The sequence below is a fragment of the Ruditapes philippinarum genome, unplaced genomic scaffold (genome assembly GCF_026571515.1).
Source record: "Ruditapes philippinarum isolate M1 unplaced genomic scaffold, ASM2657151v2 ctg3673_1_1_1_1, whole genome shotgun sequence".
Classification (NCBI taxonomy): Eukaryota; Metazoa; Mollusca; class Bivalvia; order Venerida; family Veneridae; genus Ruditapes; species Ruditapes philippinarum.
The window spans coordinates 18654-90742 of NW_026866305.1; the positions used below are offsets into that span (position 1 = coordinate 18654).

Genomic DNA, 72089 nt, shown 5'->3' on the forward strand with positions numbered 1-72089 from the left:
AATTGCCATTACATTCAGATACAAGAAAAGCATTGATGCAAAGCATCAAAGGGCGTCCAAGCAAGAAAAGCAGCAAGTGAAGATGAACTAGTAGACATATGATGACAAAATAGTCTTATACACTTTTCAATGGTTAATTGGTTTTTACAAGAATTGTATATCACTTATGAATGAGCGTGTTCATTATGAACTTTGATTGGCATGCTAGAGATTAGAATATTACTTTTTATTTTATTTATCTTTATGACCGTGGTTATTAATAGCAACGGATATACATGTATACAATTATTTATAATCCATATGTGTAACGCATGGTGAACACGTACCACACCTTTGTAATTGTCCCTTATTATGTTATCGCTATTAGCGAAGACCCCCTATTAAGGTATCTGTTCACACTTAGTAAAAATATGACACTGGTTATATTAACATGTTGATTATGTTGAGCATAATTGTTTATTATACAATAATTGTAATATCTATTAATTTTAATTAAAAAAATACAAATTTTATGAATATTGTTTTCTTTTCTTTTTTGTGTTTTATGTTCTATTTTAATACTGAGTTTTTATGTTTACGAGCGTACTACTCTTTTTTTTTATTAAAATTGTAAAATAAATTTTAAGAATTCAATTGTCATATTGACTGACGATTATAAGTCAAAACTTAATTGGAAAAAGTCAGTAAATTATGGTTTATCTTTCAATATATAATATTGTTTATTCTTAAACCATGTACATGTACATTTGTATTTTTCTTTATCATTTTTTAAATTATCAATCAATTGAATAATTCATAAAATCTAATTTGTATTCCTCGGCATCTTTACTAAACACGGATAACAAATTAAATAAAATGTTTCAAAGTTGATAATGTCATATTAATACCATAAAAATGTACCCTTTTCTAAATTATTGTACATATTTATTGTTTTTATCTCATATAGATAAAATGAAACATGCTATTGTTGTTGTTGTTTTTTTTTTAATTGTAACGATATCAAACATCTACTCCAAAACCGGGAGAGACCGGACAATAAACGTGTGGTACTATTCGCCGGTCACTATAGACCGGGAGAGACCGGGAATTACCGATAGGAGTGATAAATAGATATATCTATAAATAGATTTTCGGAATATTTAGGTCATCAACTGATCATTCTAGGATACATGTACAACAACAATAACATACCCTGATAACCCACTGTGTACTACAAAATGATAAATAAAAAACCCCGAAGAGTGCGATTTATTGACGGAAAAGGTTATTTCATTTGAAAATGTTTGCATTGCGAAATTCTCCAGTTCGCTATTCATTGCAACATATCGCGACATTTAATTCTTAATTAAAAATCAAGCACCCTCATACCGATCGGAATTATCGGCTTTTATTATGACCGACTAAAAGGCTCGAGAAGTTGCTGTCACCCTTTCACAAAATCTGATTTCATTCCATAAGAGCGCCGCGCTTCGGCGCGGACGCCAAAAACAGTTCCAAACAATATACTCTCATTTGTAGGCCTAAGCATTAATCTGACTTTGTCTATGTACGAAAGCTGATTTTACTACTATATTTTTCAGACATCAGGGAATTGTCGAGTTCCCAAACATTTATATTTTTCATTTCAGCAATATTAATTATAAATGTTAGAAAACTTACTTCTTATTGCTGCTTCTACCGACAACAGGAAACTGGCATATGCTTAAGTTTTATTTGTTTATGATAACCATTAATTAACTTAATTTGTGGACGAAAGGTTTTTTTTAAATGATATTTCTGCAATAAATAAAACTTTCGAATGCCTAAACTTTAATTTGTTTGTGATAACAATTATTTCAACTTAATTTGTGCGAAAATGATTTGTTTTACTGATGTTTATACAAGAGACAGGAAATTTTCGGATGCAAAAAACTTTCATTTCAATATACTCGTACTTTTTACAGATATATAAACTGAAATATTAGAAGAAGATTTCCATTTAGATAAAAACATTCCAACAATTCACATTAAAAAAAAACCTCCAAACATACTGCTGTTACAGCCAGTATCTTCCAGCGGAAATACAACTGTTACAGCCAGGATCTCCATGCGGTAATACAGCTCTTACAGCAAGGATCTTCCAGCGGCAATACAGCTGTTACAGTCAGGATCTTTCAGCGGTGATACAGCTTTTACAGCCAGGATCTCCCAGCGGTAATACAGCTCTTAAAGTCAGGATCTTCCAGCGGTAATATAACTGTTACAGCCAGAATCGCCCAGCTGTAATACAGCTGTTACAGCCAGACTCTTCCAGCAGTAATACAGTTCTTACAGCCAGACTCTTCCAGCGGCAAAACTGCTGTTATAGCAGTAAACTTCCAGCGGTAATACAGGTGTTGCAGCCAGGATCTTCCAGTTGTAATACAGCTGTTTCAGTCTGGATCGTCCAGCGGTAATACAGCTGTTACAGCCAGGGTCTTCCCGCAGTAATACTGCTGTAACAGTCAGGATCTTCCAGCCGTAATACTGCTGTTACGGCCAGGATCTTCCAGCGGTAATACAAACTGTTTCAGTCAGGATCGTCCAGCGGTAATACAGCTGTTACAGCCAGGATCTTTCAGCGGTAATACAGCTGTTACAGTCAAGATCTACCAACGGTAATACAGCTGTTACAATAAGGATCATCCAGCGGTAAAACTGCTGTTACATCGAGGATATTCTAGTTGTAATACTTCTGTTACAGACAGAATCTTCTAGCGGTCATACAGCTGTTACAGCCAGGTTATTCAAGTTGTTCAAATGTATATATGTACAGCTATTTTAGTCAGAATCGTTAAACGGTAATACAGCTGTTACAGCTAGGATCTTACAGCGGTAATACTGCTGTTACAGCCAGGATCTTCTAGTGGCAATTACAGCTGTACAACCAGGATTTACATCAGACCATAATTCCAGCGGTAAAACAGCTGTTACAGCCAGGATATTCCAGCGTTAATACTGCTGTTACAACCAGGATATTCCAGCGGTAATAAAGCTGCTACAGTCAGGATCTTCTAGCGGTAATACAGCTGTCACAGTCAGGAATATTCCAGCGGTACATAAAATTCCATCGGTAATTTTGCAGTTGCAGCTTCTTCTTCTAATTTCACGTATATACGCACGCACAGTGCACGCACAGTTTACGGACCCTTTTATGAAATGAATTGCACTTGATTAAGATTTTCTTTTAACAGGAATAGTGCTCATTATTAATTGTAAACATTGTTTGACAGGTAATATGGCCCTATTACAATGTTTCATATAAAACGATAACGGGTATTTGGAAATATAACCCGAGCCGCTAGCCGATGGTTATATTGCAAACAATCTTTTATATACTGTCATATAACCTGTCAGAAATATTAATATATAACGAAATTATAATACAGATAATACAGCAAGCATCATTTTTTAAAGAAAAAAGGCAAGATTTCTCAAAACTATTTAAACGTCACGATTCACAAATGTTAAGCAATGTTACAAACGTGCAGTATTTACAATACTGCACTTATTTGTAACATTGCGGCTCCGGTTATATTTCCAAACAACCGTTTATATAGGGCAATATAACCTGTTAAAAATATGTATGACTGATAATATAAACATCACAATAAAAAATACAAAGTAGCAGTATTATAAGTATTTCCGTAACCCTGTTTTCAGGAATGAAATAAGGGGAAAGATGCTAAAGAATTTCCCTATTTTGTTATTTCTATTTTTATTTTTTGTCATTTCTGTTACTTCTGTTATTTCCGTAATTTCTGCTATTTCTGTCATCTCTGTCATTTCTGTTATTGCTTTTATTTCGTTTATTTCTGCTATTTCTTATATCAGAACTGAAAGAATATCGTTCCAAATTGATAGACAGTTAACAAACTAATTGACTGTGGGGCCTGTATTAGGAAACCATCACGGTGATTTTCGTTATATTTTTTTCTGAGCCTGTCAGGTCAGTTAATAGAAACACCAATGTCTACTACAAGTTATCGTTTACTGAAAGTAATCGTTTACTTCAAACTATCTTTTATTATTCGCTTCAAGGAATCCATTGCTACGAGTTATAGTTTACTATAATTCATTTCAAGCTATTTTATTTATATTGTTGCATGTTATCGTTCACAACAAGTAATCAGTAACTACAAGTTATCCTGAACTGAATGTGATCCATTGCTTTAAAATATTGTTTGCCTATCTTTTGCTATAAGTTATCGTTTACTCCAAGCTACCGTTCACTTCTACTTATTGTTTGCTACATTTTATTACTTACTACAATTTATCGTTTTGCTACATGTAATCGTTAATTCTCAAGTTAATATTAAAACGTGTTTATTAAAGGAACTCCACTGAGGGTTTTGACATGATGGGACTGGAAATAAGTTTTTGTCATAAATGTTCTATTTGATGTAGGCTTAGACCAATAACTTGTGTGCAAAATGTCAGGCAATTATAATTATTCTAATTGTCAAACATGAATCAAAATTGATTACAATGCTTTTCACTGAAATCGAACTAGAGACAGCACAAAATACAGTTTTCAATTTATTTCTGAGTATATTTTTTAATCATCCTCATTTGTTATTGTTCAAAATGTACAATTCGATTTATGCAAGAAAATTAATTTTTTATATTTTTTTCTTTGGATCCCAGTTGAGTTTCTTTAACCATTATGAATGTATAAACAATGATATATATAACGAACTGATAAATCCTAAAAAAGGCCAGTTGTGAAACATTAAGTATATTGAGATTTATAACGATACGAGAATACTGTACAATTTATGATGATACTTAAATTATTGTAACACAGCAGAAAATGCATATTGTACTAGCTCCTATATGATTTTACAGCTAAGTTATCTAATAATATCGGAATTATACAGAACACAATGAAAATATGTGATAATTATAAAGATAATATTATATCATTTCGCATTTTTTGATATAAATTAAATCACGTCAAGAAAACTCGAAAACTCGTCTTTTAGCGTGCGATGTTCAAACAAATAAGACAATAAATGTACATATATACAAGAACTTCCTTTTCATATCTTTATTGATTTAACCTCATATTCGATAGGTTTAAAAACGGCTATCAATACATAGCAAAGAAACAAAAAGAAGTGTACATTTTTTATCAGTATTCAGTCATAGCCGGCAAACCATCATTATGTCAAATAACTTCATCTTTCACCACTGGTCAACCTTTTGGTATTACATGTACATACCAATCATTTATTTGACTTATCGATTATTTTGATTTCGGTATTCATAGCAATTTTAAGTTAATATTCAGAACTTGATATTAAATGATGTTTTCTGCGTAACAGACTAATCCCAGCGGTAGAAGGAGGTCATGACCCACTAATTATCTTTCTTGGTTCGCATGTGAATAATAAACCTTTAAAGGACTGATATTAAAATAAATAAACTTTATCAGATTTAGATAGGGTGTCCCATGAACATGAAAACTTTAAATCTGCCAATATTCATACTGTTAAAAAATTAAAAAATGCAGAAAAGTAACAATTTTATAACATCACACATCTTTGCGACTCTGTAAAAAATGTATTGCACTACCGTGCATATATATTTGGATCATAATTGCATTCATTTTATGATTTGCATTGACAATTCTTTGGAGTCTTTATGTAAAATTACGATCATAACATAAACTTTAACTGCTTTACAATTTATACTTTATATGTTATGTTATATTATATGTTATATAAAGAAAGAATCTGAAGCGATCGGTATAGGTACAAGAAAAAAAGAATGAAAAATTAATTCTGAAATTATTGATTTGTGAATCAATATAACAAATTTAAAGTGCGAAATTTTAGGAAAGGTTGTCAGTGATAAAATGAGAATTATTTTATCTGCTGATGATAATTGCTGCTAAGGTGGGGGCAATTGTTAATGATTCAAACATTGGACGGGTATATCAATATGTAGATAAAGAGAGTAACTATAAGATTGAAGGGCCATGTTTGAACATGATTATAAAATAAATGATAAGATTTGAGTAAAATCATATTAATCATTTGATTTCCAATATTGCCGGCTACAAAATTTTCATGGGGAACAGTTTGGAATTTCCCCTAGACGATAAGTTAACGATACATATTCAGAACTGGTATTCAACTTGATCATATCTTGAAAGTATATTCAGAGGACCGAAGCAATGTTTGTGACCAAATGTGTGATCGTACATTTTTATATGTACTGCTTTGTCTTAACATGTTGTGCTAAAGATATTCCAGGATACTTTAAATGGTCGTTAAAAGGGAGGGAAAAAGTGTTCTGTCCGGAAACCTGTCGTACAGAAGATTCCCCAGATATGTGTTGTTCGTGCGAGGCTAAACCTTGCTGGGAGTTAAATCCTACACTTTGTCCAATTTGGAAACTATCTATTGAATATTTAGATGTGTTTGGGAACTGTAAATTAATCGGACCAAAAAATACTTCTGCTATAGTTGAATTAATTCATACACACGGATTCTTAATACAAATACCAGAAAATACATGCGACTTTGACAAACAGTTGGTAACATTGGACTTGCGTCACAACAAACTGATTGATGCCGACCCCGTTCGATGCCTTATAAAACTAGACACACTGCGATTAGACTATAATATGATACAATACATTGACAATACAACATTTACAAGAATGAACAATCTCAGAGTTCTAACAATGTCAAATAATCTTATAAAACAGTTAGATCCGAATGTGATCATTATTGAAAGTGGAAATATACCAATTATTGATTTTTCTGAAAATCGTCAAATGGATCTATTAGATATATCAAATGTTTTCAGACCTGGACCATTCTGCAAACTCAACTTCACGGGTTCGTACGTTGAACATATCACAAACGAACTTGGTTATGTCATGGAGAAGGTCATGCATGGACCTGGGGATTTACTGCTGGAACAAACACATTTTGGCAGTTTTTTAAATTTTACATCGATTGGAATCAACGACTTGAAGGAATTTGGTCAGTACATAGATGGCACGATTAGAATTGATGCCAGTTCAATTGATTGCGAATGTGCATTGTATCCAATATTACACACGATAGGCCCTGACCTTGGAAAGTACTGGAAAAATGTAAATATGCTAGATGGACAAACATTTGAATGCTATAAACCCGAGTATATGAAAGGAAAAAATCTTACAGCTATGATCGAGGCGATGAATTTTGATGATTTGATATGTGATATCTCAGAAAAGCCTAAATGTCCACATTATTATTGCCACTGTATTGACATGCCTAGCCATGGAAAGGTATTGGTCAACTGCACTGGAGTAGGTTTAACAACAATGCCGGACGAAATGCCAATCGGTGCGTGGAATAATTACAAGATCGATCTCATTCTTGCTGATAATAAAATAACCAGTCTGCCTGAAAGAAGTTACTATTCAAGATTAGTCAATTTAGATCTTAGACAAAATAACATAACAGTGTTTAGTTCAAAAGCAGCTGGTGACATTTCTTCACGCTTAAACATTCAAGACCAACTGTTGCAAACGCTTCCATCTATTTTACAACACCAAAACCCTAATATGATAACGTTTGGGCCACATCCAGTTGTATGTGATTGTTCAAATACGTGGATTGGTGACTGGATTCGATTAAAGAATGGCAAGGGAAGGCTCAATTGCATTGTGAACGGAGAAATAATACCGGCAGAGGACGTCTCTGAGTTCTCTTTAAACTGTGATAAGTTTACACGCTGGCCAACAGCAGCAATTGTCAGTTCTTCCATTGGAGCTATAACATTGTTCGTTTTGATCACTGGTTTGTGCTATACGTTTCGTTATGAGCTAATAATTTTGAATCGAAATCTATCAAGAAAGGTATTTTCAGAAACTTCAGATAGTATCGATGTATTTGTGTCATATTACGAGGGTAATGATGATATATTCCGTATGGTAAACCAGTACATCAAACCTGCACTAGTTGAAGCTGGATACACCGTTTTTATTCCTTGGCAAGATATTCAATATGGAAATCAACGAGACGAGGAGCTTGCAAAAGCGATTGATCTATCGGTTAACTACGTCATTGTTTTATGTAATAATTATGCAGATGACTTTCAGACCGTGTCGGAACTGGAAATAATCTGGAATTCATTTCGAGCCAATAAAGAAAAACAAATAATTCTCATCAACTTTGACAGTTTGGAATCAAAAGAAATAAACGATGAAAGATTGCGAGCAGTAAAAAGGACAAGATGTCTTGATTTTAGAAACCGCGAAAGTGGTCTCATACAAAGGCTGAAGAAAAAACTGGGGAAACCACTTCAACATAAACATAAACCGGAACAAAAGTTGTCAAAAGATAATGATTACGCATTAGAAAAAGAAGCAACGTTAGACTTAGAGCTAGAGATGAGTGATCATGATGATGACAATTCACCAAATACTGGTAATACAATACCCCCAGTGTTTCACAGACTTACACAACCTAAATCATCTGAGTGCAACTGTAAATTTCGAAGATGCTACTTGCATGGTGATATACGTTTTCTTTTCAAGCCAAACATATCATCCAACAGGGTTGTGCCCTTGTAATTTGTCAATATACTCCCCTGCATATATTCCAAACACATTCAATTTTCAAACTGTTACTTGTACAAGTGCTTCAGCATGTATTTTTGTAAACTCTAAGACTTGGTCTAGCTTAGATGTGTAAGGCATATTTTGTATTATATGTTTCTTACGTGAATAGATAAAAGCAGTTCAGTATTATAATTTATGGTTTAGGTTGAATTTTAAGGTGACATCTTTACATATAAAATAAATGAAATCTTATACCAAACCTTGCATTTAAATACCATTATATGCATACTCAAGCTTTAGTAAGATGGGATTGTCTTAGTTTCATCAGTGATTATTACAAGATAACATGATTATGCGATGATACTATTGTTATACTCGTTTTATAAATTTTTTAACCTTTCTTTGCATAATGTATTTTTAACAAACAGTATAAGAAATGCAATTGACATTGATCTGTAGCGACAAACTTTAAAGTTAACAACTGATAACAATTTTAAGATTTATTTGTGTAACCTCGGGTCAAGATCTTATTTTTGTTTTGGTTTCATAGAGGAGATTGATAGATCTAATAACCAAATTAAACCTTTAGTTCTTATCTGAACAACCTTTTCACCAGCTTGTGTAACTGGCATGATTGCCAGTAGATCAAAGTGACTTTCTTCAAATTTATATAATAAATATTATCATTTCATTCATTGTCTGCCTTAAATTTTCCCATCATTTACATGTTTTGTTTGGTCTGGTATTTTTTGGTCAATAATGGGTTTTGGTTATAACTGAATTTTATTTAAGAAATAATATATCCCAAACAGTGATTTTATCGCTCAATAAATTCAACGTTTGAAATAAGGATGCGAGGAATTATATCACAAGGGCGTGGCCCGAGTGATATAATTATGCGCATCCAAACAACGAACAGTGATTTTATCAAGCATAATCACCGATTTGGATATATTATTTCGATTCTAACACGACATCAACAAAAGAATGCTGACTTACCTGATATTAAGCTAAAAGTTTTGTCTCTCTAATTTATACAAATCAAGCATAATCACCGATTTGGATATATTATTTCGATTCTAACACGACATCAACAAAAGAATGCTGACTTACCTGATATTAAGCTAAATTAAAGTTTTGTCTCTCTAATTTATACAAATTTTCAAAGCATGGAATGATATAGACGTTCTTAGTGAATTTGCGTTTAAATGTTTACATTTCAATTTAAGTTTGAAAACGCATAATTGGGTGCCAATATGTGACATCGGGTAAAATCTAGTATCATCTGTCAGATGCAAAATACGTCGCTGTTGCTTTTCTTGTGGTTTATTTATTAACAAACGTTATGTTATGTCATAAATGGTGTTACTCGAACAATAAATTGTTAGCGAGCATATCACTTTCTTATGATTAAATACATTTGTGCACTAGCCTGAAGAAATGCCTAAATAATGCATTTTTTTTATGTTTTTGTCTTACCTGTAATATTTATTGTTATTTAAGAGTGGTGCAAAATAAAATAGATTAAAGCTATAACTGCACAAATCTTTTTTATGGCCGCCCCTTATTGAATGACTCGAAGGTATATTTCTGTCTGTCATTCCTTATGTCAGTTATCCTGTTTGTCTGTCAGGCATTCTGTCTGTTCCAACACTTCAGCCTTTCTCGTAATTTAAAACGAGAAATATGCCCCGTGACTGTGTTGTGGGGAGGTGTAGACAGTGGCTACTAATTTGTTTATAAAGAAAGCTTAATTCGTGCTATCACAGTGAATACCTCGTCTTCTATGTCATATTTCATACAAACAATAAGATTTAGTGCTGTTTCGAGTTATTTCCTCACTGAGTAAATGAATAATAAATTTATTTATATTTACATAAATGCCTTAAAGACTCATCTTTTTCGAATATTGTGAAATATACAAAATTTAAGCCCCTTTAAATGTTTAAAATTAAGTCGGCTTTCTAAAATCGTAGACTCTATTTCTATTTTTATAGACACCCTACTACCCTACCCCGACCGAATAAGTTTGTAAAATGTCGCTTAAAACATTTAAGAAAAACGTGTTGGCCTTACATTCAAGTTTTAAGATACATTCGAGTGTTTACGAAGCAAACTGTACTATTTGCCTAAGGTATATATTTATTTGCCAAATGAGCCTGGTTGTAAATTATGCAGCATGGTAATGTTGAAGAAATTTGCAACGTATTAATATTGAGGAAATCCCCCTTGCAATGAAATAAAAGGCATTGCAGTGATCGATACGCTGTATTAAAATAAGGATTAGGACTGTGATACAATGGTTTTCCGATTAATTTTACTATTTTATTTAGTCTCACATTGTGTGATATCAGCTTTTAGCACAAATGCAACTATTCCAGGCTACCATTTATGGTCATATGGTGAAAGGGCAGAAATATTTTGCCCTAATGATTGTAAAACAAAAGATTACCCTGAGGAATGTTGCTCTTGTAGGGCACAGCCCTGCTGGGAAATTAATCAATTGCTTTGTCCTGTTGACAAAATATATTTGGAATACCTTAATATATACGGAGAAAGTATTCTTACCAATACAAATAACGATTCAGTGGCGGAATTGATACATACTGGAGGTTCTCTTTCGAAGCTTCCGCAGAATATATGTCAGATCAAAGAACAGTTAAGAAAGGTGGACTTAAGATACAATTGGATACGCAGCATAAGTGTAATAAAATGCCTAAAACAATTAGACACATTACGTTTAGACTTCAATTTGATAACTTATATCGCAAATACCTCATTTACCGACATGATTCACTTGAGGATTCTTACCATGTCACACAACCTGATAATGAAACTAGAACCTAATACTATAATCATCAAAGGAGGGAATATTCCAATCATTGACTTTTCCAACAATCCTAATATGGACTGCTTAGATGTTTCGAACGTGCTCAGGCCAGGACCTTTCTGTACTCTAAACTTCACAAACTCTAATATTGAATCTATTACAAATGACCTAGGGATTGTATTGGATAAAGTCATTCATGGACCAGGCGATATTTTATTAGAGCATACACACTTGGGTAGCTTTATTAACTTTACATCTATTGGAATTGAAGATATGGGCGACTTTCCCAAATACATATCTGGGTCTCTGAAATTAGATTCTAGTTCAGTGAACTGTGATTGTACGATATTTCCTATACTAAAATCTTTAGGAACAGAAGCCTCAGTATATTGGAAGAATTTGGATACATTTGTATGTAACATGCCTGAAAGTGTGAAAGGGCTTAACCTCACAGAAGTTGCCATTAGCCAACATTACGATGATCTAACATGTGATCTAAGTGAAAAGCACACATGTCCCCATTATCTTTGTCACTGTATTGACATGCCAAGTCAAGACAAAGTGCTAGTTAATTGTACAGGTGTAGGTTTAAAATCGATGCCGGACGAAATGCCAATCGGTACTTGGAGAAATAATAGAATAGATCTCATTCTTGCTGTTAACAAAATATCAGTGATTCCAGCCAGGAAATACTATAACAGATTAATAAATCTGGACTTAAGCGGTAACCCAGTGTCAACTTTCAGTCGGCAAGCGGCTGCCAGCATTTTGTCTACAATAAACATAGAGAACCAAACGCTGGATGATCTGCCTCCTATTTTGCAGCATAGAGACCCTAATGCAATCACTTTTGGTCCGCATCCAATTATTTGTAACTGTGGTAATACATGGATAGGGGACTGGATTCGTTTGAAAAAAGGTCAGAATAGGCTGAACTGCTCCGTTGGCGGGACCATTTTACCGGCCGAAGACGTTACTGAACATTTTCTAAACTGTAATAAATTTACACCAATACCCTTAACGGTTACAGTAAGTATAGCAATCGGAATATTAGCGTTTGTAGTGTTCGGCATTGGTCTCATTTTCTTTTTCCGCAACGAAATCACTATACTCAGTCGTATGTTTGTCCGTAAACAGTCTTCGGTTGAAAAACATAGAATAGACGTATTTTTGTCGTTTTATGATCAAAACAGTTGCGTTTTCAGAACGGTAATGCGATATATAAAGCCTGCCTTGGTAGATGCTGGATATATAGTATTTATTCCGTGGGAAAACATTCAATATGGAGACACGCGGGACGATGCAATAGCGATAGCTGCAAATCAATCTATTAATTTTGTTATCGTCTTATGCGATAAATACGCAGAAAACTACAATAGTGTATCGGAGTTAGAAACGATTTGGAATTCTTTCAAAGCCGACAAAGCTAAACAAATAATATTGATAAACTATGACGATATAGTTTCAAGCGACATCAGGGATGACAGGTTACGAGCTTTGTCAAGAATCCGCTATTTAGATTTCAAAACACGTGATAGTGAACTAATCGATCGTCTTATTGGTAAGCTGGGAAAACCTTTACCAAAACAAAAGCTAAATACGCCAAAAGAAAACGATGATAAAAAAGACGAAGGTATAATAAATTGTATTGAAGGAGCAGTTATTAACGATACGCTTACAGTATTTGAAAGACTTGCCATGCCAAGACCTTCAGAATGCAATTGTCAATACAGAAGATGTTATTTGCACGATGAAACACTATTTAAGCGACAGGGAAAAGCAACTTCAAGAAAAGGGATCAGAAAGGTTGTCCCGTTTAATTGATTAGGTCGTAAAAATTGGTAGATAAAAGTAATACGGTACTAATACAATATACGTTTGGTGCTAGTTTCGGTAATAACTTATATAGAAAATTAATTTATCAACAAACTTGCATGTATGTGACTGTTTGTTTTATGACGATGAACGTATATACAATAAGCCATAAAGAACAATGGACACAATTTCGATACAACTTATTATTTGGAGAGTTCATTCAGCTTTTTTAGACTGATCTTTCTTATAGTCACCATTACCTGTTGTACCAATGTTTATACAATACGTTCTATCTGATATAGATGCTGATTTTCATTTTGAGATTTTCAAGAAAGCAAACAGTTTTTGGTGCCTTCCCAGAATTTCTAAAGATATATACCATACACAAATATACATTCCTAAGCAATATTTAGATATTGTTATTCCCTGCTTTCATTGAATGTTCCTTACAGTGTTCGTATTTTAACAGACATATGCTATAGATAATGATTATTTTACATGGAGTACACTTAAATACATAGTATTAGGTAGACAATATGTATTTTAGGCAGCATTTTTTTATTATTTATTTTATTTTTCTATGGCTGCATGAATGCTATGGGAAAATGTTGATACCAGACCTTCCATTTAAAGAAAAAAAATTGAAAATGGATACGTTTTTTAAAGAATGAAATTTATTTTAAGGATTTGTACCAAATTGTACCATAATGATTCAATATAAATCTAATATAAAAAACAAAATAAAATTGTATATAATACATTTGGTGGTATTTGTTTAACAGGGATTCTTATTTTATTTATATAAAATATTTTAAGTAGTACCTATGTTTATTTGCATGTGGTAAGATATTATTCCTTCACACAGTTATGTATGTTAAGTCACAATGTTATATAGAATGGTACTTAAATTTTAATTTCCTTTGAGACTGTTTTAAGAGACACCCTGTCATATGTGACCTTTTTCTATGGGTCCCTTGGAAAGTCACATATGACAGTCTCGACTGTATATTATTGCACGTTTGTAAGGTCGCTTATCATTGGATAATCGTGACGTTTATATATATTATCTATATACACGATTGCTGTCAATTTTAATTTGTATGAAGTAGTTTTCCTTTTCCTCAAATAAAGTCATTTTGTTGTATTATAAATTCAGTATAAAGATATCAGACGTGCTACAACGGATCGAGTTATAAAGGCTTACAACCGTTTACTGGTATATTGGGCCTTATAATACTGCAATTTTGTAACGTAGCTTTTCATTGGATAATAGTTTTAATATTTTTATATACGCGGCTGCTGTCAGTTTATGAAGAAAGCTCACCCCCCTGCCCCCTGTATTATAAATTTGTTATCTATATTTCTGACAGGTTACATGGCCGTATGTAAGCTTGCGGCTCGGGTTATATTTACCAATAACCGTTTATAAAGGGCCTTTATAACCTGTCAAAAAATCTTTATAACTATTATTAGGACATGTCATACATCTTTAAAACTAATGATAAAAATGATTTTATGACTTGTACAAACTACCAATACCATGAATGATTTATCATTTCATTGAATGAAAACTTTTGAATAATCATTGCGTTGTTCGCATGTTTTTAAGCGAGAGTTTCTCATCCAAAGAATAGATTAAAAAGTATGAATTTCAAACTTCAATTCAAAGTGCATTGCAACGATTTAATATTTTCTATCTGAAATTCACCGCCACTCATCTAAAAGAATATGAATTAGCTGTGACAAATTTTGAAATCATGTTTGATTTTTAATGTTTTCCAAAACCTTGTCATTCTTTAACAATTTAAAGCTTTTTCTTTCTTAATATGTGATATGTATGTTTAAAATGAATACCCTTTAAAACCAAATGTTTTGTTTGCTTGTGATAAGAAAGATTTATTGAACGTGTGAGTCAATAAAGATTTTTTGAATATTATATATCTTCATGGGAACAGGAACTAAACGAATGCATTTTCGTCATTTGTATTTATAGTCTATGATAATTCATGATCTCAAATCAGGAAGACTTTCTAAAGTAATCCGGAAGCTATGTAAGCATTCGTCATAAAACAAGTTAAATATACTATAAAATGGTAAAAACAATGCGCCAATCAGGGAACAGAGAGTGTAAATACTTCTTTTAAGAAGACAAATACTGTTATCTCTAAAATGTTAAACTAAAACGTCAAATAAAATACCACTTTTATTACCTTTAATGTGACAGAAAGAAATTTACTGTTTAGACGATAAACCATAAAGCCAGACCAGCGGTTTGTAGCTGATTTTTTAATTGTATATTGATATATTAATATCTCCTTATTTATTAAATGGACTTTTTCCAATTCAATACATGGTAAATGCATTAAAATTCAACGGATAAAGGCCCAAAAGCAAACATTTTAATGAATTCTTTATTTTTAGACACGAGACATTCATACTGTTAACAAGGTTTCTTAATTTTGATTTGTTGATAAAACGATTAATATTTGGGCCTTTTACATAATAAGGGTTCTAGTTCTTAACTAAAATTTAGTTTGTAATAAAACGAATCGAAAAGATCTTGCACTGGGCAAGACTCGATCCAAAAAGAAATGCGAAATGCATCATATCACCGAGCCAAAGAATAAAGTTAAGACCATGTTTTCTATCCAGTCGGTCGTCAGAATTATTGCAACCTTTTCAAACTCCTTTGCTGACACCTTGTTGGTGAACCATGTAAAATAAACTCTTAAATCAATTTTACGGCGAAATCTAGTTAGGAACGAAATGCAATTAATCTGGACGGTGATCCCTTTTTTTTCCCTATTTTTCACTCATTGTTGTTTCATTGAAAAGAGTGTAACAGATATATCTCTATATAATATTCCGAAAGATTGTTTAAAAGTATTTATTTGAATGAAGAATTGTTTTATGTCTTTCCTGATACTGGCCACACAATAGTTTATTTCATATTCTACCTATGGGGTTCTTCTGTCAAATCTCACAAGAATTTTCAAGATGTGGATTAGTGTGAGGACAATAAATCTAATCCGTGAGTTTAACTATAATTCAAACACCGGCGTTCTGCTTGTCTACATCCGGGTTTATTGTTTTGTGAATAAACTTCGGAACGATCTTTAGCCATTGTCATGATATGCGTACGTATGTAATTCAATGGTTTAAAATTAAAATACGGTTTTTGTTTCTCTAATCGTCCGATACAACTTTTTCAATTGTTTCTCCCGTTGTTTTCACTTGCTGTGTTTTTGCAAAGATCCTGTAAGTAGAAAAAATAGGCATTTTTAAACAGTTGCGTCTAATTACTTTTATTCTGATAATAATTGAAATTTTATTAGCTGTATATAGTTAAAGCAGGACGTAAGCCATGCACATTACATTAAGTAAGAAGGTTAAAATATTTTAATTAACCAAAGCAGATATTTTCAATTCAAATGCTTTAGTATTAAGTGATTCGTCTATATATGTACGAGTACAAACTGTTACTTTATTGGAAAAAAATAGCAATCAAACATTTAAACTGAGGTAAAGTATAAGAAATGTATGAGTTTATTTGACCTCAAGTTGACCTGACCGTTTTTACGATTTTAAAGATTTTGAAATGAATGTAAACATTCCTTTAAGTACAGTAACTACCAAGTTAATAGCCTTAGACTGATAACATAAATCCTTAGTTCTATGTTTAAATATGTTAAAGGCCCATAATGCCCCAGAAAAGCTTTTATGTTCAATTCCCCAAAGGCTTTTATGTTTTCCCATTCTTAACAAGTAAAACTTTATTCGTTGCTGAAGCATAATGTGCCTTTAAATAAAAATTTGAAAACGACGTTTATTCGTTGTATATACGTTTACATTATCAGCCCCATGATATTAGAAGAATTCCACTGAGGTTTGTTGACATTAAAGGACTGGTTTTGTTTTTCGAAAAAATGTGAAACATGTGATGAATGTCTGGTCCAATAACTTTTGTCATTTTTTTCACTCCATTCCTTAATATTAAGTATTTTAGTTTAAACAATATTTTGTTGATAAACATTACATTTACATGATAATTGACACATAATAAATAGTACGGATTGAGTAGGAAGCTTCGAAAGCTTTTTTAGAAACTCTTTCCGTAAGAAATTGTTTGCGATATGTCAACACACAAACACACATTATAGCTCTTAGTTCGAGGTTAAAAATATGGTTATAAAAAGTGATTGAAGTCTTAGTTCCGTACAAATTCGTTTTCTTAGCACAGTGCGTAAAGCTTTAAAATCGCCAAAGAGACCATCGGGTTGTTGTCTATGTACTGTGATTTGGTGAAATGAAAGATTATATTATTTTGTACTCAGATAGACCCTTATCTTTAGAAATATAATCTAAACAGTTTGTGTACTGTACTTGTACGAGATTTCTATCCTTTAGTCTGGTTTCCGGTCGTACTTTGCTATAGGTAGTGGTAAGGGGCAGGTAATCCAGACTATCTACCCTTGTGCTATAAGGAGGCGTGTCCTAAAGCGTTAGGCGTGTCATTATAATTGTGTAAGCATTTCCTTATATGACATCAATATTGCTAAGTTGTTCAACTAAAATCCAATGTTCTCTTCATAATGAGGTTAAATTAATATCATTTAAACTATTACAAACCTTTTTCATGTTATATGAAAAATTTTAAAATGTTATTTATTAATATTAAAGTATGCGAGTGGAGAGTGTTTGTTAGTTTATTGGGTTTTAATTTTTATAAAACCTGCGCAAGGCCTAATCTGGTTGAGGAAGACCTCAGGTGCAATTTCTTTCATTATTTCCGGCACAAGCGGGCACCTGAATAGAACCACCAACCATCTGTGAAACAGCTATATAGCTTTACTATACAAAAAGAATTTAAAGTCCCTGTCGAGATTTTAATCTACAGCGGTAATGTCGAGTATGTATAGTATAATAGAACTTACAAAAGAAGAGTGAACCCGAGTAGGCAGAACCCGGCGAGTACCAGGAAAATGAATCCATTGAAGAACGTCACTGTTGCGGCATACACAGCATTGTTTAAAAATGGTGCGGTAAATCCGCATATACTTGTCACCGCTGTTATACTCGCAAATAATGATCCTGAAATAAAGCAGAACAAATGACATACCAAATGTAGATCTTTTTATCAAATTAGTCAAATATATTTATAGACAATTGATATTGAAAAAATGCTTAACCCTAACTGGTTATGCATTTTTGTTGAAATCGGAAAAGAAAATATACGATATTGTTAGGTCCTATATCTAGTCTGTATTTGGTATCCGGATATGATCATTTACACAGGTTTGACTGTATTAAGATTTTTCTACCTGGCTTGTAATTATGGCATCAATGTTTTTAGATTTCCTCATTAGAAAAAAAAGTTCCCCATTACATTTAATCTATAACGTTTCTAGCATGTACTGTTGTGCTTATTTTTTATAGTAATAAAATAATATTTTTACCATTATCATTCTTAATAAACAGAATTTTTATATAAATTAAAGATATTTCAAAAATCCCGTCTATGCCAATAATTTATAATTAAACTGAAACAAACAAAAACAATATTGCCTAAAACAACGTTGTTTCCTTTCATGTTACTAACACTGAACAGGAACGATTACTGTGAAATTCTTACAAGTATGACTTCCAACAGTTGTTACGCTTTTCCAAATAATCGATTTAAAGTGTTAAAGACTACCTGCTGAATTATTATAATGAAGAGAAAACGTGAAAATGATGTTACAGTTAAAACTGAAATGAATGATTAACAAACACGAAAGCAAAGTTAAGGAATGCATGGAAAGTCAATTTGTTGACTTAAATATGGCGAATATTAATTTGTTGGATGATTTTGCTAGCATGATATCATTTAATCACATTTCAATTATGTTGTAAATGTTTACGGTGCATATGTGTGTATGTAGTACATGCCATGCTTAGTGAGGTCCATCCGCTCGAAAGAGCACAAAAAGCATCTATTAAAAGTGTCGGATACGGATTCCGGACATGTCACCAGCCAAGCCCTTTTTAAAATAAAGTGTGGTAAAGATTTACCTCCATGCAATTTCCACGGAGAATTAGTCAAAGATATAAAATTGGAGGAAGATCCTAACTGTTCAGTAAACTAAGACAATATGAAAAGGAGGTAGCCCTGATAAGGACAGTTAGTTCCAGTAAAGGGCCTCCTTTCAAGCCCTCACTGCATGCTAGAGGCTCACGCACCATAGTACCCTCCCTCGTTGTCCCTTCCAACTTTTAAGTGACCACTCCCTTCGGCTTCAGTCAGGACATCGACAGCTGGTCCACAGATATAATTTCCGATCTTTATGCTTTTTGAAATCAACCGATGCCATGTGCCTTTAAACGACGTGCACGTACCGAGGAGTGAGAGAGACGGTGTTTTTATGCTGTTGAATACGGACCACGTACATGTTACCAGTCATACCCTTAAAGAGGTCATTTTAAAACAAAAAGCAATGATAATTTACTTCCGTGCAAGTTCTACAGAGCATTAGCTTAAATATAAACAGAAGTAAACAAAACAAAAAATAGATCACCTTGTTTGTCAGGGTCTGTCATAGACGACATCAGACTTTTCGACATTGATACTGTCAGTCGACCTAGTAAGGCTGGTACGGGAACTTTAAATAAAATGAAATATTAAAAATATATACGATATGATTATGAAAGTTTACAAAACATTACATTGACGAATTATATTCATGGTTAAAACATGGTTTAAATAAGATTTTTTTAAATGCGTTTATTTAAGGTCGCCGCCGGAAAGCCCATATGGGCGACCGTACACTCAAGTCGGGCCATCCTAGAGCGTCCCGCCGAGATTTTTTCGTCGATTTTTTTCCCAGCTTTATTGATGGAGGAAGACCCCAGGTGCCCTTCCGGGCATTATTTCATGCACGAGCGGGCACCTGGGTAAAACCACCGACCTTCCGTAAGCTAGCTGGATGGCTTCCTCACATGAAAGATTTCGACACGAGTGAGGATGGAACCTACAGCGGTGAGGGATCTGTGATCTCAAGTCAGCGACCTTAAAAACTCGGCCACGGAGACCCCCTATGAATAAGAAAAGGTTAAACGCGTTTCTTATATATACAAGCGTTTGAGTAACGTCAACATCAATGACGGCTTGGCCGAGTTATTAACTCGTCGGGATAGTCATTTTGCCGCATAGGTTCAAACCCCGCCAGGGGCAAGTCGTTGTTTCGTTGAGCAAATAACTTTACTCTGTGCTCATTACTGGTTGGTTCCAGGAACGGATCCGAAATTGTGTCTATAAGCTTATGGCTTCTTACACTGTCGAACTAAAATAAGTTCTGTATAAATCAAAGTTAATGACGTTTTCAAAATATTCTGACTGTGCACAATATGCGCATAACTATAGTTGCTTAGTTGCTATAGTATGCATGTTCTGATCCGGAGTTTATTTAGTGTTATAGACCTTGTTTTCTTGTAAACTACATTGTATAAAACGATTCCGTAATGCGATTTGTGATTTTATATTCATGTCTACGAAATATATTTGCGTATGAATGAATAACAACCAGAATAAACAGTAAAATATAAACCTGATATGCCCTCTAAAATAGCTATTGTTAAGTTTACTAAATATTCTTATAATGCTAAAATATGAGTATTTCTAGATCTGGCTTGTCCGTTTCGGATAACAATGTCGAGCTATTATGATCGATGCTTCGCCGTCGTCATCGTCGTCGTTGTGCAAAAACTTTAATATAGCCCATCAAACAATGTTAAAGATATAAATATGATTTGGAAACACGCTTATAATGACAAAAGACGGTTGTTTGTAAATGGCGATAATTTTGAAAGCTATACTTTTGGAGTTATGTCTCTTTTCAACATAGAATTTTTGTCAAGTGATTTTTTTTAAACAGACCAAACGAGCGTTAACACCGCATGCGATGCACTTGGCTTTCCTATATATGTAATAATAAGAAGAGCCATGCTAAATAACGTATCTTAGAATAATGTCCACAATGGTATAACTTTATTATAAGTATGTGTTAGTAAACCAATTATTCCATTCAGATACTAGTATATAGTACTAATTGTCCAGGTTTATAGAATGGTATAGAATTAATCGCTCTTTTATCTACTTACCAAGGTAAAGCATCAGATCTGACTTTGCAAACGCCTCCAGCACGAAAGAAGCGGTATTTGAGAAATTACTTATAATGGCGATACTAACTTCTGACAAACATTTCTTTAATGGTGTTATCAGACATATTCCAGCCAATCCCTGCGCAGCATGCCGGGCCGCACTGAAAAGTCCTATCTTTTGTGAAGGCCAACAGAATGGCTTGCCAAGTTGATATAACAATTCAATTGATGCCCGATTGCTTCCTGCCATTTCGGCAGTGAAGATCGAAAGCACTAATAACGTGTACGCTGCTCTTTTGCCTGAAAACTCGTCACTTCGGTAGAAGTCCACAGTTCGTTTTAAATTTGTGAAAACGGAAGTGACGTCACAGATGTTTTCCTCCTGGAGGGTTTCAGGAAGGAAAATTAGTGCTAAAACCCATGCACAAAACTGTATCAAAGTACATAATGCCATAGGAACAAAATATCCTTGAAATTCAATGAAATAACCCGCAACAAAGCCACCCAAAGTTAATGTTAATAATTGAATACCATCAAACAGTGTGAAGACAAGCGTTCGTTGACGTCCGGGCTCAGTGACGTCTGCTATGAATGAATAGCAACCAGAATAAACTGTGAAATATGAGCCCGTTATGCCCTCTAAAAAGGATGCAACGATCAACCAAATTAGGTGCCATTCGTAAAAAATAGTGAGCCCGCACAAAATATATTTTAAAAGATATGCGCTGTACGAAAATACGAATAAAAAACGCCGCCCGAAGGTATCCGAATACGACGGGAGTATAGCAGTTGCAAAGAATGCCGGTAAAGATGAAGCAATCATGAAATAAAGTTGCCAAACAGCTGTCCTTTTCTCGACGTTTTGAAATGAAATAAACCTCGGATCGCTAGAGTTACTTAATGAACATTCAGAAGGACCACCGTCGCCCTGGTGATTTGCTTTCTTTTGAATAACATTATGTATCCACTGAGAAATAACATAGAATTGCACAACATATCCGAAAAACAATAAATTAGCTGTTGGAAACAAAATAAAGTGTTTACATTTGAAAGTACGTGATACAATTTTGTTAGTATTCACTATCAAAGGTTGACGTTCATTAACCGACATATTGACATATGAATACTGCAGATCAGAAATATAACAATGTGAATTTACATGACTTTGGTGCACAATTTATGATAGTGAAAACCCGATATCTAATAATGTTTACTTAACATGGTTATCTGTCAACATTACCTTTAAATTCAACATGATAACATCCTATTTATAGGTTCGTATCAGATAAGAAAACAACTCATTTGTGTATATTAGAATAGTATCGAATTTTAAATGGTAATTAAAGTGACGTAATGGTTAAGATGGCTGCGTTTGGGGTCCTCAAATTGGTTAGAAGTGAGATCAATTAATTTTGGTACAATAAAAATATATTTGATTGGATTAAGAAGCGAAAATGTTTCTTATTTTCATCAGAAAAAACTGACTTAACTTGTTTCAAGATCATACTTCGTATGAATCGACGTCTTTACTAAAACAGTAAATTTGTGATTCACTTGTTAACATACAGAAACATAAATGTAATATTTAATTCATTCCTTTCTTTCTTTCGTTTTCAATCGCCTTTCTTTCCTATCCTCATATTGATATCAACAAAAAAAAACAACAACAAAAACAACAACCAAAACCATATTACCTTTACAGTGTTGTTGGTGCACTGTATCCCAAAAAGTCATTCTATATTATACGATGTATACGTACTTTTTAATGTTTGAGTTAAGTCGGTGCTATGGGGCGTGGATGGTAGCTTTCATTTTCTAGTACCATCCATGAACAGGTTCAATCAAATCGAACCTGCAATACTTTCAATTATATTTTTTTTATTTTTTATTATTTTTTTATTATTTTTTTTTTTTTGGGGGGGGGGACGTTCTTTAGATATTCTGTTCCCTCTTTTTATTGTCACCTCAGTGTTATTTGTACCCCGTACATTTAATCAAAGATGTTATATTTTCAACCCTTGAAGATCGATCGGCACAACATTATTGTTGTGTGTGCATGTTTGTGGAGTTCTAAGACCCTTCTATTCGGACCTTTTCTAGTTGGGTGGTTCCAGTGTTCCTACTTGAATACAGTATTATCACTCTTAGGATATGTTTCCTGCTTTTTAGATTTGTATTTTGACAGTAAATCTGTAATATGCTGACTTTATAACCGCTGATCTTATTTCAAAATTCAATTTTTCCGTTTCTCACATTTTTCTCGTTCAGGGCGCATGAATTATTTTACTTGGCGACCATATTTCATGGAATTGCACGAACGTGTCACATTGTATGTTTCATTACAAACGCCGTTTGAACACATTTGCGGAAGTAACTGGATTCAACATTTTACCATTTTTGTGTTTAAATGTTGAAATCCTTTTTAAGACGGCACCATGAGTCGTGGATGGTAAATTGCACTTTCCGGTACCGTCCATGAACAGGCTCAATCAAACCGAGCTGAAAAACATTTTCAATTTTGTCGATTTGGGCGTTTTTTAAAGATTCTGTTTCACTCTTTTTTGAAACACGTGCTCTTTCACTGAACTCGTCAAGCAACATTTACATATGAGCCGCGTCACGACAAAACCAACATAATGGGTTTGCGACCAGCATGGATCCAAACCAGCCTGCGCTTCCGCGCAGTCTGATCAGGATCCATGCTGTTCGCTATCAGTTTCTCTACTTGTTATAGAGTTTGTAAGCGAACAGAATGGATCCTGATCAGACTGCGCGGATTACCATTATGTTGGTTTTGTCGTGACGCGGCTCATATGTTCCGCAACCATGTCGACAATTTTACGTAAAAGGATTTTATTTAATTTCATGCAATCACGAATTCTTAATGATGGATGTGTGAGCTTTGTCGTGACGCGGTATGCTATATGCGGCAGTATGCTATGTTTTTTACAGTATGGCTTAGTGCTGATGGATGTATGCGGCAATACACCATATTATATTTCTTTCGCGTAGCATACTGTCACTGTCCGTTGATACGTATAGAGGGAATGCGGCAATTTGCGAAAACCTCTTATTTCACATTATTTGTCTCTTTTTTGAAATCAACCAATCAGATGTTTTATTATAAATATCTGATCATTGTCTGTTATTCTTTTTATACTTGTTGTTTTGTACAATCTATGTATCAGCTCTTGCTTTGTCTTTGGATAGACAGAACAACAGTATACATGCTTAATGCTACAGATCATTTGTTATCAGCGGACATAAAAAAAACTGGGCTCATAAATTATTATAATAGTGGCTACGAGTTTTTCGCTCAGACTGAACCTTTTTTCCTCATGTTTGACTTGATTGTTATCTTATTCATTGAATTGTTTACCAAGTGTTTTGTATACATCTGGCATAAGTTCTTTTATTAAACTTAAAATTGTCCAAGTAATAAGTAAGTTAAATAGATAAATGTTTATACAGCTCAAGGCTGTGTCATGATTTCACAAAAATATAACGCCTTAAAATCTGTATGAAAAGGAGCGATAACTCGCCCAGAATTAAGCTCAGAATTATAGTTTCCCATTATTACCAAGAAGCACTACATATTACATTATCTTGGTCATCTAGGACAGTTATGAACATAGGACATATGAAATTTACTTCGTGATTCTTGCAAGGTATATATATTTGGAATATGAAATATAAACTCCCGGATAAACCAAAATTAGAAAAATTGAAATCAATTGCTGTTGGTAAAAGAAATCGGTTTATGTTTTTGTTTAAAAGCTACAAAAAAGCAGGTCTAGGCGATACTTATTAACTATTTTATCGAATGGTGCGGCGATTTTTCTTTGATGTTCCTAGCCTGTTATACGCCCGTACTCAAACGGCGGTTAGGGTAATATTAGCGCGTCGCAATGTTTTATGTTAAAGTGGTCATCCAACCAGTCTGGAACACCCAACGTATTTACGGAATGCGTTAGGGCGAAAGTACGATGATGATGAAAAGTTCAAAAGTTTCAAAAAAAAATTTTTCCAAAAGTGGACCCCTGAAAAGCCAAAAAAATTTAAAATTTTTAAAAATTGGGTGGGAAAAAGCCAAAAACCTTTAATTTAAACTTTAAAAAGTTCCGAAAAAAAGGGCAAATTACTTTTTCTGGTAAAAAAATTTAGGGAAGGTTTTCCAAAAAATTTTTTCCTTTTTTAAAAAAAAGTGGTTTTCCCCCCCGAAAAAAAAGCCCGGCCCACCAAACGGCCCGGGACAAAAAATTCCCCGGGTTTTTTTAAATAAAAAAATTTTTTTTAGCCCCCTTCCCCCTTAATTTCCTTTAATCAAATTTAAAGGTTTGGAGGGGTTTAAAAAAACAAAAAAAATCCCGGGGTTCCCCTTGGAAAAATGGGACCCATAAAAAAAGGTTAAAAAAACCCAAGGGTTTTCCGGGAGCAAGGGAAAAAATTTAAATTTTATTAAGGAAAAAAACCCAAAAAAAAAAAAATTTTTGGAAAAAAAATTTTTTAAAAATTTTTGAGAAAACCCAAAAAAATTCTTTAAATTTCCCCCCCTTTTTTAATTTCCCCTTGCTATTAAAAACCAAAGGTTTTGGTTAAAATATTCGAGGCCGGGGGAACCTTTTGTTATGGTTTAAAAATTTAAAAAGGGCCCCCGGGCGGTTTTCTCGGGTTTTCCCTTTTTCAGAAAAAGTTTTTCTCCGGTCCTAACCCCGGCCCCTTTTGGAAAACATTTTTCTAAAAAAAAGAAAATCCCCCGATGTTTTGGCCCAGGCCAAAAAAGGAAAAATTATCACACATTTTAACAGTCTCGTCGCTTTTTTTTTATACTATAACGTAACGTATTTTTTTCGAATATCTTTTATGTTAACGTTTTTTTAAAATACCGGTTACATTTCGTTTACTTTTATAAATGCTTTAACGCATTTGGACCGGATCGCAAATTTAAATTGATTAAACGGCTTTTTTAATTATCATTATTATTATAATTTTGTCCAGTATAATTGTTTTATTATTTATTTATTATTATTATTTATTATTAATTATTTATTATTTTTATTATTATTATTACTATTATTTTATTATTATTATATTCATTATTATTAATATCTGTCATTTATGTTGCGGTTAGGACCGGAATATCCGTCCCGAGGGGACCCCCAATGGGCTGGTAACGAGCTTGTCGAGTTTACCGCCCATGGGCGGGTTCCCGAGGGCACGGATATTTCCGATCCGAACCGCAAACATATGAAAGACATTTTTTTTGCTTATTCTGCCATATTATTTCATATTTTAAAAAATGGTTTACCTCAAATATGGGGATATATGTTCATGAAATTAAAAGTTCATTTCATCCAACTAAATATTTCCTTACAATAGCCCGTATGAAACTTACAACATTAAATAACAACGGCGAAATGACGTCATCCTTTAAGACATATATTTTCCTTCTAAAACGACTTCATTTTTTAACGCAGGTTCATTCATAAAGTGCCGCTAAAATGACGTTGTTGTTTTGGGCACGCGACTCATCTGGCACCCCCCATGCCAGATGAAATTTCCCGAGGCATGCGGGTTAAAAACTCACGGAAACGCCAGTCTTGCTATAGCAATAATAATATCTGTCATATTGTTGCGGTTCGGACCGGAATATCCGTCCCGAGGGGACCCGCCCATTGGGCAGGGTAAACGAGGTTTTGCTGAGAATATTATTCTACTATGAATTCAGCTTTTCCTTAGTCAAATTTCACGAACGAAAACTTATCTAAAATTTACACGGGAATCGTAATTGTAAAAGATCTTCATACTTGTCTAACAGCTAAAGAATAAGAATAAAGGTTTACATAGGTTACTGAACTTTTGACGTTTTTGAAGAAGAATAAGCGTGTAAACGGAGAAGAATCCGAGGCGGACAATCTGTACTAGAGTGTATATTTACGTATGTGCTCGCGGAAGAAGATTAGTGACATTGGTATTTCGCGAATGTTTATATGCCAAAAATAGGCGTCTGCATTGTTAATTGATCATCTTAAACTGCCATAGCATTTCGTTAATTATCAAAGACCGGTGGTTCTCACAGACTAATAATTCTGGCTGCGAACATTGAATTTCATCTTTCTTTTCCATATCATAAGCCAGACTCAAGCAAAGTAACCGAAAAAAGAATGAGAGTAACAGAACAAATGGACACAACTACTGTCCGGTTTAGATTGCCTCGATTATTGAACTGTAAGCTCTAAGATAAATGATAAAGACTGTGTTTAGTCAGGACTGATTTTATGCAGATAATGTAATGAGAAGCAAAGATTATACTGTATCTGTATAATAACATCTAAAACAAGATATGGACACCAGAGATGCAGATATTCTCGAAAGGAGTAATTATTATAACTTAAATTTCTATTGACCGAATTTATTGGACTTTGAGCGGATACTAGAGGTGTACAACCAGAACTATCGCAAGTTGGTCAAAAGTATCAGTCTAAAATTATCATATTGTATACGAAAGAGTGAATATAGAAATACGAAACAGAAAAGAAATAGTCGAAATCACAATGCTTTCTATTTATAACTATGCAAATGTTTGCTAAATCGCGCAAAACAGTAGTTACGGCGGCAAATAGTCATACAATATTCAGTTTTAGACACTCTCTATACTCGATAAGCAAACACATCAGTAACACTCTGATCATTATAATAAGCAAAGTATCCATAAAGAAATAAGCTAAGAAAAGCAAACAAAGTTATTCGTAACCGGATTTGTTTAACACGAACAGCTGTGTAGTACTAGGTCTACCATAAACAATGATTGACAGATATCTGACTCCATCTACCTAAGGACATATATATACTAACATCTGTTACATCATGGATGATGTTAACTCCATTAGTTGAGGATGCAATGGTCTGAGTGGCTTCTAAGAAAATCCTATTTTCACATCGCTCGTTAAGAAGCTACGGCTATATACTATCACTATTGGTATACCGCTCACTCTCGATAAATTTCAGGCATCGTATGGAACTGTTTCACAATCCTGACGTTCCCCAGATAGAATACTTTATAGTGATCATCTGGGAAGTCCAGTTTTTAAACGTCTTTCCTTAAATTTACACGTGTTAGAACGTTCCCATCTTCCTTAAAAGGATGTTGCCGTACTGAAGGTTGACCCACTCCCAGCGCACGTTGAGAGAGAAATTGCATTAGACCCAAAGCCCGACTGCATTCACGCATAAGTTAGTGGGTTTTTACAGGAATGTTCCTTATAGGATGTGCAGTTGAAGATGTTACTGGATGAAGAGACTTTGATAAGTAGTGATGTTGTGGGAAAAATATCCAAACTTTTTGTTTTCTGATTCATAATTATTGGTTGAAGAAAGAATTTTACGTTGATAATGATACATATCTTAACTAATATTTCTTTTTGTCAAATGTCTGTGGTCTTGTTTCAAAATTAAATTTAATCCAAGATTTTGTAGACTTAGTAAAAAACATTTGATGTTTTTTCATTTTGCTGAAACCAAATTCAGGGATGACTTTTGGACCAACCTTGTTTAAGGATGGTTATGTCTACTTTTGGTAAAAAATCGTAAAAAAAATTAAGAATAAATCTGGGGAGAGTTGGGTTTTTTGTTACAAATGAACTGTCTGATAATATTCAGGTTTTAGAACTTAAGTACAGAAATTGTCTTTGTATTAAGTATCAATGATTCAAAAAATTTAAAATATCTTTCTGTCAGTCTACATTCCTCCTGAAGGATCAGTGGTATTCTAATATTGAAAATTTGTTTGACAAGATTTGAAAATAATATTGTATGATATTATAACTATTGTATGGCTGAAGTCAGCTTTGTTTTGATGCGTGATTTTAATGCCTAAAAACAGTACACTTAAAGATTATATGAATTGATAAAAAATACAATATTGGATACAAAATTTGATTGTATATACTAGACAAAAACAAGCTGTCTATTGTTAACCGTTAAATAAGGTATTACATGGAAGATCTTCCCAAAGATAGTTAGTAATGTAAAAATTTTGGGTAAACCGTTTGATTGACTTATGCAAAGTCCATAAATTTGTGATAGCTAATGGTTAGATGTAGGTAAGTGACCTTCATGTGTAGTGTCGAACTACTTGTAAAAATACAAGTTTAGTTGATTTATGTTTTACTTTCACCATGTGTGTTTCCAAATATTGTTGATTTTGAAATTTTTGCGATTTTGAACCCCATTTTAATCGGATATTCCATAATAAACATTTTCTTTTTGTATTAAGTTTGATTTCTATTTTATATGTTTAACAACAAAAATAGTTTCATAGTGTCACTGATATTCATGACAGTGGTGCCTACCCATATGGGATAAAGCTTTGTGAATGATGTGTTTAAAAAATAGTTTTGATTTAGACAGTGTTTCTGTATTACAAGTAGAACTCTTCAGAATTGTTGACAAGTAAAACTTATTTGGTGATAATACTATTAATAACTTTTACTGAGAAAGTTTCTCAACTAATTTTATTAATGTCTTGCTGATAGCTGTCACTTTATTAGTTGATGTGAAAAATACGTACAAAAAAAAGACTAAAAGACGTAAGAAATTCACGTCAGCAAAGAGTGGTTTTGATGATTGATGTAAAGTAGCAAGAAGAACTATACTTGTCAAAGATAAGAATTATTATAGAAGAAATAAGACTGATACTAACTTTCCAATCCAATGCGTTGTCTAGTGGAAAATCTTATAAAAAGATGATAAACAAGAAAATTAAAGTCTTATCAAGATAATATTAATAAAAAGGATACTTGGGTTAAAGTCGTCAGACCAAAAGCTTTTTGGAATTTGTTAAATAGATACTGCACGGACAGCAGGGATTACTGTGAATAATATTTCGAAAGGAAGTTTTTCTTGAACATTTTTGTTAAATTAAATGAATCTGATCTAGATATTGACAATTTAGATGATTTAGATCTTGAGATACTTAAGTTGTAATAATAAGCTTCCTAAATGCAGAAATAACTATTGAGGAAATTAAAAAAGTTCGCTAAAAAATTAAAAAATAATAAAAAGTCCTTCTGTGTTTGATAATGATATTAAATGAATATCTAAAAAATGTAAATAATGAATCTGTTTTAAATGTTTTTTGTTTATTGCTAAATGTTATTTTGGATTCAAGTATTTTTTATATTTGGAGTCAGGGTATTATTGATCCTATATATACAAATAAGGTTGACAAATCTGATCCCAAAAATTATAGAGGGATAACCATATTACGTTGTTTGGCAAACTATTTACCAATATACTAAGTTATAGACTGAATGAATATTTGGAATGTCACAATTTACTAAACGAAGAAACAAAGCTGGGGTTCAAGGTCACAATATGGTACTACTGATCATATGTTTTCCTTAAAGATGTTAATATGATTATTATTTAAGTTGTAATAAAAAAGCTTTACTGTGCATTTGTTGACTATAGGAAGGCATTTGATTCTGTTAATCGACTTCATTTATGGGCACAAACTTTTGTCACATAATATTGTATGGTAAGTGTCTTGGTATAATCCACAAATATGTACAGTAAGGCTAAATCTTGTGTTAAAGTAAACTGTGAGTTGACTAGTTTTCTTTAGTAGTTATACCGGTGTACGTCAAGGTGAAAATCTTTCACAATTTTGTTTTCTTATCTTTTTGAACGATTTGTCAGAATTTGTATCTAATAAATATACAGGACTTGTAAATATCTCTAACGCAACTCGGGGGAATGTCTTAGTGACGATGTCATTGATGTTTATGTTAAATTGTTTCTTTTGTTATATGCTGATGAATCAGTGCTTTTAGCAGAAAGCATAACTGTTTTGCAAAACGCCTTGAATGCTATGAGTGACTACTTTAATGTATGGAATCTTGTTGTAAATGAAGCTAAGACTAAAAGTAGTGGTTTTTAGTAAGTCAAAACCTAAGGATGACTTTGATTTCATGTACAATGGTAAAAAGCTTGATTTGGTAGATAACTTTACTTACCTTGGAGAGTTACTTTTTAATTATAATGGTAAATTTTTGAAATCAAAGAAAATTCTTGTTGATAATGCTAGAAGAGCAATGTTTTCTGTGATCCAAAAGTCACGTAAATTGTGTTTACCAATTTCTTTGCAACTACATTTATTTAACTCTATGGTTGTACCTATTCTTCTTTATGGAAGTGAAGTTTGGGGATTCGAACAAGTTCAAATTCTAGAAGAAATTTCAGTTGTATTTTTGTAATTTATTTTTGAATTTAAAAGCTTCTACACCTAATTGTATGGTTTATGGTGAGTTAGGCATATTCCCATTAGCCTTACAAGTGAAAGCAAGAGTTTTGTGTTTCTGGAGTAAAATTTATAAATGCTAAGGAAATAAGATATGTAAACTTCTTTATAAAAACAATGTTGTCTTTGTCCTCTAGGAATATTGTTAATTCTAAATGGATAAATTTTGCTGAAAGAAACACTTAGTAATCTTGGCATGTCAGAATATTTTCATTTACAGAAGGTAGATAATATTAATCACTTTAAAAATGTTGTGAAGCTTAGACTACAAGATCAATTTTTTACAAGATTGGCATAGTACTATTGATAATCCTCTAAGTGTTTAGTGTATAGTACATATATAAAAATACTCATTGTTTTTGAAAAAATATCTAGATGTACTTCCTTTTGACATAGGCAAATATTTATGTAAATTTAGAACAATGAATCACCTATTACAATCGAAAAAGGCAGACACTTGGCAATTGATCATAATAATTAGGGTCTGTTCCTTATGTCCGTATCAAGCTATTGGTGATGAATTTCACTTACTTATTTGAATGTTCGTACTTTAATGACATAAGGACGTAAAATCTCTTCATTCCCAGGTTTTACACTCATCCCAATATTTTTAAACTTGACACATTAATGAATAGTTGTGATAAAAAATATTCTTCTAAAATTATCTTTATTTTGTAAAAACATTATGTTAAAATTTAGATAAGTAATACTTCTCATTCTCCGTTCTCATTTGTTACAATATAAAATACATGTTGTATTGAATTCAGAACTTGAAATGAACAATATGATCTCCTTTTTGTTTATTAAGCTAGTCATATTTGTATTTTTATATTGTGATACTAGTGACTTTTGACTGTTATTTTTCTGTTTGTTTGTTGTTATAACCAGTTGCATATTATATGCCTTGGTTTAATAAAAACTGAAACTGAAACTGAGTTATAAGTTCATACGCTATTGTAAGAAAATAGTTACGGATGAAATTACTTTAATTTCCATGAACATATATCATATTGAGGTTAACCATTTTAAATATGAAATAATATGGCAGAATATGCAAGAAAAAATATCTAACATATGTTTGCGGTTCGGATCGGAATATCCGTCCCTCGGGAACCCGCCCATGGGCAGTAACTCGGCAAGCCTCGTTACCGCCCAATGGGCGGGTCGGGACGGATATTCCGGTCCGAACCGCAACATATGACAGATATCATTAGTCTACTACTATTACACTGTGCTCAAATACCCGTCATATGTATGGCCAGAATCTACAGAGGGTTGTGAACTCGAACCCCTCTGGAAAGTCACCCCTGCTGATACAGTCGTGTGAAGACGATCAATATTTCACCGTTAAATTGTACGTTTTATGAAACATCTTTAAAAATGTAGTTGAATCCTATCAAAACGAGTTGGCCAAATGTTTAACGTCCTGTAAATTTTCAAGCTTACAGCATATTGCCGCATATAGCATACTGCGTCGGGACCAACAACGCACTATGCTATATGTGAAAAGTCGCAAGTATGAAAAACTACTAAGGGCAATCACTCAAAAATTTTGTTAGAGAGTTACGCTTCTTGAGCACTGTACCTCTTCCCAATGAGATCTATCCATCTGTGAAGTTTTAAGAAATTAGCTTGAATAGTTTTTTACTTCTGCCCCGGACAATAGTTCGGACGGACGGACGGACGACAAAGCGGTGACTGTATGCTCTCGAGGAGCATAAAAAATATTTGGTCGGTCTGTTTGGCTTGACGTTTTATTCTGCTTAATATTGAAAAAGGATTCTTTCTGAGGTTTTTTATTATGCAAAATTCTAAAAAATATTATCATTTTAATTACCCTTTTAATTGATGTTTTCAAAATATCGACGAAGTGCTGTAGTATGCCATTCAAATAATGCATATGGTTTACTGCGTAACCTCTTCCAAATCGTGAATTTACGAACCCGTGAATAGGTTAGGTTGAAAATATGACTTCGTGGAGTTGTAATGGTGATGTTGTAAAGGTGAAATATCACCATCGGTCTTATGTAGAACGGTTCTTGTATTACTAACGTCATGTAAATTTCTATTTGGTCTACTTTCTATAATGACATAAGTTACAATGTATTTTTATAACAAATCTTTAAATCTTTTTTCCAGAATTTAATTCGGTGCTATGAGGCACTGCCTCCATAAACCTTTTCATTAGTAGCAACACTTGCAATTTCATCCATTTCAAGTCCCCGAGAAAATAACAATAATCATTGAAATAAATTTAAAAAAAATCACCCTTTTGGCATGTAACTCAAACGGCGGTTAGGGTAATATTAGCGATCACAGGGGGCCCACACAGTGTTTGGATGGTATATACTGCTTGATAGTGACCTTAAAATGAGATTTTAGTCATAACCTTATAATATGTATATAAATATAGACAAGGGGCATTACTCGGTAAATAGAGAATTTTCGATCACCCTCAAATTCATGCGAGATTTTCCACTAATTAAATAAAAAAATTCCAAAAACTATACTGCGTTGCATAGCTTATATAATCCACAATTGATAAACACTAACTCTATTTTGATTCCCTTAGCCCATTTTACGAAATTTATTCAAAACCGTTCACTTCTGTCACAAAATTGCTTAGTCGTACGAGATGTCGCAACACCAAATTCCACGGGTAAAATATCAATTTTAAAAGGGGGAGGTACAAATAAACGCATGCAAACAATAACACAACATAGTTTCTATTACCTACCTGCGCAAATAGTCGTGAAGCGCTCTATATTCGTCTGTTTCGAACGAAATCTTCAAATTAGTGCAGAAATCTGCTTCGGCGAATACATGTTGGAAATTCTGGTCATGGTGTATGGAAACCTTTCATTGGTTGTCGTTATAAACAAAGTTCGTACCGAACCAATGAAAGGTCTCGATACTACGGCTGGTCACGTGACCGGGGTATCCCCAAGATGTCTACGTCGAAGCAGAATTCTGCTCTGATTTGAAAATTTCGTTCGAAACAGACGAATATAGAGCGCTTTACGACTATTTGCGCAGGTAGGTAATAGAAACTATGTTGTGTTATTGTTTGCATGCGTTTATTTGTACCTCCCCCTTTTAAAATTGATATTTTACCCGTGGAATTTGGTGTTGCGACATCTCGTACGAATAAGCAATTTTGTGACAGAAGTGAACGGTTTTGAATAAATTTCGTAAAATGGGCTAAGGGAACCAAAATAGAGTTAGTGTTTATCAATTGTGGATTATATAAGCTATGCAACGCAGTATAGTTTTTGGAATTTTTTAATTTATTAGTGGAAAATCTCTCATGAATTTGAGGGTGATCGAAAATTCTCTATTTACCGAGTAATGCCCCTTGTCTATATTTATATACATATTATAAGGTTATGACTAAAATCTCATTTTAAGGTCACTATCAAGCAGTATATACCATCCAAACACTGTGTGGGCCCCCTGTGTTAGCGATGTTAGTGTGGTCATCCAACCAGTCTGGAACACCCAAAGTGCTTCTGATTGGCTCTTGCGCTATGAGGTTTAAAATATGAAACAAAAGCTTTCGGTAAGACAGCACGCTCGACTATTCTAAGTGCTGGATAGTAAAATAGCCTTGATAATGTAAAAAAATTCTAAGTTCATTAATGGCCATTTTTTTTACAAATCAATGTTATAGGCCTTGGAGAGAGTACTATAATGCTAAAAAAGAAGTGTATGAAAGTTCAGCTTGCTTCAAAGCAAACTTTAATGTAAATTCTAGGTCGAAAAAGGGACATATTCTGTCAAAATGCTTGATAGCGTTACCTCCTCCTGTCTACAGGTCAGGCGTGATGGTGAACAAGTGTGCAAAGTTTCAAAGCCATATGACAAATGATGCCAATGGACTTTAAAAATATTTGAGGTGGAACGCAAACTTTAATGTAAACTATAAGTCGAAAAGGGGCATAATTCTGTCAAAATGCTAGATACAGTTACCCCCTCCTGTCTACAGGTTGGGGTCATGATGGTGAACAATTGTGTAAAGTTTCAAAGCCATATGTCAATGAATTTTGAAAATCTTTGAGGTATTACAAAAACTTTAACATAAATTTTAAGTCGAAAAAGGGGCATAATTCTGTCAAACTGCTAGATAAAGTTACCTCCTCTTGTCTACAGGTTGAGGGCTAAATGATGAAAAAGTGTGCAAAGTTTCAAAGCCATATGTCAAAGGACAGAAAATATTTGAGGTATCACAATCCTTTAACATAAGTGGTTACACCGACGCCGCCACCGACGCCGACACTCGGGTGACTAGTATAGCTCTACTTAATCTTATCGAATAGTCGAGCTAAACACAAAAATCGGTCATTGACATGTACCATAAAAAAGTAACCGAGGTTCCGAGCAGGGAATTTAATTTATTAAGGAAAGCAATAAATTGAAATTAAAATTTCGATCAAGATTCTCATTTCGGTTTATCATGCGATAAAACAGTTGTAATATATCGAGCTCGACTGTTATGTAAAAATATCATGGCCTGGGCGGTATCTCGGGGTTTCCCTACAGAAAAAGTTCTCGGCCTTACTGCCTCGATCATTTTCTGAAGAGAAAATCCCTCGATGTCGCCCCAGGCCATGATATTTCCACATAACAGTCTCGTCGCTATACTATAACGTAACAATTTTTTTTCGAACATCTTTTATGTACGTTTTTAAAATACGGTTACATTCGTTACTTTTATAAATGCTTTAACGCACGGACCGATCGCAAATAAATTGAATTAAACGGCTTTTAATTATCATTATTTTGTTCAGTATAATTGTTATTATTATTATTATTTTTATTATTATTATTATTGTTATGGTTATTATTATTATTATTACTATTACACTTAGCTCAAATATATGACCAGAATCTACAGAGGGTTGTGAACTCGAACCCCTCTGGAAAGTCTACTCCTGCTGATACAGTCGTGCGAAGACGATCTATATTTCACCGTTAAATTGTACGTGTTATGAAACATCTTTAAAAATGTAGTTAAATGTAGTTAAATCCTATCAAAACGAGATGGCCAAATGTTTAACGTCCTGTAAATTTTCAAGCTTATAGCATATTGCCGCATATAGCATACTGCGTCGGGACTTACAACACACTATGCTATATGAGGAAAGTCGCCTTGGAAAACACCATATGACATAGTGCGTCGTTAACAAGCATGTGTAAAAATCGTTTAAGAAAACCCTTACTCTTTAAAACAGAAAATTGAGTGGCAATTGTAAATTGATTCTTTTATTTAAAAAAAATATATTAAAAAGTTTTCAATGTAATTAAGATAAGTTATACTTCACATTTTTTGAAACAATAGCCGGGAGAACCGGTGATGCTCCCCGAGACCACCTCTTGAGTTTAAAGTTGACATATTTAGTAGTTTTAGAATAAAGTATGAAAAACTACTAAGGGCAATCACTCAAAAATTATGTTAGAGAGTTACGGTTCTTGAGCACTGCACCTCTTCCCAATGAGATCCGTCCATCTGTGAAATTTTAAGAAAGTAGCTTGAATAGTTTTTACTTCTGTCCCGGACAATAGTTCGGACGGACGGACGGACAAAGCGGTGACTGTATGCTCTCGAGGAGCATAAAAAATGTTTGGTCGTTCTGTTTGGCTTGGCGTTTTATTCTGCTTAATATTGAAAAAGGATTCTTTCTGAGGTATTTTATTATGCAAAATACTAAAATATATTATCATTTTAATAACCCTTTAATTGATGTTTTCAAAATATCGACGAAGTGTTGTAGTATGCCATTCAAAAAATGCATATGGCATACTGCGTAACCCTTTCCAAATCGTGAATTTACGAACCCGTGAAAAGGTTAGGTTGAAAATATGACTTCGTGGAGTTGAAACTGTGATGTCGTAAAGTTGAAATATCCCCATCGGTCTTATGTTGAACGGTTCTTGTCTAACTAACGTCATGTAAATTTCTATTTGTTCTACTTTCTATAATCACACATTGATAAATATAAATAAATACATCATATGCATTTTATCGTACTTTCTCTAAACGAAATAGTGAATTGCAATCACTGATATTTTTTATTGACGATACGTGAAGATCTTCGTCCATCCGCAAAAAGCGACCTGTTGCTTTTGTCCGAATCCTACACAGATTCTGTGTTTCCATGGTTACCCTAAAACGCATGCGGTTATCGTCCGGATTTTGTTTTCCGTTCAAACATCTGGAATGAGCACCAGAAACACCAAAGCCATCAAACAAAAATACTTTTCTACATTTAGACTGAAAATAAAGATACAGTTTAACTTATACGACTGAAAAGAAATGCTGCATAGAACATGATAATACAAAAGCAACGACATCGTTGATGACATGCCATTTTGAAATTGATTACATAGTACTCTTCTTATAAAGAAAAAACATAAAGAAAACTACACCAGTCATAAACAAGATCGTAATATATTGAAAGCTCAAAAGAAACACAAAGTTTAAAGTACAATGGCAAACGTTCTAAATGGTCAAATAGAATAATGAAAATCAAAGAATAAGTTTCAACTTAAACACATGGATATAAACGGAATATATGAATTTTGAATCAGTTATAGAAATTATTTCAAGGCATTATCCATTTCTTTTTCCAAATCATCTATGTTGTCATAGAAATGTCATACAGGTATTTGTATTTTATATTTCCTATGACAATTTTAAGCCTTGTTTAATGAAATTTTTGTGAGTATTGACTATTAAGAGATGCGACAACAAAGGGAACTTTAAGTTAGCACAGAAAGTTTTCTTAAACTTTGCATGATTTGAAGAGAATGATAATTAAAGTACTAAAAGGTCTAAAAATTGAGGTCACAATGCTCCTTTTTAAATAACCTACCCCTGAAACCGAGCTTGTTTGCTGTTATCGGTCATTATCATGTCATCTAGCATTTAGTAATATAAATTAATTAATATAATCACGCACCAAACTCTGTTATGTTATGTATATTACACAACATGTGAAATGTTATTTTTCAGCGTATACTAAAACTCACCATAATTTTGTAAGATCCGTCGTTCATTTTGACGAATTTGAACTTTGTGAATGAATCCAGTGGTTGCCGTATCCCTGGTATCCCTGACACACATTGCTGGTTACTTTCGTCGTATTGCCAGTGTTTTCCGTCTGATTGTCGAGACAGTCTGTATGTCTGTCCATCCAAATTTACTGAAATGCAAGTGCATTTTAACGTTTATTATAAGTTTTTGAGAGTGCTGAAACAAAAATTGTTGTTAAAATGTATGTTTCTTATATTTTCTAATATCATCTTTGTGAATAAAAGAATAGCTTTTTAAAATAACCTTACTTTCTTTTGATTTACATGCAGCTTCAATGTATTTTTTGTACAAATAAAACAAAGGCGTACCTTTGATGGGCGGCCTTTGTTTAATTGTACAGTTACTTGTCCGAACTATTGTTCCTGATATACGTGTTGTTTTTTCTGGTGTCGTAGAGTTCGTTATAGATATAAGAGATGTCGTAGTTTCTAAGTCATTGCTTTTTGTGGAAACACGATTCGGCAAAGTCGACAATTTAGTTGTTTTCTTGAAACGAGACTCATCATGTCGATGGAAGTGATTCTTTTCACGTTTTTCACATGCGTTATTCCCTATAGAATATCCAACAGATAAACTACACCCAATAAGAACGAATATTACAATAAGTCCAACAACAACTGTACAGCGAATTTCGAGTTTTTTGCCCACCAGCTTATAGTTACCGGCGCAGGGGGTAATTTGTCCCCGTTTAGCGAATTATAAATATGCTCGGGTCTCCCCGATTCTGAGTTAATATAAAGGTCCGCATAACAATTATTGGTTACAGTCGTCATAGTTGCAAATAAACAACACTAATGATATTGACGGTCTTTTCATGTTCTTATTGTAAGAAGTTGTAAGCATTAATCACGCTTTGCCTAGTTCGTGATATAAAGAAGTAACAAAACGAGTGACTGGAAAAGGAAAGAAAGAAAAGCAAACCAACAGGATTACGTAAATTTTTCTGTTAAATTTTACTTGATTTTATACATGATATATGAATTGCTTATCAAATAATGCAGAACACTTGTTCTTATGAGTCATTTAACAACAGGGCATTTCCTAAATTGTCATTGATTCAAATACAAATGTAGCTCAAAATAGCTGTAGCTATGAAATTCTAAGAAGGCAGTAGGCGTTTCAGTCTCTAATTAAATATATTTATTTTTCAAGTCATGTTCAATAAATCATGAAAGCTTGAGGGAAATTGATAAATAGATATAAATCGGGGCACCAATCAATCACATACCAACATGAAAAGAAATGCGATTCAATAATCAATATGTTTAGTAAATTATAACAATACCATTATCAACAAAAATGAAAGGAAAATCAATAAAAAATAAACCATTATTGTTTTCAGCTTGTTGTATTGCATTATCCATTTTGAAAATGCGTAATTTGTGTTATAAGAAGATGAAGAAGGAGAAGTAAATGAAAAACTTATGTATAGGATTGCTTCTAACCAATAACAACGGGAGAAAACCAAAATTGCTTTTACCTTACAGTTTCAGTTACCTAATAAACAAATTATTTCTTTGACAAATCAAAAAAAAAAAAATATTCCACTTAAAAAAATACAACATAACATGGTTTCCATTTATTCTTTATAAATAATGATATTCGGTCTGTTGTAATATTTTGTCTAAACGCTTATTCACAAAAAAGAACATTCGAATTGATGATTGAAGTCATCGCCAATACCAATGTTACATTAAGTACTAAAAATCAAAGGGGTTTTACCCCAACATCCAATTCCTACAGGGAGCCAAAGGATTTTTGTTCGAAAGATATGCATACTTAGAAGGTGCATTTACTTAATATTTCTTAAATTCAAATGATTCTTTAAAATAATTTGCATTTGCACACCTATCCGATTTTTTTCTATTATTGATAACCAATCATTGAAGAAAAGGTCAGACAATTTCTGATGTATAATACCTTTTAGTCATTTGCTGTCTGGAAACTATTCATGTGTCAAAATACCATTTAAACCACGTGCAAATTTTATGTTTGTTAAACATAAAATTTATTCTTTTGTACAGGCTTAAAATAGTTATATTGAGTTAGTAATGAACAATACAATGTTGTTTACTAGGTTGTATGCATACAAAACAAAGAATTGTTTAGTTTGACTTAGAAGCAACTATCAGAATAATTCAAACGAAAATAAAGAAACTTAGTAGTGCTAAATAATTGTTTAATCATGTAAAATACACATTTTACTTTGTCCTTTTCACCCCATAAGTACAATTTGAGTCAAGGGTCACCTTAATCTGAACATTTTTTGTACATTTTCACAAAGGAAACTTTGTGTAAAATTATCCAGTGGTTGAGATGTTGTTAAGTTGTTGTTATTTTCTAATTTTAGCTATGGCAGCCATTCTATTAAAAGAAGATTGTTTAAGTTTTCTTTTATAAATATATACATATAAGGAAAATCAATGACCCCCTGTGGCAGGGCCAATTTTGACCTTAAGGCTTTTATTTAAAAAGAAAACTTGATAGACATCCACCAGAACATGTTTCATGCAAAATATCTAAGCTCTAGCCCATAAATAGCTTTTTACAAGAAGAGTTCTTTATGGAATTTAATTCTTTGAACAATTTTCGTAGAGCTTCATTCAAGAGATATCCTTGCAAAGTTTCAACAAATTTGGCCAACAGGTTTAGGAGGAGAAGTTGTTTACAGAAATTGTTGACGCACGGACGGAAGATGGACTACGGACAATGGGCCATCACTAAAGGTCACCTTGAGGACATTGTCTATTGGAATATCACTTGGTACAAATGCTGAAAGTGCATTGGTTATATCAGATGTGAACATATATGAGCCGTGTCACGACAAAACCAACATAATGGGTTTGTGACCAGCATGGATCCAGACCAGCCTGCGCATCCGCTCAGTCTGATCAGGATCCATGCTGTTCGCTTACCAACCCTATTACATGTAGCGAACAGCATGGATCCTGATCAGACTGCGCGGATGCGCAGGCTGGTCTGGATCCATGCTGGTCGCAAACCCATTATGTTGGTTTTGTCATCACACGGCTCATATGTATTTGCTTATTCAGTAGCCGTTTTATGTCAACCAGATGAAATTGAAAATATATAGACATGCATTTTATTATCTTCTCCATGATTATATTTCGGCGCAAATATTTTCACATTCATTAACAATACCACCAAAATGGTTTTGAACATAATTTTATTATAACGTTCGTCAGGAGTTAAAACAATAGAAAATCAAATACACATATTAGTAGTCATAGTCGGTAAGTGGCGACTGAGGTAAATTATCATTGACGAGCCCTCTGTCGAGTTAACTTGCTTTTTAACTCCGCGGTGGAGTTTTGATGCTAGGAAATTTAACACAAAGTTATAAGTAAAAACACTGTTACATAATCTATAGTGGTATATCAGAACTTCTGACTTTTAAAGCCGAAAGGCAAATCTTGTTTAGTGATGGTAATAGAACGGTGCCTATAATTGACACCTAATTAACATTATTGTAAACTTTTTAGTATTTGATAAGAATTGTCTGCCTTCAAAATATTATGAAAAGTTTATTATGTTATAAGAAACTTATTAACACAAGTTGTCTTTTTTCAATCAACTAAAAATGAGGAAATAAATATATGTTTATACTTCTACGAGCTAAAACAACGACCTTTTGTCTGCCATATTGTATCTTGATGATACGTATTTTTCCGAGTCCAGCCGAACGAAACGATTTGTAGCTTTTGTTTTAATTCTGTAGAAGCATTGAGTTTCCATGGTTATATAGTATCGCATATGATCGTCATCCGTTTTGGTCATCACCATTAAGATATATCTCACGTGCACCAGGCACACCATACCCATTGTGCATGTACCGTAGCAAAGCAAACGATAGAAATTAAAGGTAAGAACATAACAATTATATTTCAAATGTGATTCCGCACTGCCAATGATCAACCCTATTGCCCTAATCCTCAATTATTCTTAATCAAGGACGATGAACTGTAAAATATAATTAGCATTGTACAAATTGGGTTGGGCAGTCGCAATTCGGTGATACCTAATCGCCAAGAAAGCATACACAATCCATGATTAAGCCCCGTGACTCCGCTACGCTTCAATCTTATCTACACTCGACCATTCTGGCTATTACATAACCCATGTTCGAACATACATGTCACTTACAATTCACCTCCGAATTGACCCTTTCACTGCCATAGGGGCGGCTTAAGCCGTCCCTGTTATTTTCGGCGTATTTGCCATATGGACGGCTTTAGCCGTTTCTATAATAATCATAATAATAATAATAAATTAATAATAATAATAATAATAATAATAAATACAAAGAAAATTATACCATCGACAATAATTATTATTATACTAGCATATTTGGAAATATATATAATTATTATAATACTGATAACATTCAAAGAATAATAATAATTATATTAATTAATAATATAGTATTTTTTTAGAAAACCCTCTGGCAAATAAGTGATCAATAAAACAATAACCCTCTGGCAGCGAAAGGGTTAAACCTTATTACAGATCTGATCTCTCCTCTCGTACAAGATTTCTGCAAATATAATAGCTCAACTAAGTCAACTTATAGACGAGATAATTATTTGTGAAATTCGATTTTGTGATTACTCGACCATTACTCGACCAAACAATACGATCTTTTCTTATGACCGTGCCTTTAAGGCAATACTAGTACTCGATTGTCTGCAATTTCTTTTTGTCGTGTAAGAAGGCCCGATGGCGAACAAGCAAAACCACTTCAACCACTTCTGTCCAAAAAGCATGACGACTCCCTGGAAGTTTCGTCTTACTTAACTGATCAAATCGGCGGCGTGAATTACTCTTGTTACCAGTGCATACTAAAACGTTGTTAACAATAGTCTCAATATGAAAGTAAGCTATTTTGTATTTACATTCCACTACAAACTTGTTTTTAAATTAAAATGTAAGAAATGATTTAAATAAAGAACAATCATGTTCAATTAAACTGCAGGTATATCTTTTATAAACTGTTAATAATGTTTGAGTTAGGCCGGTGTAAGGTTTTGTCCATGAATAGGCTCAGTCAAGCTGAGCCGGCAACATTTTCAATTTTGTCTTTTTATGCGTTATTTAGAAATTCATTTTCTCTTTATTTTATTGCCACCTCAGTGTTATTTGTGCCGTGTGGAGGCCGTCAAAAGTCGCCACGTACATTTTTCTATCATTGAAGATCGTTCGACACGATAGTATTGTTTATGCATTTTTTGTGGTATCCTTAGTTTATTCTTTTCAAATTTTCCTATTTGAATACTCTTTTATCACCCTATGTATATGATACCGGCTTTTGAAATTTATCTTTTGACAGCTTATCTGCCTTATGCTGGCTTCATAACCTCTGATCCCCTTTCAATTTCCAATTTTTAAATTTAGCCCTTAGGCACACGCATTATTTTACATGGGGAGAGACATCGCTTTTCGTGGAACGGCACGAACGTGTCACATAGAAGGTTCCATGATTACCGCCGCAGATGTTACTTTATTCAAATTTTCGTGTTTAATTTTGAAATTCTGCTTAACCCGGTGATAGGAAGAGTGGACGTCAGCTTGCACCTACCGGTACCGTTCATGTATAGGCTCAAAAAAACCAAACCTGCAACATTTTCAATTTTGTTGATTTGAGCGTTCTTTAGGGATTCCGTTGCTCTATCTTAAAGATCCTGTATGTTGTAATTAAGGTTGCTACTGAAGTAAAATGTTATATATGTATATAATTATGTTTCTAAAAGAATGTTCATACATCGAAGAAAATGTATTGCAATTATGTGTCCGCATTTTATGTAATCATAAAATTTTTTATGTTATCATAAAAAATATATGCATTCAAATCTTATTTAAAAACTTGACTTAGACTTTATAGAAAATGAATTTCTAATTACCTCTCTTTATTAACATGAAATGTAAATTCGGTAATATCTTTACAAATAATGCTTTTTGGACCTTACAGTAATGATAAATCTTCATTTGAGCATTACATTTATGATATAAAACCATAAAAAATTAAGTAACAGGATCTTTAAAACACATTCTATTTGCCTGAACTCGGCCAACAATATTTACATAAGTGACACAACATTATAAAATAGCCATGTAGCCAATTTTGATTTTAATGAAATTACAAAGTCTTAATCATGGATACATGAGCTTCAAGCTTAGATCGCATGAAGGTGAAATCTTGAATTTAAGAAGTTGAAATCGTGAGCTTATGAAATTTAAATTGTGAATATACGAACTCGTGAGACTGGCATCGTGAATTGGTGAGATTAAAATCATGATTTTTGTGGAGTTGAAGTCGTGATATTGTAAAGTTGAAATGTCACTATCGGTCTGAAGTAGAAATGTTCTTCGTTTGCTAACGGCATGTTTAGTTGTTTACTTCATGTTATTCTACTTTTTCTTAATACACACTTATGAATTTACATAAATACATTATTTGCATTTTACATGTAAGCGTACTTTCTCTAATGAAATAGAGAATTGCTATCCTTGGCATTCTTTGTTAATGGCACGTGAAGATCGTCGTCCATCAGCAAACATGGTCCGAATTCTACATAATGGGCGGCGTAACGACAAAACCAACATAATGGGTTGGCGACCAGCATGGATCCAGACCAGCCTTCGCATCCGCACAGGCTGATTAGGATCCATGCTGGTCGCTTACAAACCCTATTACAAGTAGAGAAACTGATAGCGAACAGCATGGATCCTGATCAGACTGCGCGGATGCGCAGGCTGGTCTGGATCCATGCTGGTCGCAAACCCATTATGTTGGTTTTGTCGTGACGCGGCTCATATACTCCGTTTTTTCCATGGGTTATATTGAAACGCATGTGGTCCTCATCCGGATTTTGTTTTCCGTTCAAATATCAGGATTTAGCACAATCAAACAAAAATCCTTTTTAAATATTGACTGAAAATAAGGATATAGTTTTACGTCTGTAGAGAGACGCAGCGTTGAAGCCACTTAGAATTTAGAATAATAACAATATATCAATATATGAAAACAACAACGTTATTAGTATAATCTTTCGACATAAATTATATAGCACTCTTCCTATAAAAAGGAAACATAAAAAAATCTCTAAGCTACACCAGCCACAAACAAGATCGAAATATATAGCTATTTGACAAAAATACAAGGTTAAAAAAATGCTCAAAAACGTTGCATGTTGTTAAATAAAATAACAAAAAAAAAAGAAGAAGTTTCAATTTAAAAAATGTACATATACGGAATATATGAATTATTGTGAATCAGTAATAGATTTTTTAAGGCCCCTTCCATTTGATTTTTAAATAATATATGTTGCCATAGAAATGACATGCGGACATAGGTGCCACCGTAGTTTATATTTCCCTTGACAATTTGAGGACATTTTCGGGATTATTGCATTTTTAAAGAAACGACAAAGAAGGGAAGTTTTAAATTAGCTCCGATGATTTTACTTATATTTGAATGATTTAAGAAAACAAATTTAAAATCTTTATGTAGTATAAAATCAAACTCACAGTGCTACTGTTTGAATAATCAGTCGATGAAAATTGAAACTGTTTGCTCTTTTAGGTTAGGTCATGTCATATTTCAAACAGCGGAGCTTAGAATAAATGAACACAATTTTAGACGTGAAACAAAAAAAACAACCCCCACTAAAAAAACATAAACAATACCCATAAAAAACACCCGCAAAAACAGAACCAATCAAAACAAAATAAAAAATATGTCTCTATTGCGTTATTTTTTGTCTCTCAAATAAAAAGTGATAATGAGCAACACATCCTCTTTTTAAAATGACATGCCACAGAAAATGTGTGGTCATAAACGTCAGAAATCATTCATAATGTACGTTTATTGTTTATCATTAATTAAAGTATAACATTGTTTACAGAGGAAAAACCTCGTTACAATGAACTTTAGCTGTATGACCTACAATGAACTTCAGTGATATGACGTCATCAAACAATTAATTAATGAGTTCCGGAATGTTTAAATTTTACATGTTTCAGTGAAATATACAATGTTTACATTAAAGGTATACAAACATAACATTTTGGTAAACAATCGCATTTTCTTTGGCCATTTCCGTCAAATTCCGTAGGAAAGTAATGTGATATTGTATTGTTGATTTTTAAGTGTCAGTGACACGACTAAAAGATAACCTTGAAAACCCAACCACGTTTGAATTTACACACGTGTCAATTGTTTTTCTCGTTCAAGATGATTGATCAGGGCATACGACAATATATCATGTCCTTAACTTACAAACATTTACTCAGAAAAAAGAATTGCCCCATTGAAAGGAAACAGAAACATTTTATTAAAGCCTGTAAACAAAGCCTCATATTTCTGTTATTTTTACACTACATCATCTTTAAAACTCAGATATATGAATGCGTTTATATAAATTATTTCAAACAAAGCAATTTGCACGCGCTTTTCGTGCAAATCGGACAATATATACCTGAATAGAATTAGTCTGATTTAAGTATGGAAACACATTTCCTATGTTGTAAAGTATGTGACCTAAAATTATATTTCAATATGCTTGTTATAACGATGTACCTATGTGTGTACAAGTTATGAAATAAACTCTGTTCTGTTCTATTCATAATTAAGATTACTTTTTGAAGCACCCTCGTATATTATAGTCATGCATTTTAGTATGCCCTCCATGATTATGTTCCTGGACCAGTAGAAAAAAATCACAGTTATTTACAATGCAACCAGCATGTTTGTTTAATATTTTATTATTATAATAGTTTTTTTATAAGGAATTAAATAAAATAATACAAAATCATATAAACGTAAAAATATACGTATATAATACCTGTTATATACCTTAATTATCAAATAATTACATTTGTGAACACGGTAGTAGATAGTTTGAACTTTTTGTTGGTTTGTTTGTTATTTTTTTTTTCTTTTTTTTTTTGAGGGAGAACGTTTCCTTTTAAATGTTCAAAAGTGTAAAATAATATTACGTATTATGACATAGATTATCTTAATCAGTCAAGTTTATAATGTTTAACATTATTGTACACCAACTAAATTTGAAAAGAGTATTCTGCTTTTTAGAAATTATGACACAAAGTCATTGTGTCTTTGATAAAAGAAATTGATAAACACAAGTTGTCTTGTTTTAGTCAAAATTCATTTTTGTTTACACCACTACGAGCTTAAACAGCGATCTATCGTCTGCTATATTTTCTCTTGATGATACGTAATTGTCCGAGTCAAGCCGAACGTAACGATTCGTTGCTTTTGTTTGAATTCTGTAGAAGTCTTGTGTTTCCATGGTTACAAAGAATCGCATATGATCGTCATCCGTTTGGTCGTCACCATTTAGATATATCCCACGTGCACCTGACACGTTATACCCGTCGTACATGTATCTTGGCATGGCAAACGACTTAAAAAAGAAAAATATATATAAAACGTTAGAACACAATGCACATATTACGAAACTGCCGATCTGATCAACCCAATCTCCCGACTAAACCAAGGTCGACAAGTTGAAAACTATAATTAGCATTGTACAAAGGTTTAGAAATCGCCAATCGGCGATATCCTATCGCCAAGAGAGCATACACGGACCATGAACGAGCTACCTTGACTCCTCTACGATTCAATCTTACCTAATTATTCGATCTACACTCGATCATTCTGGACATTACATAATCAATGTTCGAGCACAATTAAACATAAACATAATAACACGTCTAATCCCTCCCTGGTCATTATGTATCGCTCACGACCAGTACATGATCCCTGCAAAGTATTTGCTCAACCTACTCAACTTATAGAGGACATGATCAGGTGTGAAATTCAGAGCATCTATGAGTTCTGTATGATTGTTTTCTTATAACTCGACCATTACTCGACAACACAAACCGATCTCTTCTTATTATTGTTGAAGAAACACACTCGATCGATTGTAATTTTGTCGTGAAGGAGGGTAGAGCAGCCGGTTGCGATCAAACAAAGCCACTCCAACCACTTTTGTCCAATAAGCATGACGACTTCTTTGAATTTTCTAATCACTTAACTGAATCGGATCGGCGGTGTGAATTACGATTGATACCAATGATGAAATCTTAACATACAACTTAGTTAAATCTTAATTACCAAATACGAGTAGTACTTTCGATATGACGCCACAAATCAGACGTTTTTTTTCTAGTTTTGCTGTTTCTTAATTCCTGAAAAAAGAAATAATGAATTGTATAAAAAAAATCAAGCGCCTCACCTTTATTTTATATGAATCGTCAGTTTGCTTCTCAAAAGTAAATTTAACATAATCATCATTTGGTTGAACCAATGACGAAACAACTTTAAGGACTTCGTTACCTCCGTCGAAATGCCAAAATTGATTGTTTTCTTTTGCCTGTATCTTGAACACTTTTCCTTCAATATTTACTGAAAATAAGAGTTTGAGATGTAATTTTAGATAGGTATGCCGATATTATTATACTGTTTTCCTTCGTTTTATAACAATTATTGTTATCATTTTTATTACAATCATCATCATTATCAGCATCCTCATCACTACCACCACCATCGACTTTCTCGTCGTCCTACTTGTTATCATTATCATCATTATCATGCTTGTAGTTAAAGATAAAGACAACTGAAGTATTATTATAACATCACTTTTAAGCATCACTGTTAACTAAAAAGGCAGCAGAAGCAGAAACATAGTAGCAAGAAGGGCAGTTGCATATATAATATGACTATCATCATCATCATCATCATCATAATCATCATCATCATCATCATCATCATCATCATCATCATCATCATCATCATCATTATCATCATCATCATAATCATCATCATCACCATCATCATCATTCCTACCACGATCATCACCGCCATAACAACAGCCAACACGACCAAAAGAACTATTTTGTAGTATTATTGCTGTCCAAGAACAGTACATCCATCATCATCATCATCATCATCAAGAAAACATACTTTTGTGTACATTTACATCATGGTCAGCACTCTTTCCCGTCATCATTATCATTGCTCCATTACTTATAAAAGGGTACATTCAAATGTTTGTTTCTTTCTTTACACACCTACAACCGTTGACTTGCAGTTTTTATGTACATACGTTTTTCTTATGGAAAACAAAATGTATTTATACGCTTGTGAACTCGTATGTCGCAGAGGATAATGAAAATAATAAAGACGACATTTTAGAAACTGATAGAATGTAGACGATACTGTCAAGATATTAATAACTTCTAATAGCAGTAAAGATAATACTCATCTAAAGTGGTTCTGTTAACGTTTGACCCACTGTTAATTTAAGGCAGGGTATGATGCATTTTTGTGTTTTTTTCAGTTGGATGTTGTAAAAATATGAAAATACAAAAACCATCAGGCATCAATTACTAAAATGGGAGCTTGATTTATCGGGATGGATAACATCTAGAAACGAATTTATAACATGACTTTCAGCTTTTCCGTTCACTTGAAAGCCCATTAAAATCTAGACATCTTTTTCATTCTATATTCATTTATTTTAAGCTTTTTAATTTTGGTATACTTTATAGTTTCAAAATGTAGCTTATGAGCCAATTACCGGAACCAATTTTTTTTTTCTTCTTTCGCTATTTGACAATTGGTACTGTTACAGGGATTTAGTATTTTTCTATCAAAGTAAAAAACACTATTTTGTTTCCATTTTCGACTTTAATGACAAATAATACATTTAGCGCTACATTCTTCAGATAACAAATATCTTATATCCTCTTACATCATTGTTGAAACGATATATAACTGAGCCGCGCCATGACAAAACCAACATTAAGGGTTTGCGCAGTCTGATCAGGATCCATGTTGTTCGCTATCAGTTTCTTTACTGTTGTAGGGTTAGTAAGCGAACAGCATGGATCCTGGTCAGATTGCGCGGATGCGCAGGCTGGTCTGGATCCATGCTGGTCGCAAACCCATAATGTTGGTTTTGTCATGGCGCGGCTCATTACTCCTTTTTGCCCTCTAGAAAGAAGTAAAAATTTATTCGTTTCTGAAGCAGTCTGTGTCTTCAATTAGAAGTTGTCATGTCCCAACAAGACTACCCTTTTCCTATTCAGAAGTTAATAAAGTCCTGATTTAGAGTGTCTTCAAGTTAGTCTTTATAACAATTTTATACGGTCCTGTAGTAGACAGCAGTAAAAGCATTTTTATCTAAAGTGAATAAAATATCAAACGAAAAGAATAGAGACTTCAGTATACATGTCTTATAACAACGTGATTTGTGTTGAACAAGGAATTGTATAAATTTAATATTACTCATGAAAATTGAATGCTACTGGACTGAACAAGTCAGTCGTTGTAAATGTGACACTATAAAACTGTTAATTTTAATCGGGCGGCCGGGAAGTTTTGTCGGTAGAGCTAGGGAATGGGATCGAGTCCAGGTCAGGCACTTTTCTGTATCCATCGGAAATTGAAGAGAAATTGCAATATAAAAGGGGAAATAATGAAAAGTTGATCTGTCGGTAGTGTTGAGAAATATATATTTGGTGGTCCCATGTCAGAGGCCCGAACTGGCTACATATTTATTTACCCAGTGACACAGACGCAAACTGCAATCGGTAAACAAAAGCCATTATAATGAAGCATTGTTGAAATCTTAAACAAGAGTGCCAAAATGGCTCTAGATCGCTCACCTGATCCATCGAACTCATCCAGACAATGATTAGTACAGATTAAACCATGCCACCAGTAAAACCTCCAAAGAATCAATTTTGAGACTATCTTCTAGAGGCTTATCAGTTGAGATTTTACCTGTATGCATCTCAGCAAATCTAAATAGAGATCTTGCGTCTGCTCTATTCAATCTGGATGATACATATCCGATCGCGTCCAGCCGAACGTAACGATTTGTTGCTTTTGTTTTTATTCTGTAGGATTTCGGTGTTTCCATGGTTATATAGTATCGCATATGATCGTCATCCGTTTGGTCATTACCATTTAGATATACTCCACGTGCACCAGACACGTTATACCCATCGTAAATATATCTTGGTACAGCAAACGACTGAAATGTAAGATATGAACGGTACGTAAGAAAATGATATATCATAAAACGCCTTTCACACTGCTGCTTCTACTAACATTTTAACATTTTCTGATTCTTCTATTTACTATATATAATTATATAAGTTGCTGACGGGATATATGGGAAAAATCATTTGAATGAGATACAATTTGACCCAAGGCGCAAGCCGATAATTACATTAGGGCCAGTTACATAGACGGTCGCTCCCCAATCGGTCATTTAATTTTTAAAATACTCGCTGTTATGATCGGTTGTCATGCGTGATTGTATTTCTGGTTTTCTGTGTAAACGGCCATCGGTGACAGAAAGCAAACTGAAATCGGGTTTGGTCAGTGATGAAAATGCTGAAATACGATCGGTTTCATCGTTTGTAAATCGAAGCTAAATCGGTGTTAACGCTGATTAACCGGTGTCTGATAGCTAGTCATCAGTGTAAAACACTTTCCGTCAGATATGGCCGGTGATTCATATTTGGTTATCTTTGTCCGATCGGCGATATCGGTGATTAAGAGCTTGCATATCTCGTGATATAGGTTGCTGTCGGTTATTTGAAAAATATTTTCACCGATCGAGAATTTTAAACATGTTTAAAAATCCCAATCGGTAATTTTCACAGATGAAACTTATCTTTCCCCAATAGCAGTTGATAGGTGGTAAACAGGTGACCAATAGGTGATATCGGTGTTAAATACGTTGTCATCGGTTCACTCCATAAGTTGGCTAAAATAACTACCGATCAATCACCGATGGCTCTGTGTAACTGGGATGTTACGTAGGCAATATTATATTTTCCCGTATATCTAGTCAGAAGTTGGTTAACAAATTTATAATAACGCAAACTGATATGACTACAAGTACATAAGAAAAACACAGACATCTTTGACTGTTTTCGACGGAGCGCAAGAAAAAAGGCGTGGGCAAATAAAATGTCGCCAGACGTTCATAGTCTACGATAATGCTGCGCAATAAAAATCATTCGAGTAAACTGCTTCCATGATCGAGAACTACGCCATAAAGAACAAAAACGCAATAACAAACTTTATGTATACGCGCAGTAAACCGTCTGCGATTTGTGTATGGATCAGTTCTTCTAAAAACTTGAAAGTTGATCAACGATGAGCATTTTGTGGCCAGTCCTTATGAAAAGATAGAGTGTTTTAACGAAGTAAAAAAGTGTAAAATTTGAAATGAAATAAAATAAAGCGTCCGCTTATAATATAGGATTTCATTCCGTAAAACCGTCTCTTTAACAGAAAATCATACTTGTAAATACAAAAATATACATCACACCTTTATTTTGTATGATCCGTCCATTTGTTTTTCAAAAGTAAACTTAAGAAAATCACTCCTTGGTTGCGACGTAAACTGCCTTACAGCTTTTAGATCTGAATTATTCCCGTCGTAATACCACCATTCACCAGCTTTCAGTTCGAATATCTGGAACACTTTTCCCTGAAGATTTACTGAAAGACAAATTATCAATAGAGCTTATAATTATCATCCCTTTCTTTGTTTAATCAGGTAAATAAAAAAGTAAACGTATTCATGAATATTTATATCAAAATTGTTTCTCCTCATTATAATTGTAATTTTTGTTGTTGTTGTTGTTATACAATGTTATAATAAATACTATTATATGATCGTTAAGTTGCATCAAGAACTTCGGTATTATAGTCAGCACTTCTATCGCCGTCAACATCATAAGCTATTTGCTTTGACCATTTAAGAAGTCAACTTTTTTAAACTGCAGTCATTATTTCACATACATACATTCCTTGATATGCAACATTTTATATACATATTTCCGATGAATCTGGCGATATACGATATTTCACAATATCCTCATTCTTTACAAATATTATTTTGTTGCCGTCAAAGATTATCATATCGCAGATAAAAATGAGTATGTCGCCAAAAATCTGGTAACCATTTCAGCATCTTCTAATTTATAAATGATAACGATGTAAACGACATCTAAGAAATTAATGATAATGTCGGTGGAGACACGGCGACAATTATGATTTAATTTTAAAGAATGAAGACTATAATGACGAAAATCGTGATAAATAATGATGATAACTTTGATGATAATGATAAAGTACAGAGATTGATCCTTGAAGAGATATCAATCACTGATTCTTACATGTACATGAATACATGGGGGCCTTTGTTCTTCATCTGATATGCTTATCAGTTAAAAGTGTACCTCTATCCACTTCTATGAACTGAAACAACGACCTGTCGTCTGCTATATTGAACCTTGATGAGACGTATTCGTCCGGATCAAGCCGAACGTACCGATTTGTTGCTTTTGTTTTTATTCTGAAGTAGCCTTGCGTTTCCATGGTTATGTAGTAACGCATATGATCGTCGTCTGTTTGGTTGTAACCATTTAGATATATCTCTTTTGCACCAGACACGTTATATCCGTCATACATGTATCTCGGCCTCCCAAATGACTAAAAATTACACAAAAGAAAGTGATGTATCATAATATAGCATTTTCACTGCCAATCCGATCTTGTTAATCGTTCCAATCACCCACAATTTTTAAATGAAAATAATAATCAGCATCGATTACTACTACGTTATCATTCATGACTTTTGAAAGAGCCTCCACGAATCTTCAATAAATGTAACGTTTAAACATTTTTCAGTATGGGACAAAAAATTAACTTCCACATTGAAAACTATTCTATGAAGCCTTGTTTTTATGCTTTTCATACAGCTTTTTAAATTCATTTATTCCAAAATATTATAAAAAGCGATTTGTTTCCATTCCTTTCCAATCATCGGGGTCCCTCCAATTTAAGGTGTGGTGTCCTTCGGATTATGTCAGGGCTGCGATTTGTGAACGTCGCCTTGCCTTGTTAATCTTTGTTCTCATTTCTTATGTGTTTATTCTTTTGTCTGTGCCTACTTTTATAACGAAGCCAATTATTTTAAAATCATTTGTCTAACCTGAACTAAATAAAGAAAACAAAATACTTTATGGAACTCCGTGTCCGCTTTATGCAAAGCGTTACTTTAATCTTTTGTATCAGACAAAAACTATACTTCCGATATCAAACGATACAAACAAAATATTTCAAATAATTTTACCATCTCAAAAATTAAGAGAAACTGATGAAATATATATAAATGAATTATGTGCTGTACCTTTATTTTGTATGATCCGTCTATTTGTTTCTCAAAAGTAAACTTTACAAAATTGCCGTTCTGAATCCATTTAAAGGATTTAGCAGTTGCTCCGTCAAAATACAAACACTGGTAATTGTCTTTTGTGTGAATCTTGAACACCCTTCCTTCAAGATTTGCTGAAAGTAGTTAAAAGATGTTTACAATCATCACTATCATCATTTTCAATTAAATGAGAAACATGCAAAATAACATTTTCTGTGTCGGCACGACATAAAACCCCAAAATATACAGCACCAGTAGTAATATCATTATGGCTGAAACTGTAGCATGACCATTGGCATCGTTAAAACAGTCACCATCAATCATCAATCATTTTTGTGCAATATATTTGCCCTTTCCAGGACATTTAAAATATACAAAGTCGATATTGTCATTATCAATGTCATTACTACTATATTTTATATTCAAGATGACTATCTTGTGAGGCTCGTCAGCGGCATCATAGTCAGCTTTTGTACCTTTAGCTTATCATACAAGCAGACACATATATGTGTTTTTAACATACTCCCTATGACATGCAACCTCTTTAAGCAGATATTTCGGTAAAATTCTAAATACAAAGATTATGTTATCACAGTTGCTGCCGATAACAAAGACAATGATATTCAAGACTACTTACTAACTGGTCTGGATGTAAAAATCTGGAAAGTGATCCCTCGGAAGCATTACTCATAACAAAATTACGTGACAATTGCAGACTCAGTTTGATTGAGTCTGTACATAAGGGATAATGAATGAATGCAACACCCGTTACGCCCCCTAGCACCGGCTTGAGCGGTACCCAATTCTCAACACTTAATAGTGCTGACATCAATGATCCCGAAGGACCAGAAAAGTAGAAAAGTATAACAACACTGAAGTGAAGTACGGGGCAACTTTTTAAAACTGCCACACAGCATTTGACACCTGTTGTTGTGCGGTATAAAATTTGGAAACAAAGTGATCCCTCTGAAGCATTAATCACAACAAAATTACGTGAAATTGCAGACTCGGTTTGATTGAGTCTGTACATGAGGGAAAAACGATCATTATGATCTTGAGAACTTAAAAAAAGATGATCAGGATGTTTTTAAGAACGACCATAACGGTATTCATAAATCAGATTACTGATGAGGATGTCAGTAAGCTTGACAAAAACGATATAACTTGTCTGTACAGGTAGCCTTTAAGTATACCCATTTTGTATTGTATAATACGGGAATATATTTGGAAGAGTACACAGGTAGAGACACCATACACGAGAAGCAGGCAGACGGGTCAGGCATCATTTCGCAAGCTACTAACGATTCAAATATCTTTTCACTTCGTAACGATAAGTGTAAAGTAACTTTTTCATTATTTCTATATCCAAATTATACTGATATATAATTTATTTGAAATTTCAGTAAGTGGTGTAGTCTAAAGACGTTTTCCTTTCATTTGTATCCTCGGCTTTACATGGAAAAGCAACTTTGCACTCAAATATTTGATAAAGTAAAATATTCAATGTTTATCAGTAGATTTATAAAATAGTGACTTATATTTTGATCATATATAACATGAAATATGATTTCAATTTACCCGAAGTTCAAGTATTTCAATGCAAATTACTGGTCTTATATAAAAGAGACATACCGGATCTTTTCACACGATGTGATCTGAGTTGAGGTAAAAATGGTGATGGAAAAGACGATCTTTTCCGTTTTGTACGATACACATGTTTATTTATCCGATAAAATTGTAATCCATTAATCTGACCTGTGTGACCTGAAAATATACGAATAAATCTTCACAACAAAACATTATATATATGTAAAAGGTAAAATTGAAACGAGCAAAATGTTAGGGTATTAATTTTTTTTTAACATTGCTGAATTCAATAATACTGAATCTTATTGGACGATTACACAGCTCTCAAACCATATTGGACGAACGAGGCACTAGCCGTGTCTGATATAAGCTGCTGTAGCTGTGAAAGAGTCCAAAAATATCAATATTGTACTAAACAATGTATAATAAATTCTTTACTTCACATAACATTTTTTTGTCAATTTGACAGAACCTAAAGATCAATAAAGATATGATTTTTTTAGAGAGGATAACGATATGCATTTGATAAAGATATTTTGAAATATGAAAATAAAAACAAGCCTTTATAGGGTGCAATATTTATTTGGTATAGATATTTTGACCATAAAATTGCAAACGAGGGTATATGGAGTACGATATATATTTAATATGGATTTTCGCACTCTAGCTAAAAATGAAGCGGAGACGAATTGATAAGATTAAATCCAATAATGACTTCTATTTGAACATCACGTTGTTGAAATGGTGAAAGGGCATTGGTAATGTATCATAAGTTGTAAAATAAATCATATATGATTTATAAATTCTTCAGCTTGTGCATGCGGTTGTGAATCTTAAACGCTTCTTGGAACCGGCTTAAGCTTAATTTAACATTTCAACATAATATTATGGTAAAAATTTGAATTTTGAAACTTTTGCAGATGTGTTTATAAGCAGGAGATCATAAAACTTCCAATCTGTCACGTCCGTGTCATTCCACGAAAAGCTACATATGGACCCTAAGTAAAGGAATGTTTGAGCCCTTGAAAGAGGACCTGGGTCCGAGGTTATAAAGAAATTCTGTAAGCTCAAACTCAGATCTCAGGCATTTGATTGGTCAGAAACTCTCATTGAATGTACACGGACCAATGAAAATCCTGGGATTTGAGACAAGACTCAGAAAAAAAAAGTTGTATAATCTTTAGGCCATGGCTTAAGAAGTCTACATATCACGACAAGCTATAAAAGATAAAATTACATAAAAGTAATATATCGTATGGGTTATAATACAACATTCAAAAGAAGAAATTCTGGAACCATCTAATAATAAAATAGAACGAAAACAGAAACCCTAAAGAACGCCCAAAATCGGTTAACTTGAAAATATTGCAGGCTCGGTATGATTGAGTTTATTAATGTATGCTACATGAAAATGCAAGCAATCGTCTACGCCCCTAGTACCGGTTTAAACAAAATTAAACACTTAATCATGAAAATGGTTTTATTTTGAATTTAGAAACACCCGCCTGTGTGTTCATATGGCAGTAATTATGAAACCTTCAATGCCGCACGTTTGTGCCATTCCAAAAAGCGGCGTATAGTCCCCAAGCGACCTAAACGAACTAAATGGGCGGAACTAAATGCAATAGAATTTGGAAAGGGTATCAGAGGTGATGAAGTATATAGCATAAATCCATAAACGGTCGAAAAGAAAGAACTTAGAATACCATTACCACAATAATAATGTCGTAGAATTGAAAATGTTACAGACTGGGTTTGATCGAGACTGCTTAAGAAACGGTAGAGATTAATGCAAACCATCGTCCATCGAAATGCTTTAGAATATCCATAAATGTTTTATCTAAGGGCAGGTTAACGGCGAACCTAATATTTTTATCATTAATATGTTTTGATAATGTTTTAGAATTATGCAAATTATAAATGAATACTTCCGGACAATTTTCATTCTTCACATAAATTATGTTTTATAAAAACCTGTAGTGAATAGTAAGTGCGTTAATCGTGCTAAACTTTTAGCAAAAGTACTCTGTATTCTATAAAATAATGACTTTACATGCATTTTATTACCTTAAGAATTATTTATACAATGAAAATACCAAATAAAGAAAAAGAACGGGAAGCTCGATTATAAAGAAATAGAAATATTAAAAAAGCTCTCTAAATAAAGTGTATTGTCTCTTTTACAAACCAAAGTTGCTGTCATCGTTAAAAGTTCACGATTTTGTTATTGTTATAATTAAGCTACGTTTATCAATCATTTATGGACCTTTCCAGTGTTTACAATTTAATGTTAATTGGCCAACTTGTTATCCATTTGCTACACTGAGATAATACATAGTCACTGGTTGACCTGGTTTGCACAAAAGAACACATGGTCATGTATGTGAAACTGTGAGCAGTTGGCCTAGCAATGAATGGAAAAGGTATGCCTAAATGTTCCGCTACGAAAAACCGGAAAGGTCCATAGGTATGTGTTGATGTATACTCAATCGTAACAACTCGGCAATCTACGTCAAGTATTCTTGAAGTCGCCGAGGTGTTCCGATTGCATGGATATTGATTCCGTTTTCAAAATCCGTAAACCATGTTCTCTTTGTCCTTTATATGCGGTGGAAATTGTGAAATACTTATAAGATTTTATGCCCACAAAAAATAATTTATGTCATTGGTCTGTCCCTATTCTGATTACTGTACAAAATATTACGGGTCAGCTTTTAGCCATTACGGGTCAGGTTTTAGCCAAGTACGTCTTAGCCAATCAATATCAAAACTTAAATCATGTAATGTTAATTAACCAATAATTACATTAAATCTATCACAAAGAAATAATTTTGGCGAGGAATAATTCTCGCCTTTCTGTATTACTAAAATTTATCTATTTTTCAAGTCATAAGCTTTATTCAAAGTGAACTAATTACGTATTACTATGAACAGTTATCTTATTAATCTGCTGGAAGCGAATTTTAGGGACGGTGTCCCCGGTTTCATATTCAATTTCGTGACGAAAATGGCAATTCATTTCACGGCAACACGGGCAGGATATCGTAACAGAATACAATTTATTATCAAATGAACATTTCTACATTCGTTATTAAATTTCACCTGTTTGGTCATTCAACACTCGGGAATTTAGAAAGAACAATTGTAATCTGGCGGTTTTTACCTCCCAGTTTGGTTATTTCGATACAAATATGTACATGCCATGTTTGTTATTATGTTACATTTGTCATGTTTGTTATTATGTAACATTTGTCATTTATGGCATTTAATAAATGCCCTATTTCATTCAACCTAAGTGTTGTGTTTTATCTCATACCAAACAAGTTCGTCTTGCCAGTTATATTTGCTTGACCTGGACAATACATAAAATGCCAAGTAGGCGTTATGTATAAGAAATGACCGAACACTAGGTCTTTCTGTTGGTATACAGTTTCTCTGAATCTTTTAGGAATTGCCTACATGACTTTATTATTTAAAAGTTAGAAATTCGATTGTTTGTTCCTGTCAAGGATTTATATCAATCTTAACGCTAATACATTTTCATTTTAGCTAAAAAAAATCAGTTTTCTTAAATGTACATTTTCTATAAATATTTAAAAAAATGTACCTTTGATTTGATGTTTCTGTTCCATTTTACTTCCAGATACATTGGTCCAGTGAGTAATGAGAATTGTCCGAGTAGTTTTTTCAGCTGCCATGGTTTTATTTTGAGAATCACGATTTGTTGTCGTTCCACTCCCATTGATTTTCGTTGAAAGAAGATACGGAAAACCATTTTGTTTAACATGTTTTTCGCATGGGCTTTTATTTATGAAAAATCCAATAGAAAGACTGCAAGCAGCAATCGCAAATATCAAGATAAGTCCAACAACCAAAGTGAATATCAGGCTTATAAATATAGGCCTGCGATGAATTTCCCACCAGCTTTTAGAAACCGGGTTTGAAGCTGATTTTTTGCGATGCAATGAATTATATATATTTTCATTTTGTAACGCATAACAATTTTTATTTAAAACAGCAACAGTGGACATCGTTGTAAATGAAGAACGCGAATGATTATGACGGTGTTACACTGTTTTTATAAGCAGTGCGCATCAATTTAACCATGTCATTTTTCATGGAAAAGTAGAAATAAACATATCATCAGATCAGAACGAAAACATCCTTACAGTATAATGTTCTTATATTATGAATAAATTTATGAAGACAAGCAGTACGCCCGATAGGACACTTTTGTCTACGCATCAGTTAACTAAAGCTGTCTAAATTAATGACGAGACATTTGTTTTTGTCATCGTTTTTTTTCTTTTCTTTTCTTTTAATAAATACAATAGTTACAACGTTTCGGTTTGCTATAAATATGTCTATTAACAAATTATATCTTTAAAAAAATGATGCTTCACAAGCCGAGTGTTGGAAGCGAAAGAGGTCTTAGTGACATTTCTCAGGTTATTACTTTAATTATATTACATAAATGTGTTCAAAATCGGTATGCTCATATTTTGTGTAACAATCTTTATCACAACACATTAATTTTCATATATATTTTAAAAAATGCGACCCACTTAGAACCTGTTTTTTTTTCACTAAAATGTGACGGTCTAAGTGACAAAAATGGTAGTAATTTATTTTAAGCTTAAAAGTATGCTTTATGATTATTACTCTTGATAAAATTAATACTGATTATATGATGATTTCACTTTATCACTTTAATTTTTGTGTGTGTTAAGTACTATACTAGAAATGTCTACGTGAAAAAAATGTTTGCCTATTGACAAACATATTAAAAGCATAAATTGCATGTTCATAAAATCAGTGTTCATTATTTTTAGTAGATAATAACACAACATAATGTACTTTGCAACATATATGCTGTAAATTTAACCAGTCAGCCGGAGGTGTCGGAACAATTTTTGCCTAGTCCGGATGTTCCGATTGCTCCGGCTAGCCGGAATTGGGTTCCGGTGAAACCGGCTGGCCAGAGATGTTACAGTAAAGCTTATGCGCAGAACCCCATAATTATGGCGGGATGGTTAGGGAACTGACCGTGTGTCCGCTGGTATAGATGTGTCCAGAGGGAATATTTTGCCGACGTTATGTCGAAAATTGAACTGTAAATGTATTTTACAGCTCATATCTTGTCATTTCTATCTGGTCCCTGTGATCCTCAGCCTCAATTCTGCAGAGCTCCATAAGGGTGGGAGGATTAGGGTGTGTGACCGTGTATCCGCTAGTTTAACTGTGTCTGTATGAAACATTCTGTTATCTTGCCTACGTTAAATGCTAGATATTACAGTTTGTTTTCTATTTAACTTTAAAACTGTTTCGTAGTTAAACTTCATTGAGTTTATTGAAATGAAAACATATATGTTCGTAGTTTTTAAATGTTTTAAATCTCATGATAAAGACTTGACTTTAACAGACTTGGGAGATGAAGATTTAAATGTTAGAAATATACTGATATCAGCCTGAACTATGGCCAGGCTTGATCATTTAAATTTTCATTTATTTAAGAATTGGTTCTATTACATCTTAAAGCGTTTTGAATGTCAATTAGTGAATTGAATTGTGTGCTTATAAGTTCAGCTAATTTTAATGATTAAATGAAAAGCATTTATAAGTAAAATGTGAGCTGTAATGATGTGTAGCTGTATTTGTGATGCATCTAAAGCTGTGAATACTATGACAGTGATTGCTGTGGTATTAATGGTATTTTAATAATAGTAATGATAGCTGTTAATAACTGTAGCAATCATAGTAATAGAAGTAGTAGTAATGGTGATATTCGTGGTGAAGTGATAGCTGTTGAAACTGTTACAATAATAGGTAGTCTTAGTAGTCACTTCCACTGCTATTGTATCTTCATTAAAATACAGTGATTGTAGAGTTAGACATATGAAAATGTTAGCTGTTAACACTGTAGCAGTGACATTGATTTCAGAGTTAGACAAACAAGTTGAAATACATGCTATAAATGCAACAGAAGTGAAAGTGATTGTAGACTAGTGGTTATCTTAACTGCTAGTATTGTAGCAGTGATAGTCATTGTCAAGTTAGATACTGCGTAAATATGTAGAAACATAAATTAATCTGGTAATAGTTTAGACTTTAACATTATTTACTATTACAATGATTAATGTATCAATGATATGCTAACTAAAGCCGCGCGAATATATAACATTTTATGTACCATATCTTATTTGCATGCCATGTAGTATAAAGTTGTAGTGTTTGGTCGGATTTTTGCGACGGACGCGCCCTCAGGCGCGTTCAGAGCTAAGTCATCTACACATGGGATTTCGTTGGCTACACTCGCGCAATGTGTCCTAAACCAATTAACAGCCCAAGAAATAGTACATGAATTTGATCCTTCAAAACTCCCATACTTTGTCTGGATATCTTAATGTCTTCCATATTTAGCCTTTTCAATTTCAAATTAAGTTATCCAAGTTAAAATATGAACGTATATTATTGATAAAAACGTTGTAGTCCCGTAGTATTATTGCGCAATATGCAAATTACTGCTGAAACGATTTACCGCTGTCGAAAAAGTAGGACAGCAAATTATACTACAATAAAGGTGTAACCTCATAGTTCCAAGACATTATTAGTAGGAAATAAATAATTCTACATTATACAAAACATTATTATTAACAAATCAAAAGTTTTTCGTGACTCTAGGATAACTCGCGCATTAATAAAAGAAGAACTATTTTCGTGACTCATATCGCGGGTTTGAATAGCTGAATATTCAGCAGTTATTAATATATTAGATACAGTACAATGGCTAGTATAAATATCTATTTTTGAAAATGCATGTAAGACACTTTACCGCCATGTAGTCTTTCATGGTAAGGAAGTTATAATATCAGTTCTACTTCCGATTCTTGTGGTTTGTTTACATATTTTACTAGGTCATGATATGAGTTAACCTTCGCTATTCTAAAAATAGATTCTGCTTCAACTGTTCTGATTTTTGGACAGGCGATTAGGAAGTACACATTAAACATGTAATTAATAAACCAGCGGATTGTAATGCAATACTTTTTAGAAATGCTATCAATTGTAAGAAGCAGTCAAGTTGAAAATGGAATTTAGTGTGAAGTTGAAAAGGACAACTAAACACTGTAGTGCTTAAGTGACATTTAAATTAAAATAAAAACGATGTGCTCTGGCCTCTACATCTTTACCTTGTAAATAAAAAAAATCTAAGAAATACACTATTAATTGCTGATGATTTTAACCAATTTTTTTTTAATGAGACATATCCAAGAGAAATAAAAATACAAATGACTTATATTTTATTGTCTGTATGCCCACTATGATATAACACGAAGTAATTCTAAATAGCATTCTCAAATGTATAATGTATTATGTTTGAAGTTTATTTGCCTGGATTTATTCTAGAAATATTTCGTTGACAGTTTTTTTTTCTATTTACATATCATTTCTTAGAATAAATCGATAAGGACACTGATTTACAAGTTTGACCAGAGTTTTTAGGCATAAATTTCATTCTGTATTTAAGTGCTTGAAAGTAGAAAATCTGAATTATATCAATTTGGGACACAAAATATATTGCTCTACAAATCTCGAACTTGTATGGAACAAATTTTCTCTGTTATATATTTTGTGTTTTGTTTTTGTTTTTTTTTGTTTTTTTCTAAAAGAAGCCTTAATGTCTCTCCGGTTGCATGTCCGTCGCATTCAGTGCTGCAGCACTTTGATTCTCTTTGTGTTCCATATTTAATCAATGACAAGTATATGGCACGAAAGGGTCTTTCATATTTCTTAATGATCTGGTTTAACCAACAAGGCATGGTAAGTATACTGATTCAGTTTTTTATTTGTTTGGGTCGTCAGACCAAACAAATCATGGTAGCGAAATTTTAGACCCTGATGTTCTTATTTGTAAATACCGCAAGTATTCCAAACTTCTCGAAGTGGTTACTTCCCTTCATATGTACATTACTGCGTACAGATTGTCAATTGGCAGGCGCATTAACTTTCGTAACAAAAAAAATAGTTCCCGATTGGTCGAAGATTTCTAATATTGTGTTATTCTTGTAGATATACATGTTTATATTCAGCTTCATGGTTATTTACTTCAGTGTTAAACAATAGGTTTACTGTGAACAAAATATATCGATATTAATAAGGGTTACAAACTCTAATTAAGAATAATATGGTATTTTCCAGGCCGATATCTTTTAACTCCCCGTGGTCGATGGTTTTACACGCTCCCTTTAGAAGCGAGAGGTCCGAAGTTCAAATCCCAGTTCAGGCAACTCAAGGTGTTTTGGGTTTGTTGTTATTGTTGTTTTTTTTGTTGTTGTTTTGTTTTGTTTTTAATTGTTTAAGCCAAATAAACATTGAATTAAATATCAGTGTTGCAATAAGTCTTATAGCCAATTTACTATAGTTTTAACACTGGAAACAAAATATGGTGACACTATACAAATAATTCGGTTTATAATTTCACAATCTTCACCTTTCTGACATTCTGAGACCCAAACAAATTCAGCGCTTTCTGTGCTTTGATTTTACTATCGCATTCAGTTGCCCGTTGAACAGCCAGTCGTTATTTTAGGGGAAATGGCTGAAACAGGAGATGCCCCGTTCTGGAGGCGACTCTGGTTCTTTTCGATGTCCAGGATGTTACACCGGTACATGGTACTTCGTTTTTTAGGTCTCTCCCAAAATAGTATGTTAAGTAAGTGGATTGGAGGGCAAGGAGAAGAACCTTCGATTCTTTTATGACTAGTCTCGAAAGTAACCAGTGAATCGATTGTACTGATTGCCGTATTGATAACATGTGAGATAACATATAATATGCATAAAAAAAAAAAATTCATTGATTTCAGTGATTAATATCTTTATTTTTTAACATTCTCTCCTTAATAGAATACATACAACAAATGTATTATGAGAATATGATCAATAAAGGTACATTTTTAAGCATTGTATACAAGTATAAAGTCACATTTTATATACAAATAACGTCAACGTATAAAATTAATCTAACATTGCACAAGAAACTTGAACGCAATACTCAATCTCATATGTAAATTGAACATGAAAGTCGTAAACACACAAATTAAATTTCAAAATGTTATATCCAAATCCTGAAACAAGCCAACGAATTTCCAAACAAGTACATGTATTGATGGTAACAGAATCGTGATCTGTATATAATCATGACAGTCTTTTCAACATTTTATAAAAGGTTCTTTGTGTTGACAAACAACAAAAAGAGTTGAATACGTTTATAAACACTATGCACTAAAGTCTATTTCAAGCAGCTATGAATGGTAAGATATAAATGTGTTGCTGTTTACACCACTACGAGCTTAAACAACGACCTGTTGTCTGCTTTATCGTATCTTGATGATACGTATTTGTCCGAGTCCAGACGAACGTACCGATTTGTAGCTTTTGTTTTAATTCTGTAGAAGCCTTGTGTTTCCATGGTTACATAGTATCGCATATGATCGTCATCAGTTTGATCGTCACCATTCAGATATATCCCACGTGCACCAGGAACACCATACCCATCGTACATGTATCGTGGCATGGCAACGGACTAAAATAAAGGTAAAATGGAAATTATACATAAGTAAAGAATATTCTAGAAAAGGATATTTTAAATTTAAAAACGTCATTCACACTGCCGGTCAGTCGTCCACACTTCCGTACCAAGTTTGATTAACAGAAAACTATAACTTGGACTGTTTACAAAGTTTTTATCAAGAACAATTCAACGATATTTGATCGCAAAACGAGCATACGACTTATGGACGAGCTTTCAATGTTCTTTTTTTTTGTTTAGAATGTTTATACCGATTTGATCAACTCGATCATTCAGACTATTACATGGCCATACGTACATACATCACATGGACACGAGCATTCCTAGCATCTCTACGATTTCAACCCCATAATAAATCCGATATCTTTTAGATCAATATCCATAAATATGAAATATACACTGATAAAAGTTTGGTCACTTTGATATCAGTTAAAGATATTACTTCCACCATTACGAACGCCAATAGCCAGAAATTTTTAATAGTGTTATAGTCCCTAAATTAAAAAAAAAAATCAAGCGTCTCACCTTTATTTTATATGATCCATCCGTCTGTTTCTCAAAAGTAAACTTAACAAAATCATCATTCGGTTGCCATAAGGACGATACTACCTTCAGAACCTGATGTCCTCCGTCAAAATGCCAAAATTGATTGTTTTCTTTTGCGTGAATCTTAAATACCTTTCCTTCAAGATTTACTGAAATAGAGTCAAATAGCTTCATATAAGTAACGCCGAATATTACTTATCTAGTTGTATTAATGTTTGACGTGTTCGTGTGTAACATAATTGTTTATTGATTATCATTACTATTATTATGGTCGGTGTTTCTCATTATTATTCTTCCTCTGCTTATTTTAATATGCAAATGAATGTTTGTAACAACTTTACACTTAGCCATTATTAGAATTATCATTATCGAAAGATTTCAAAGTATCACTAGCTTATCTTCTATATATTTGCAATTTTTTATATATGTTTAATTTCAGAGAATACAATAACTACATTTAAGAAGTACCATAAGTCAGAAAAGAAAGTATTGCCAGCTTACTGGAACAGTCTACCAAATAAAATGTGCACCACCGACAGGTACAAATACTTTGTTAGACTGGTCCGCGCTTTTACTGGCCCTAAACATGAATGTGCTTATAATCTCTTTTTTTTCTTCGCCTTAACTTAAACACTTGAATTTGTATTTCATAGGCAAAGGTCCGGGCACTAATTATGATTATTCTGTAGTCGGTGCACTCTGATTGTTCAGTGTCGGTCGAAGCCTAAACTTTGGAATCCGAGAGACCTTGCATATGGTTAGAGTTTCACTATTGAACATTTGTGACCTCACTTTGATATAACCATTTTCGAAGTGACTACTGCATGTGACCATAGTAAGCGACCAAACTTCGTCGTCTTCAAAACAAGAATTTAATTAAAATCCAACTGAACTTCACAATCCTTTTTTGGCTAGGGAGATTCTACGTTCTAAAACGGGCTTCGTAAAATTCTAATTATGCGTTAAAAATTCATAACCAGGAGTTAATAAGTTCTAATATATCTTGTCACAAGTATTGATAAAAGTTGATATAAACAATTTTTTAAGTTTCTCATCAGTTAAATACCTCTTTGCATCTCTACGAGTTTAAACAACGATCTGTCGTCTGCAATGTTGTATCTTGATGATACGTATTTGTCCGAATCCAGTCGAACGTAACGATTCGTTGCTTTTGTTTTAATTCTGTAGTAGCCATTTGTTTCCATGGTAACAGAGTATCGCATATGATCGTCATCTGTTTGGTCATCACCATTAAGATATACTCCACGTGCACCATGAACACCATACCCATCATACATGTATCGTGGCATAGCAAACGACTTAAAATGTGAAATGGAAATAAAACAAAGGATTATTTTTTCAAACGGTATTCGCGCTTGCCTTTTCGATCAACTCCATCCACCAATCGCAAATAATTATAGCCAAGTATGGCCAACTTAAATTTATAACTACAACTGAACCCGACATTTACAACTCAATGATACGAGCATAAATGTTCAATGAACGAGCTTCTGCAACTTCTCAACGATTCAAACGTGCCAACCACTTATATCAATGATTATTCTAGCCATTTAACGATTGTTATATGATATTACATAAAATACACACCAACATTTACGACTTCCATCACTAAATAAAGCATTTCAGTAAGATTAATCTTTACCCGATCGTTTAATTCCGTACACGACACCTGAACAAATTTGATTCAGGGTCAAAGTTATCTGATATTGATAAGTGTGTTTTAATACAAAATGTAATGCTTATAATTATCATATTGTGATTTCTTGACAAAACAATCTAATCACTACTTAAAGTTTTGGCTTCTAGTTCCGAGTTTATGTATAAATCAACATTTCAAATTTATCTATGTGTTCGATGGGGATTGAGCAAGACTTGTATACGTAGCCATTGGTCATGTCGCCGGTACGAAAAACACAAAATACATGTAAATGTATTTCCAAAAAGAATTCAAATATATTAAATCTTTCTATACAATTGAGCATAATCTTCGGTATCACATAACGACAATGCTTCAGACATAACGCTACAAACTAGGACTAACAGCCGTCTATATGGTAAAAAAATATGAATTATTAGGTTTATATATCTATAATAATTTATAAAGTGATTTTTTTTTCATTTTATTTTTATTTATATATCCTTGTACTAATTTATTTATAATTTTACCAATTTTTGTTTCGCCTCACCTTTATTTTATATGATCCGTCCGTCTGTTTCTCAAAAGTAAACTTAACAAAATCATCATTCGGTTGCCATAAGGACGATACAACCTTCAGAACCTGATGGCCTCCGTCAAAATGCCAAAATTGATTGGTTTCCTTTGCATGTATCTGGAACACTTTTCCTTCAAGGTTCACTGAAAGTGAAGTAAACAAGAAATTCGACGGATGCCTTTCAAAATTGCACATTAGTCAATGCATTTCAGTGCACTATGGTCAATAAATATAGGCAGTAATTGCATGAGTGCCAAATCCATTTTAGTAGCAATGGCCTTGACAAATTGCTCTTACTATGGTTTCTACCTACAAAAAAATTGAAGAAGATAAAACATAAGTCCATATAAAGACTGAATGAAAAAGTGTATGAATCGTTGGAATTATTTTCACTTAGTGTAACGTTAATCTTGACTCAAATGATTTCACCTCCCAAACATAGAGGATCATCAAAGAATATGAAAGACATATTCACTAATTATGATTATTCTGTAGTCGGTGCACTCTCATTGTTCAGTGTCAGTCGAAGCCTAAACTTTGGAATCCGAGAGACCTTGCATATGTTTAGAGTTTGACTGTTGAACATTGGTAACCTCAATATGCTATAACCATTTTTGCGTTTTCTAGTCTTCTGCATGTGACCATAGTAAGCGACCAAACCTCGCCGTATTCAAAAGAAGAATTCTATAATCTTCTTATAACGAGGTTATAAATTCCCACTGAACCTCTCAATCCCTTTTTTTTGGCTCGGGAGATTCTACGTCCTAAAACGGGCTTTATAAAGTTCTAATTAGGCGTTTAAACTACTAACCCGGAGTTACTAAGTTCTAATATATCTTGTCACAAGTATTGATAAAAACGCATATAAACTAATTCTAAGTTCATCATCAGTTAAATACCTCTTTGCATCTCTACGAGTTTAAACAACGATCTGTCGTCTGCCATATTGAACCTTGATGATACGTATTTGTCCGAATCCAGTCGAACGTAACGATTCGTTGCTTTTGTTTTAATTCTGTAGTAGCCATTTGTTTCCATGGTAACAGAGTATCGCATATGATCGTCATCTGTTTGGTCATCACCATTGAGATATACCCCACGTGCACCATGAACACCATACCCATCATACATGTATCGTGGCATAGCAAACGACTTAAAATGTGAAATGGAAATAAAACATAGGATTTTTTTTCAAAAGGTATTCGCACTTGCCTTTTCAATCAACTCCATCCACCAATCGCAAATAATTATAGCCAAGTATGGCCAACTTAAATTTATAACTACAACTGAACCCGACATTTGACAACTACAACTCAATGCTTCGAGCATAAATGATCAATGGACGAGCTTCTGAAACTACTCAACGATTCAAACGTGCCAACCAGTTATATAAAACGATTATTCTATGTTATATGATATTACATAAAATACACACCAACATTTACGACTTCTATCACTTATTTAAGCACTTCAGTAAGACTAATCTTTACCGGATCGTTTAATTCCGTACACGGACCGTATACGACACCTGTACAATATTTACTAGACAAATTTGATTAAGGGTCAAAGTTACCTGATATTGATCAGTGTGTTTTAATAATGCTTATAAGTTTTATGAATTATTAGGTTTATATTAATAATAATGTATATAGTGATTTATTCTATTTTATTTTTATTTATTTATATATCCTTGTACTTATTTATTTATCATTTTACCACTTTTGTTTCGCCTCACCTTTATTTTATATGATCCGTCCGTTTGTTTCTCAAAAGTAAACTTAACAAAATCATCATTCGGTTGCCATAAGGACGATACTACCTTCAGAACCTGATGGCCTCCGTCAAAATGCCAAAATTGATTGTTTTTCTTTGAGTGTATCTGGAACACTTTTCCTTCAAGGTTCACTGAAAGTGAAGTAAACAAGAACGGATGCTTTTTAAAAATTGCACATTTGGCAATGCATTTCAGTGCACTATGGTCAATAAATAAAGGCAGTAATTGCATGAATGCAAAACATTTTTTTAGTAGCAATGACCTTGACAAATTACTCCTACTACGGTATCTACCTACCAAAAATTGAAAAAGGAAAAAAAATAAGTCCATATAAAGACTGTATGCAAAAGTGTATAAATCGTTGGAATTATTTTCACTGCTTGTAACGTTTAACGTTCTTGACTCACATGATTTCACCACCTAAACTTAGAGGACCACAAAAGAATAAGAAAGACATCAGTAAAAAAAAATAACAAAAAACAGGCTGAATATGCGGACGTGTCACCTTACTCTGAACTGGTTTAAGGTACCTTCCTATTGCATTTGAAAATCTGGTAAACAGGTGATCCCTCGGAATAAAAAAAAAATATTCTATGAAAAAAATATTGAAAATTGCAAACTCGGATTGATTAAGTCTGTTTGTGACAGATAATGAAAAATCACACGTCCCCTTGTGGTATTCAATATTCATTACACTAACGTGCTAGAAGCAATAATCATGAAGGACGAGACAAAAAACTTAGTTCATTAAACAGGTTTATATGAAACAGTTTAACCCATATTTAAAGCACTAGTGGCATTGACATTGTCTTTGACTTTGATGACTCTTTACTGTAGTAAAAATGTGAGGGCCGCTACTAATACCTATACGTATTAAAATCAATGGCTGGGAAAGCGTTAAAATCCTTCTTAGCACCAGTACCTAAAGTACGTTTGAGCTTAACGACAGCAGTTAATAAATAAAGGATGTTTAAGAAAAGACAAACATTTATCAACAATTATTTTAAAGGAATAATAATGTAATGGATGAACATTAGAAATTGTTTTAAGGGGGCAGGGGACATATTCGAATGATGGCCCCGGTCAATTTTTTTAATAACTCGGACATGGTGTTTTGAAGGTACTGATAACTTCTGATATGTCTCTGTCATTGTAATTCTTTCTTGTTTGTGTGTAGGAAATGAGAGGTATTTTTGGGTTTTTCCCCGAAACTAAGCATTTTGGTAGCTTTGTATGTATTTCTGACTCTCCGAATGGAGGTGAAAAAGTTAAAAATCAAGCTTTGACAGTTGGCGCCAAATAAGTAAGAAAT

General features: G+C 33.3%; 6 protein-coding genes across 8 annotated transcripts in view; 2 read left to right on the plus strand and 4 right to left on the minus strand.

Annotated features, from left to right (window-relative positions):
* Positions 1–5993: 5993 nt before the first annotated feature.
* Positions 5994–10527, plus strand: LOC132732074 (uncharacterized). The gene has a single exon (XM_060718422.1). The coding sequence runs from the start codon at positions 6200–6202 to the stop codon at positions 8594–8596; it is 2397 nt and encodes a 798-aa protein (XP_060574405.1). The 5' UTR covers positions 5994–6199; the 3' UTR covers positions 8597–10527.
* A 328-nt stretch (positions 10528–10855) lies between these two features.
* Positions 10856–14559, plus strand: LOC132732072 (uncharacterized). Its single transcript, XM_060718418.1, has one exon. It carries the CDS (start codon positions 10884–10886, stop codon positions 13236–13238), a length of 2355 nt encoding a protein of 784 aa, XP_060574401.1. The 5' UTR covers positions 10856–10883; the 3' UTR covers positions 13239–14559.
* Positions 14560–14570: 11 nt separating this feature from the next.
* On the minus strand, positions 14571–22514 carry LOC132732073 (lysosomal proton-coupled steroid conjugate and bile acid symporter SLC46A3-like). The gene is made up of 4 exons (XM_060718421.1): positions 21366–22514; positions 19784–19867; positions 18164–18320; positions 14571–16485 (listed from the first exon to the last, which is right to left on the minus strand). The coding sequence occupies exons 1-4, from the start codon at positions 22474–22476 to the stop codon at positions 16416–16418; spliced, it is 1422 nt and encodes a 473-aa protein (XP_060574404.1). The 5' UTR covers positions 22477–22514; the 3' UTR covers positions 14571–16415.
* Positions 22515–37427: 14913 nt separating this feature from the next.
* LOC132732069 (uncharacterized) lies at positions 37428–40122 on the minus strand. Its single transcript, XM_060718413.1, has 4 exons — positions 40086–40122; positions 39067–39375; positions 38695–38867; positions 37428–37936 (listed from the first exon to the last, which is right to left on the minus strand). Exons 1-4 carry the CDS (start codon positions 40120–40122, stop codon positions 37685–37687), a joined length of 771 nt encoding a protein of 256 aa, XP_060574396.1. The 3' UTR covers positions 37428–37684.
* A 7773-nt stretch (positions 40123–47895) lies between these two features.
* On the minus strand, positions 47896–60782 carry LOC132732070 (uncharacterized). The gene is made up of 8 exons (XM_060718414.1): positions 60242–60782; positions 56680–56811; positions 55024–55181; positions 54071–54323; positions 53155–53327; positions 51591–51843; positions 49039–49208; positions 47896–48201 (listed from the first exon to the last, which is right to left on the minus strand). Exons 1-8 carry the CDS (start codon positions 60663–60665, stop codon positions 47953–47955), a joined length of 1812 nt encoding a protein of 603 aa, XP_060574397.1. The 5' UTR covers positions 60666–60782; the 3' UTR covers positions 47896–47952.
* Positions 60783–65492: 4710 nt separating this feature from the next.
* The window catches only part of LOC132732071 (uncharacterized), an 11128-nt gene continuing 4531 nt past the window's right edge, over positions 65493–72089 (minus strand). The window contains exons 5-10 of one of the 3 annotated variants that reach the window (XM_060718415.1): positions 70739–70908; positions 69903–70155; positions 68977–69146; positions 67836–68088; positions 66749–66918; positions 65493–66217 (exon numbers count right to left, since the gene is read on the minus strand). In XM_060718415.1, coding sequence (XP_060574398.1) covers positions 65969–66217; positions 66749–66918; positions 67836–68088; positions 68977–69146; positions 69903–70155; positions 70739–70908 — 1265 coding nt within the window. In that variant the 3' untranslated portion in view covers positions 65493–65968. The remainder of the gene's footprint in view (positions 66218–66748; positions 66919–67835; positions 68089–68976; positions 69147–69902; positions 70156–70738; positions 70909–72089) is intronic. The other 2 variants (XM_060718417.1, XM_060718416.1) reach the window with 2 other exon arrangements.

Coding starts and splice junctions, on each gene's coding strand:
- LOC132732072 (XM_060718418.1), top strand. CDS start 10,884: ATGGTTTTCCGATTAATTTTACTATTTTATTTAGTCTCACATTGTGTG.
- LOC132732074 (XM_060718422.1), top strand. CDS start 6,200: ATGTTTGTGACCAAATGTGTGATCGTACATTTTTATATGTACTGCTTT.
- LOC132732073 (XM_060718421.1), bottom strand. CDS start 22,476: ATGTCGGTTAATGAACGTCAACCTTTGATAGTGAATACTAACAAAATT. Junction 19,868..21,365: donor AGATCTGATGCTTTACCTTG/GTAAGTAGATAA, acceptor TTTTATTTAAAG/TTCCCGTACCAGCCTTACTA. Junction 16,486..18,163: donor CTCGGGTTCACTCTTCTTTT/GTAAGTTCTATT, acceptor TTCTACTTACAG/GATCTTTGCAAAAACACAGC.
- LOC132732069 (XM_060718413.1), bottom strand. CDS start 40,122: ATGGATAATGCAATACAACAAGCTGAAAACAATAATG. Junction 39,376..40,085: donor ACAAGCTGAAAACAATAATG/GTTTATTTTTTA, acceptor TTCGCTGTACAG/TTGTTGTTGGACTTATTGTA. Junction 38,868..39,066: donor ACAAAGGCCGCCCATCAAAG/GTACGCCTTTGT, acceptor CTTGCATTTCAG/TAAATTTGGATGGACAGACA.
- LOC132732070 (XM_060718414.1), bottom strand. CDS start 60,665: ATGTCCACTGTTGCTGTTTTAAATAAAAATTGTTATGCGTTACAAAAT. Junction 55,182..56,679: donor ACATCGTGTGAAAAGATCCG/GTATGTCTCTTT, acceptor AACTACTTTCAG/CAAATCTTGAAGGAAGGGTG. Junction 51,844..53,154: donor ACGGATCATACAAAATAAAG/GTGTGATGTATA, acceptor CTTACATTTCAG/TCGTTTGCTGTACCAAGATA.